General features: G+C 27.4%; 2 protein-coding genes and 1 pseudogene across 2 annotated transcripts; 1 reads left to right on the top strand and 2 right to left on the bottom strand.

The window, feature by feature from the left end:
• Positions 1 to 19,048: 19,048 nt before the first annotated feature.
• Positions 19,049 to 20,309, top strand: LOC123301543 (annotated as a pseudogene).
• Positions 20,310 to 27,485: 7,176 nt separating this feature from the next.
• Positions 27,486 to 29,829, bottom strand: LOC123300937. Its single transcript, XM_044883615.1, has 3 exons — positions 29,616 to 29,829; positions 28,908 to 28,986; positions 27,486 to 27,755 (listed from the first exon to the last, which is right to left on the bottom strand). The coding sequence occupies exons 1-3, from the start codon at positions 29,826 to 29,828 to the stop codon at positions 27,595 to 27,597; spliced, it is 453 nt and encodes a 150-aa protein (XP_044739550.1). The 5' UTR covers position 29,829; the 3' UTR covers positions 27,486 to 27,594.
• A 16,194-nt stretch (positions 29,830 to 46,023) lies between these two features.
• LOC123301164 (protein FAM214A) lies at positions 46,024 to 62,181 on the bottom strand. Its single transcript, XM_044883897.1, has 7 exons — positions 62,100 to 62,181; positions 57,916 to 58,251; positions 50,221 to 50,531; positions 47,336 to 49,485; positions 46,941 to 47,113; positions 46,514 to 46,773; positions 46,024 to 46,283 (listed from the first exon to the last, which is right to left on the bottom strand). The coding sequence occupies exons 1-7, from the start codon at positions 62,139 to 62,141 to the stop codon at positions 46,118 to 46,120; spliced, it is 3,438 nt and encodes a 1,145-aa protein (XP_044739832.1). The 5' UTR covers positions 62,142 to 62,181; the 3' UTR covers positions 46,024 to 46,117.
• Between the last annotated feature and the right edge of the window lie 9,908 nt (positions 62,182 to 72,089).

Raw genomic sequence — 72,089 nt, 5'->3', positions numbered from 1 at the left:
ATCCTAGCATATCAAATACCTTTATTGCTTAAAAAGTTTATTTAGAAGTTTCGTGAAATTCCTCTTACTAGTTATTATAAACTCTAAGAAATGAGTCACATAATTATTTAGAAATACTTTCATCAAAATAGACAAAATAGAGATAAAATTTGATTCGACCTACATAGAGAGGCGTCGCGTCAATCCGCTTAGTCGTCACCACGCTAATCACATATATTAAGCAGACTAAACACAAAAATAGGTATTTATTAAATAATTAAATAACAATGCAAACTTATATTTAACTGATTAGCAGTGGTGTTCTGTGATTTTCTTACAAACCCGCACAATAACATCTATTATTCCGACTGCAGTTTAAAAAATATAAAACAATATTAAGGGTTTTTTTTTTTCTAAAGGAGGTGTGTTATTCTTATATGGATGGCGCCATTTACGTCACTCAAACTTATTCAACAAAAAACTTTTTTGTGATATTCATGTAAAATATTTTTATTTCTGTGAACTATGATCTGATAACCCGGAACTGCAATGGTTAATTTTGTTTAATTCTGTGAATCATTCAGGTATAAATTAATGTAAAAAACCAAACCGTGGTAAATGCCACTCTTAGATATAAGGCTGATACTTTCTGAATAACCCGCCAGCAATCACGTTACGAGCATTTTGCTCACGCTCGATTTAAAACACAAATAACTTTTATTTTCAAATATGTGATTGAAACTTTTTCTATCTTCATATAATTTTATCTGTTTTCGAATTATGATTTTTTCAGATTTTTTCAACCTCTCTACAGTTTTGAAAGACATATTTGTTTTAAGTTCTTCAGAAAGTGTGAGAGTATTTCTCATCTCGAGAGTAAAGGTGTAAGCAAAAAAAATATTGACTTTCTAAATAAAAAATTTTCCGACCTGTTCATGTACTTTCGTTAGTTTAAAATAAGTCGCACTCAGTAAATTAAACAAACTTGTGATAGAAATATGGCAAACTTAGTTAAAATGAATTTATCTTTATTTAGATTATTTCTATGCTCTATACAATAAACACGTAATCAAATTATTTTTAATTAGCTAGTGCAGTAAAAAATATAGGTATTTATATAAAATTATGTTAGAACGCGTGAGCAAATCTCTCATTAAATCACGCGACTAAAGATTACCGATTGCCGATGTACCGAAAAGTACAATATAATCTATAATAAATATCTTCACAACTTATTTGATCATAAACAGTCAAAGTCCCCATACAAACAAATATATGATAGTATCGTCTATAACATTATCGTTTATAACGAACTATCGGCTATAATAACGAACGCATGTACAAACATACTCTTTTAAATGTAAATGCTTTAACTTTATTTTGCGGATTATTAATTTTATTTTGGACATTATTATTGCATAGATAGGTATATAAATTATAGCGATTTTTTACTATAAATGTAAGACTAAAATCAATATAAACAAATTTTTAGTCGAACTTATGACTGTAAATATTTAAAATAGTGATAGCACCCTTATAATGGATGTCCTAACGATTTATTTGATGGCCCTATTTCAAACACAAAACATTAAAAAAAGTAATTATTTGTTTTTGGGAATTTTCAGTGAATGCATATTTTTCTAAATAATTTACCTAATTACACATTTTTGCTCATGAAGATAATTACACATTTATTGTATTGCAATTTAGTTGAAACAGGAAATATTTCAAATAATTTATTAAATGAAGGGTAGAGATAGAAAAAATATTATTATCAACATTTATTTATTTTTTTTTTTGGCCAAACACATGGAATTGTCCGTAACAATTAGGTATTATTTTATTAATCTAAAAATTCGTGAAAGTCTAGAGTGTGTCAATGTGTCATTTATTTTGAAATTCATGTAAGCAAAACAACCCTTTTCTCTATTCATTAATATTTATGGGCTAAATTTTTGAACCATAATACTAAATGTGAATGACCTTGATCAAAATTACTTGGAACTTTGCGGTGAATGGTTTTGGTAAAATACCTAAGGTCGGTACAGGAATATCTTCTCTAAATGATTATAAGAAGATCAAAAATAAGGTGGATGCTACAAAAAAATTTTGATTCAAATTTATTTCGGAATTTACAATCCAGAAATTAAAAAATTCTTAGAAATACCTAAATATTCTAATAAACGGGAGCTTTCATTTCTTTAGTATTTCGTCGGAATATAAAATCAAAGTTAGAAAAAATAAGAAAATCTTTGACAAACATATTGATCAAGAACCAGCTCGAAAAAATGTAAATTTATGGAGGCACACTGCAAGGTCACGATCAAGGCAGCCTGTTTTGTTTTTTTCTTTAAAAACATTCTCTGTAGAAACCTGCTTATTTGATTTCATCTCACTTATAAATTTCATAATGTTGGTCTCGAAAATATGCATCAGAATGAATTGCTACGAAAAAAATTGTTCTTTGTCAAGGGATTTTTTTGAGAAAAATTGAAAAAAACTCGATTCGATTGAAACCCACATGGAAAAGTTTCCCCCTTTCCTCAAGGGGTGATATATATCAAAATGTAGGTATTTTAAAACGAAAATGGGGCTTCAAATAGATAAAGTTCATTCAGAGCTGCCCAAAGACGGTTTCAGATTATCAAATAATAGTACTATAATACTCAAATTTACTACATATATGTACTTAAAAATAGCTTCTTGATTAAAATGACCGTTTGTTGGTTGCACTTTAGTTTATTCTTTATTTAATATAAATTAATTAAAACATTAAATTTATTTGATACCTAAAGCTGTTTTAACATACTTAACATAGTCATATAGTGTAAAATACAAATGAATATGTAATAATATTTTATTATTAAAAAATATAAAATGTTGAAGACAACCCATGGCGTCAAAACCATTATAACAATCACAACATCTTTTATTTTTACATCATTCTTCTTCTTTAATAAAATTCAATTCTATACACATATACTTTACAATACGAAAGACATCAAATATAATTAGGAGTACCAAACAAAGATTAGCCACCGTATGTTTTGAAAATTTGTATCATAATGAAACAGCTATCGATAAAAATCATTTTTATATTTTTTCAAAATCTGATTCACGGTTCAAGTTCATAAAGTACCATGTATAATACTATATTGTACCTTGGATCACTCCCACTAACTTTGCTTTCTTAGCCTTCTATTCTTAGCTTTTCTTTTGAAGGAGTCACTCGTCCATGACCGTTTTTTAAAGCTTAAGGTGCTACGAATCATTGTTATATTTTATATGCAGCGCTTCAAGCTTTTTATTTTTCTTGTACTCTTTTGCAAAAATAAGGCCGAGTTTTGTATTTGACCAGCAATAATTTTTATCATGCGAATTTTCATTCATTATCGAGCGAATTATCAGTATTTTAAGTTTTTTGTAACAACTCTGTACATCTAGAGATGTCAACTTGTTTTCTTAGAAAGACATATCGACATTCTATAAGTTATACATTTTAAATTATTTTATTGCCCAATCTATGGTCCAGTTCTTAAGATTTGGGCTGGTTACAAATATTATATTTTAAGGTAAAATGTCCGTTATATTCAAGCACATGCAGACATGCTCCAATACTTTTAAGTACGTATACTATTTGTTACAACAGACGAATAACTACTCATCACAACTGCATATTTATATATAGTTTTTTGTGTTTAACCTTTTAACAAGACGGGCAAAAACCGGTTTCTTGACCCCAAATTTCGTCATAAGTTATGGTATTATTACGTTGTTTTTGAACAAAATCTAAAAAAATAGGTAAAATGTGTCCATTTTCGCACAACTAGTTCATTAAATCCATGCAAAAAGATCCAAGTTAAATAGCAAATATCTTTTTTAATTGCTGGGTAAAAAATTTTGAATTGTGCAATTCTCAAGGGTATGGTTATTCTTAACATCTACTCAAAATTTCATTGCCTTCTGTAAACAAGTGGGTTTGCGGATATTTTACCTCAAGTAGAAGTTTATCATCACTGTTTTAATATTTTTTCACTTATTGCATACTCGAATGGAGTGATTTAAATAAAAGCGCTTAAATCTCTAAGATGCGTTTGAAAGATCGCCACGAATAGATATTAAATACCATCAAGAAGATATAAACTTATGTTCATCAAGTGACTTCATTGATTGTGAAAAATTTTCAAACATGTAATATTATTTGGTACTCATTTACAACATGATAGATTTTAACATTTAACATCATATAGCGTATAACAAAAAACGAAAAAAAAAGCGGTGGTGTTTTATTCACAACAGCTACCGGTATTTTTTTGTTATAATCCAGAGGCCGCAAGAAGTACTTTTTTACTCAGTTTTGATCTGTCATCATTCACTAGCAACACCAGTCAAAGAAGGTTTATATTTAAAAAGTCTATCCATCTTGATATTATGATGATGTATTCCTTAAAATATTATTTCCATTTTTATTTGACATGAATAAAATTGCTGTGTCATTGGACCATAATGAATCATTATACACGATGACCGTGTCAAAACTCATTAATAAAGACATTGGATATAAGAGACACACATAAAATACGTGTTCATCTTTAAACTTGAAAGGTTATAACTGTAAGGTACTTCGATATTTAGAAATTTAAAGAAAAATTAACTTTACAGGCAGTTATCGTTGCCTGAACGTCAGTAGATATATGTATTCAGTAATTTCCCCCCATTATTAGATAAGAAAATGGCTTTCTGTCTTTCTGTGAAACTTTTTCTTACCAACCCTAAAATGTTCCTTGGTTCATTCTGATCAAAAGCTTTTACGGCCACGAAAATTTTTAACAAGTATTTTTTGAGCTACAGGCGTTAAAAGCTACGGATATATCATAGTTTTAGTATATGAATAGGAAAATGGCTTTTTGTGACTTTTTCAAACCACCCCTAATTGTTCTGCCAATCGGTCTGATCAAAACTCTTACAGCCACAAGATTTTTTAACGGCTAATTTTCGAACTACAGGCAATCAAAGCTACGCATTCATTGTAGTTATATAACCCGTCAGAACGACCCGAAGAACATTTTGGGAGCAGTTTGTAAAAGTTTCGCAGAAAGCCATTTTCCTAATCATATAGTTACTATAAATAAAATATTTGTGTAGCTTTGATCTTTTGTAATCAAAAACAACAACTCGTTGAAAAGTTTTGTGGCCGTGAGAGCTTTTGATGAGAAAGAACATTTTAGGTTGGGTCACAAAAATTTTCACTGAAAGCAATTTTCCTATCTTATATTGCATAATCCTTTTTGTATGTTTCTAATGTCAACGTTAAAAAGTTGAGTTTTTTTTTATATCTATGATTGAGTTTGGTCAGAAATGTTCGATTATATCCAATTTGAGAATTATGCAAATAAATAAAGGGTGATTCAAGTAATAACAACAGGATGTCAGTAAATGGTTGATAAAAACCGCCGGAAAAATGCCCTTTTCTATATACAGCGTCTTGAAACTTTGGAAACAAATACATTTTTGTGAGCATTTCGCGATATTTATGAACGCGATCCTTCATGATTTATTTATTTTTCAATGGATAGGAAAATGATCAAATTTGAAAGAAAAACCACTCCGTTTCCGAAAAGCTATAATGAGTATAAGAGTTAATGTATTGGAAAATTTACGATAACTTTTTTATAGCTAAAACTTGGTCTAGCAAGTTGCACGTAATTTTTGAATGGCAAAATTTAAAATTGCAATAAACATTTTGCCACATATTCTAAAAATATTTGCATTCTAATATTTCTAATTTCAGGTAAAATGACACTTAGTTGTAGCATGACTTAACATTTATACATTAATTATTCTTGATTATCCAACAAATTATAGATAAACAGTCATTTAAGGGTTGAACACATGATAATTCTATTTCACACAATTTAAAACAAATTCTATAAATTTTGTAAATAATGAATTATTATTAATTTGTAAATAATATTTTTATAATTAAATTTTTATATATTTTTAACACTGTATTTGATTGATTATTCTTGAATGACTTGCGATCTCTAAACAAAACGTAAAATACATTTCATTTAAAGTATTTAAACATTTCTGTTAACAGAATTTACAAGATATTTGCAAAATTATTAGCAGGTGTTAGCTACATGTTTACATCTTATTTCTGCACACAAAAAAAAGTTGTTAATAATTTTTATTTAAGCCAAGTCATTTATGAAAGCAGAAGACAGAAGCTATATGATTATTTTTTATCAGTAATTAATCGGACATTCTGTCAAAATAGCGGTAAATATCTCGAAATTTATTATTTTCGTCAAATTTGACCTTCGGTGTACTTGGGTTAAATATTGGTTTTTATTGGTTTATTATTTTGGAAATCTATCCTAGGTTACTAGGTATTTAAAGTATTACAATATTTTCTACTCTATTCAGAAATACAGCCAAGAACACGCAGTTTTCTAAGAGATGATTTTTTAGTATTTTCGATTTTAGACGATAATATAAAAACAGCTCAAGGTCTCACATGTGACTGAAGAGTATATCAGTTTTGACTAGAATTAAAAGAAATGTTTACGATGTCTGTAGAAATAATTTCTTTTCATTTTTCGAAAAAGTTATTATTTTATTGTCTCTGCGTTGTTTAATGAATGGTATTACGAAATATCCTATAGATCGGAAAACGATAGACATGAGAATTACAAAAGCACTAGAATAAGAGTTTGGCTTTTAACGAAAAGTAGTTATTTTCTAACGGGCGTAGTTAAAACTGTTTTAACAAGTGCGGAAAAATTTTGAGAAATTTCTAAAAAACTTTGTTTAAAAATTTGTATTCTACATAAGACAACGTTTTTAAACCAACTCTGAAGCATTGTGTAAGTACCTATACAAAATTTAAAAAAAGTTGTAATCTAGGTAATGTAAAAAAAAAAAATATTAATAATAGAAAAAATAAATAAAAATTTTCTTTTCCGTATGTATTTTGAAATGTAATAACGAAAAATTTCATTACATTTGTGGTTTTTAAGTAGGTAGATATTTCATACATATACATATATTATACAATATATAGTTTATACAGTAGTTACTTTATTTATTCAAGTACAAATATTCATTGCTCGCATGTCGATTCAATCAAATTTTGTAATTACGTATGAGTGAATTGTATAATCTAAATTTTTTATTTTTATATAACATCCACTAAAAATGTATTCAGTATCCGGACTTACGATAAATATTCAGTCTCATTTTCCCTTGTTTGAAGATCATGCTTTTTTGCAGTTTTTAAAGCTGTTCGTATACCTTTCAATGTTAGTTTATTTATTGTCTCGGAAGGGCATTTTAGTGATGTCAACTTTTCTACAACTCTTTCCAGGGCCGAAACTACAACAGAACAACCGAAATAATGCCCCGGGGGTCCCTGAATAAGGGACCCCTTTTAAAAAATTTTACTCTTGCTCACAAAATTATTTGCTGTCGCTACTGTAAACCAAATTTAAATTTTTTTAATAAAGTTTTGTAGAATAATTACCTTAAATCCTCGGAATAAGCATAGCAACCCCTAAAAGGAAGAATTGAATGAAAAGGGTTTGTATTAAAAATGGACCTCATAAAAAAATTATCATACTATAAAATCTAGGTTAATAAAAAGTGTGTGTCCTAAATTTTTGCTAATCTTGAAAACAGCTAATTTAATTTCGTAATATCTCATGGAGGGGAATCTCTTTCTTCGATCATTTTAAGAAACAGGGGTGAAAACCTACACTATAATATATCGGGAGCAAAGCTTGAGACAGAAGTGTCTGCTTCTTTTTTTTACTCATCTCGTAAATGGCAAACCTAATTTACGTGGTATTATGTCGTGAGCTTGGAAATCGAAATCTAAAGGTAAAATGAGGGTAAAAAATGAGTTAAGTGGGATCGAAGAAGTAGTCTAAAAGGAGTATCTAAAGAGTTGAGTTGCACAGATAACGTGCCGGTGAACCAAGAGCTTTTTTGCATTATTTAAATTTATTTATTTGTAGTGGTTACTTGTTCGACATTTACAACTTAATGTGGTAAAATAAACGAAAAATTATGATTATCGAATAAAAATTGATGTTTAACAAATAATAAAATTACATTTCATTGAGAGATAATGATGGATAAAATTATAAAATTATGATTTAGTCTTAGTCCATTTCGTGGACATCAAATAAATAGCTTATATGCTTATATTCCTTTATTTGTTATGTTATATGTATATATAACATACCATGCACAAATAATGAAAGTTTATTCCAAATAAAATCATATTCGGAATAAATAATAATGTTCTTATATTATTATACCATGTTTATGAAATATACCAAGGTATACTAAGTTTAGTCCCGAGTTTGTAACGCTTAAAAATATTGATACTATATGAACAAAATTTTGGTATAGGTGTTCATTAAATCAACTAGTTAGCCGATTTCCGGTTGTCTGTCTGTCTGTCTGTCTGTCTGTCGTCTGTCCGTCTGTCATCACGATAACTCAAAAACGAAAAGAGATATCAAGCTCAAATATAGTGTACTTAGGACGTACTTAGGACCTACTTAGGCGTACTTTATAAATAATAAACAACTTTTGTTTGAAACATTTTTTCGTAAACATCACTGTTTACCCGTGAGATCGCAAATTATGGGCAAATTGTATGGTATGTATTATATGGGAATATCAGTTATATACGTGTAACATGTAATAATTAATTTCAAAGAAAATTGCACATTTTTGGTTTTCAGCAGCTGAATCTACTGACTAATTACATATATTCCTACCTTTATGTATTCCTTTTAAGGGTCCTGGTTAAGGTATTTTTTCTGACCCAACATTCAATTTTTAAGAATAAAGTAAATAGAAAATGTTTTTATTATTTCAAAAAATTCAGAAGTTTAAAGCCACAAGTGTTTACTAAATTAGCAGGGAATAAAACGAATAAATACCTACCTATGGGAAAAATTTTGTTACTCCTACAATCCTCTGCATAAATCTGCAGAGAATCTAATTCGAAAGCCCATTAATATCAGCTTTAAAAGAGCTGTGGTTAATCCCGATTGATTCGCTCTATTTCGCATTTATATATAACTTTTATTGAATTTTGTGGTGCACAGTAAGAAAATTTTACAGAACCCTCAAAATTGAACTCAGTTCAAATCTCGACAAAAAATTGAAATTTCCAGTCGTTTGAAAATGACGGTAAAATATGTCTTTCCCTTGACCAATTAACATAAAAAGAAAAACAAAAAATATTATTAATTTAAAGCTTTTGGTATATTTTTAAACTTTTGATACTTTGTGGTAGAAAATGAAGCATTTTCGGGAGTTTCACATGATAAAATTATTTAAGGGTCGCTATAGATGTTAATCAATAAAAACTATCATATATACGAACCAAGGACTACATCTATCACTTTTTTTTAGATAATGTCATAGAAAAATGAATATTACCACAATCCATATCTGCTACTTCCTATGTTTTGCATGTTTTCTCTATGAATGTATAGTGATGATTGTGGCATGCAAATAGTAAATTAAATCGACAAAACGGATTCCTGAATATTCAATTTAGACGTATTTTACATTGGCAACATACAAAACAAAATTAAATAAATAAATATACATGAAAAAATATGTAATAAATTACAAAAACTGTATTGTAAATATTAATATAAAAAAAAAATACAGATTTTTATTAAATTGTATATCGTCAATTATGTTTTATTCATTTATAACAAAATAATAAATATGTTATATAATTAATAATAATAATTTTTTATTTATACACGTTTTTATTGTTTATTAATTGGCATTGGTGCGTTATGTTTAATAAATTGCTTGTACTTCCTTAAAAATCAGGCTGGTATGATGTTTGAGTATGTAGTAAGCAAATTTTTTTGATTGATTCATAAGTAAGTATTTCAAATTTGGTTCATCATGTTCTCCTAATAAAAATACATAGAATTTCTTAATCAATTCCAATCATCCTAAAAAACTACACCAAATTTTATGTTTTATTATATAGTACTAGATGACCCGCTGAATTATAAACCTACAATTTATTTAATTGTAACTATATTGATCAGCGATTATTAATCTTAATTAACCCTGCAGTTCCAATTCATTTTTAATGATTTATCACAAATTTTACTACTATTTCTTGAACAGGCTTTCGGCCTTCGGTCTAGCTGAAGCTTTTAGCAATGGGGCTCACTACACTCGCATACATAGCTTTAATAACTACATATTCACAATACATGAATAATAGTAAATACTATCTCAATACTACAATTCAAATACCTGTTCTAGATAAATATGGTGGGAGCGCAAATAACGAAGACGAAATACATAATCACATAGTAAGATAATAAAATTGCATTATTTATATGCGTTTCCACCATTTATTGCATTTAATATTTTGTCTCAAATTTTCTAATGTTCCGTTCAACTTCTTTAGTATTTTCTTTCATAACAACCTTCTCCTGACAAGAATTAACACAACCGTTAATTTCAATCCGTTCTCAAGTTATAGGATGACCAGGAAAAATAGGGGTTCATTTATATATATAAAGATTTCTTTCAATTCGGGATCATCATGTCTTCCTAATAAAGCTATACACAATTTTATATTTTTTTTTATGTGAAAAATTGAAGATGAGAGAGAGATTATTGTATTTCAAATCCGGCTAATCATGATTTCCTTATAAAAGTACACGAAATTTTATATCTTGCTATATTTGTGGTCATTAATTTCTTCGGTGTCATAAGTAGGATACCATTTCACCCGGAACGGTGTTTTAGTATCTGTCCTTACAGTAAGAAAAATTACGTTTTTTCAATCTTTTAAAAGGGCCTTTATAGAACCACGTAAGATCTAAGTTTCATTAATTTCTATCCTAATTTGGGATCTTTATATAATTATAAAAACCAAATTCTGTGTGTTTCGTTGTTGCCTTTGTTTCAATGAAATTTTTAATCATCTTACGTAAGAAGGGGGAGGAGGAACATTCGCTAGAAACGCAATTGCAATGTCGTTACACAACTAGTACTTTTTGCTTCATGTGCATGTTTCCATACAATAATTCCAAATAAAATGCAAACAATCCCAAATATTGATTCTATAAGTATTCTTTATTTATTACTTCCTTAATTTTGGTTAATTGGTAATTTTGGACGTTGGTTTGCCAGTAGCGATAATTATTCACAATTGTTGAGATCTGCAAATGGTAAAGGAAGAGGTCTTAGATCTAGTTACGATACCTTTTTTTATTAATTTAAATGCGCAATTAATATTGTTTTGTGGACAACCAAACTCTTTGTATAGAGTAAATAATTCTTAACCAAAGCAATCATATTAAAAATTCACTTTTAAAATAAACAATTAACAAAACAATAATATACTTTTACAATATACAAATTGAAGGCAATTATTATTTTTTAAATAATTTGAAACCTTATTATATTTGGAAATTAATCCTTTAGGTGATAAAACAATTTAACGCACGTGCCATAATGTTGGTATTTTATGAACAAAGAATGGGGATATGAAGGTAACAGGACAGTCCAATAACTTTTTGTTTTAGAAGGTATATGCATATTATTTGACGCATTAATAAAGTATATAATTTTTTTTTTCTGTTTTAAGAATCATAATGGAGAAATTATATATTTTTAAGTCCAATATGGGTTGAAAATAACCTTTTGAACATTTATAAATTTTCAACCACTCTGCATAGGTACTAAGATTTTTATTTTACGTACACCACCAATTTTAAATTTTCGAATCAAAGTATAACTGGATGTTTATATTCGAAATTAACTCAAAACTGTGTGGTTTGAAAAGTTCGTTACCCTACTCCCGCCTTACCCTAGGCCTAAAGTTGTAGAGGCGAACTGCGTTTGTTATTGGAATTTATAGGTATAGGAGAGGTGAGCATAACTCTTCATGGCAGGTTTCGAACTTATGTCCATTACATAAAGAAAATTCACCGTGTTGCAAGATGTTTAACTAAGGAAGATGCAGAAATGAAACCTTTCGGTGGGTATGCTGTTATTAAGTGAATGATCGAACCTAAATAAGTTACTGCTATACATTTTTATTATATAAATACTGGTATGCCTTTGAGACAATGGTTCTGACAAGTTTTTGGAAAATTGTAACAAGAAATGAGAACAAAAAAGATAGCCAGTCATGGGAACTGTCGACTTAAAACTTAAACCTTTGGAATAACTGTGTTTTTTTAATTTTTTTAGTAATTATAATATGAGTAATTAAAATTTCAAAGTTTTAAATTGAAATTATTAACGTGTGTATGCAAAACTAAGATTTTCCCCTAGCAAAAATCGCCTAACGCGCCTTAGAAGTTTTCACTTCAAAAATAGGCAAGAACTTCAAATGGACTACTTCTATGATTCTTCGTGACAACTCCGCAGGCGCGCACAGATCCGTTAAGACGTAGGTATAGATTTAATAAAATTTATTATTTCTACTTTCGTGATGAATACAGTAACTTTCTTAAAGAAAGTAAACAAATTAAAAGTAATTTTTGTGTGTAAATTAAATAATATAATGAAATTTATTTGTATTATTGACACCCAACCCACGTATAATGTTCTTACGTAGGTATGTTTGATGGGCTATCATGTCTAATTATTCGTCCACTTATTTTTAATTTTAAGGGATGTGGTGTCAAAAATGGTCACTGTAATTATTATGAATTGTAAAAAGATAATTATTATTGTCAATTGATCAGAAAAGACATTTTACATATAATAAATAATTGTCTTGAAAATAACCTGTACGAAGCACTCTGTCTTATGTGATATGTTCAATAGATAGATGAATACAGTGTTTCAAAATTTCGCTGCATTATTTTCAGTGAATCTAGCTCAAAATAAGGAATAAAGTGCATATAACCTAGGTGCAAAATATTATTTACTACCGAGATACAGAAAATTAAGATTTATTTTTCTTAAATCAATTGTTAATCAAGTAGGAACGAAATCAAATAGACTAAAGAGACTTATAATTATAAACACTACTTGAGTATATTATCAGTTTTACCAGGACTTTGTGGATAGGTAGGTATGGTAGACCGGGGCTAATTGGGTAGATTTTTAGGTTGTCAATCTCTTTCTTAAAAAAATGTCTTTTAGACCAATTCCGATTTCTCTTATAGTTTTGGAGACAATCAAATAAGTTTGTGAGTGACGATGTTTGTAGTTGCTCAATTTGATATTGACGAAAATCAGTAACTCAATCTGTATTCGTTATGGACACTGATGAGAAAAAAATATTTATACTTTTATTTTTAAATTTCGTTTAAAATCCGACAAAAATCAATTTCTGTGTCTATAAGTGTTGAGAGCGGATAAACGACCAGAATAAGTATAGAATTAATCAAATTTAAAAACGTATAAAAATAATTTCCTTATCTCGAAGTTTATTGGCTCAAAAAACGGAATTTTTCAACAGGCTGTCTGTCTTATCTTGTATAGACACATAATAGGTATAATATTATTAATTTCAATTATATTGCCTAAAACTATAATTTAATTAAAATAAATAACAAACAGAAAATGGCCAATTAACTAGAACAGTAACGGTTTTTTAAAATAATTTTTAGAAATTCTGTTAATGGCCTTAGAGAAAATTTTTGTTTTTAAATAAAGAAAAATAAATATTGGTTTTGAATTTGTATTATTAGCAGGTGAAGAAAACTTTTTATATTTAATTAGTTTAATTAATAATTATAATAAATGATGTTTAGATCAAAAAAGCAGATGATTTTTTCACTATTTTTATTTAGAAGAATCTGATTCCCGATTTGGATCATTAGAAATAAAACAGCTATGTATTCGTTTATAGGTATAATGATATATCCAAAGCCAAAATTCAGCCTCTAGAGCCGAAAAAAACCCAATACATTGCTTCGCAAACTTTGATTTACATTTAAAAAAATCCCTGTTAAATATTTTAAAAAAATTAAAAATTTATCATTTTCAAAAACACCATCTATACAAATATTTATGAACTACATACTTAGCTTGGTTTGTATCTTTACTAGAAAAACAAATGAATCACACAGGATGTATATTTGTTTCACTCTAATGCTATCATGTATGAGCATGCGTAAATATGGAACTTGACTCCATAGCAACCATATATTAATAGTATGTTTAGTATTGGCGGACTTATAATACCGCCTATTTAATTATACGTTACATTAAAACACAAGATGGCTGAATATCAATGGCTAATTCAATGCCATACTAATATTCTTTTGATTTTGGATCTATCTTACCGACCTTACCGGATCTATCTTAAGTTTTGTTTATTTCTATATTTGGAATTTTTGTTTATGTTATTAGACAAAAGTGTTGAATATTTTGAAATTTTTTGACCTAGAAAACTATCAAGAAATAAGAATCTAGACATTGTGAAACTTTGTAGGTATATGTTAATGAAAATTTTATTATATGTTAGCTAATTACAATTTACTAAAATTTGAAGTAGCTATGGATTTGAAAGTAAATTCAACTTAATAAATCAAAATTTCATCAAAATATAAATGATATTCAAATAAAAGGCTTATAGAAACAAAATTAAAAACTATTTAGTTATTATTATAAATTTTCAAAATTTATTTATTTTATTATTATTTTTGAGGTGAAAACTTCTTTTGGCACGTTGAGCACTTTTTGGGTGAACAAAAATCATGAAACTCTTGTCAATTGTAATTGACCTCCTCTCAAACGAATGGACCGATTTTGGTGAAATTTTTTGTTTGTTCAAGTGGATTCGAGGTTTATATTCACAATTTGGTCCACTACAAAATGATTTGACGGTTCCGCACCAAAAAATTAATATAATGAAATGTATTTCTATGCGCTCCCACCATATTTATATAAAATTGTGTTTGTATAGGTATTATTAGTCAGATATTGTGAATAGGTATTTATTACAGCTATATGCGAATACGGCGAGTTCCACTGCCAAAGGCTCCACCCACAGCCCTTTTTTGTCAAAATTTTTGTATTTTCAATTATTAAATTCTTAATAAAAATGTAAATGTAAATGTGTATTAATAACATATTTTTTTCTTTATGTAAAGGGTCTACTTGGGAAACTAGATTTATAAGAAAGTCCATCTCCTCTTTTTTATACCATGCATATATGTAATATGCAAGGTATACTAAGTTTAGTCCCAAGTTTGTAACGCTTAAAAATATTCATACTACCAACAAAATTTTGGTATAGATGTTCATAAAATCACCTAATTAGTCCATTTTCGGTTGTCCGGCCGTCTATCTATCAACACGATAACTCAAAAACGAAAAATGATATCAAGCTGAAATTTTTACCGCGTACTCAAAACGTAAAAATTGAGGACAAGTTTGTAAATGTGCAACATAGGTCAACTGGGTCTCATTTTGTAAACCGTTAGAGATAGAACAAAAGTTTAAAAGTAAGAAATGTTTCTTATAAAAAAATAGCCACCTTTTGTTTGAAACATTTTTTCGTAAACATCATTGTGTACCCGCGAGGGCGCAAATTAGGTGTAAATTGTATAGTTTGCATTACATGGGAATATCAGTTATGTATATGTGACATATATATATATTATATTTATGTCGTATGATCCCGAAGGGGACGTAGGGCCTCATCATGAAGTAAATATGAATGCAAATTATCTTAGTAGGCTACAAGGATTGATGAGAGTGACACAGTACCCATTCGTATTTGCGGGTCAGGAAGTTAATTTATAGCCTTGTATTTGGCTGTATTCTACTGTCCACAACTTAAAAAGCCTAAGTCCAACCATTTTCTTAAGATTTTTTTTTCTCAGATAAGATACATCCAAAATCAAAAGAATAATATACAAAAGGCACATATCTACAGCATTTTTCAAAGTTTCCAAATCTGTCTAAAATAATACAATTTTGAGACATTGAGAGTAATGTTGAAATTTGTGTTGGTCTTCATCCCAATTTCAGATCGTTTTAGATGGCCCTAAATCAATTTTTCCTTAGCAAATATTAAAAATTATTTCAATTAATATGGACATTAAAACAACATTGATATATATCAAAAACATTTGAAAAAAAAAATTTTATGGATTAAAATGAAGAAATTTGATTTTCTTATTTACTGTAAAATTTTGATTTTTGGAGGCAGTTTAACTTATAGACTTAATAACGAATTATAACCAAATTTTAGAAATACTTATTCTTGACTAAAACACCAAAAGTTTTTTCTTCTTATCATATTAATCAACGAATTGAAAAGACAAAGTTGATTGAAGGTTTGATATTTAATAAAAATTCGGTTACTAACGTCTCTTTTATTTACACCCTAAAATTCCGCATTGAAATTACTAGCGACAACACTACCCCTTTAATTAATATGTGCATAAAAAAGATAATAACTTATAAGCATCTTAGTGGTTTTACTTTGAATGAAATAATTAGATAGATTAAATTCTTATATTTTTAGGTATTTAATACAAGAGCCAGCCAAATTTAATTCGTGCTTCGTACTTCTTGCACTAGTATATAATGATATACCTGCATTAAACTACATGAATTATTGCGGATAGCAAATATAGCACATCTTTTCACTTTAAGAAATTTGATTATTTCAAACACTTCGAAAAATCTTAATACATTCTTCAAAAACAACGTAAAGAAATCCACGTCCGAAATGCTTTTCTTTTAGTTTTAATTTCAATGAAATTTTCGAAAAAACGCTCATTATTACCTGTAATTTCTAGATTATTTCTGTAGGCTTTATCGATGCATATATGTATAGCTAATTACAGTAATGTTCCGATTACTAAATTTCATTCCGATTACACGGTAAGAAATGCATGGTTTTTATTACAATAACAATGGTGTAGGAACAGATAGGTACTCAAAAAGTGTCTGATAATACATACTCTATGTATATAATATGTATATCCATAACTATGGCCTTATTTACATGTTTTTCACGCTATTTTTGCCGCGTTTATCAATATGAATTATTTAACTACGATCCTATTTATATTAGGTGTTAATGCTATGTTTGCTGTCACACTGCTCGCCACTCTATTATTCTTTACCTATTTTATCATTTTAATAGATATTGCTGATATGCCATTAATAGCATCAGTGACATCACAGTGTTAAATGGTACTATTCGGCAGAAGTATTGAGAATATCACCAAGTCAGTATGGGTCTGACACCCAATGATAATATTTTATAACAAATCAAAATCATCGAAACCAAACAGTATTGCGTTCACGCCGAGTATAAAGTGATTGCCCAAAAATTTCTTACCATGTACTGGCATTGATTGGAAAAATTCGTTATAAACAAAAATAGCATTAGAATGAAGGTAAACACAACATTAAACACGTCTAATTATGATAGACACCAAATTAGATGTATATACAAACAAACAATATCATTTTTAGTGATTGGAAAAGAGTGGTGTGGAATGTGAGGATGGACCATATATGTCTTCCGATTATTTCACGTTTCCGATTTCTAGAACTCTACTGTACTAAGACAAATTGTTCATTACTCATTAAAACCAGTTAGTTGTGGAAGTTGAAAAAATATTTTTTTTGAGTGGCTCTTGGTATATAAAAGAATTTTGTATGGATTAAGTTCATTTTTAGTTATCTAATTATATCTGTCGAATAATAATTGACTTAGTAAATTTAAACAATAGTAAAACATTTGTGGTTATGCAGATTAAAACATACAAAAAAAAAAACGAATTCTTTTGTTAATAAATTTGTAAAATATTCACTTGACAAATACAAAACCATACTAGATACATATATTATTATTTCAATACAAAAAAAAAATAAATAAATAAATTTTTACGTTATAAAACTTATAAAAATACCATAAATTGAAGTTTGCTTGATAACAGATATTTGATTATTAACTTCCCATAGGGAAGTTCTTGTAAAGTATCCGAAAATCCAAATTTACACTTTTTTCGTTTGTAGACATTTTTGTTCTAAATTTCTCTTGAATGGACTGTGATAAAGATCTCGAATTTGCACCAATCGTTGTGGTTTAACATCAACCAGTGCTGAAAATTATGATAAAATCGGAACATAGAAATTGGAGTGTGGCGGGGACGGGATAATAAATTAAAAGAGTGAGAGGTATCATGGACACCTGGTAGAAACTATATTCTTTATGTAATATTAATTTAAAACTTAAAAAAATTTATTGACGTGGATGGGTTTTGACCTGACGACCTATTATATGAAGCGGGATAAAATATGCATTCCTCCTCATGCATTATTTTGAATTTTGTATTTTATAATTATTTTATAAAGATTGTTATTAGTTTTCATGCTTAGATATCCTAGGTACTAATTAATTAACTTCAATATTTTAATAATACATAATATTAATAAGTATTATTGTAACTTGCAAATACACATTTGAGAGCGTATGACAATTATTGCATCAAATTATTTAAAAATGAATTTTTAAACCACTGGCATTGAAACGTATATTTTATATCAGCATGTTTTTAGTGCATTGAATCGAAAGCCACAAGTTTTTTTTAGCAAAGGCCATCGAATTTTTCTTCTCTGTGTAGGTTGTGATAAGAATTTCGAAGCTTTAGAATAAATAACCTGATAAATGTACTCATTACTACCTTGCGCTTCCTACAATATTGAATATTATTTCTAGTAATTTGAAATGACTAGACAATGAAAAAAGTGGGCTATTTTCATTAAACACTTCATTTTGGAACAGGTTGGCTCTAAATTTCCATGGTTTCTTAGTATCCATCTATTTATTCGACACCTACTGAAACTCAGATTAAGTCTAAATCCATAGTTCCATTTTAAGTAGCCGGCAGATGCATGGAAAATTGTTTCTTCAATGGAGACTAACAATTTTCGAGACGGCAGCATAAACTACAAAAAAACATACAGAAAAAAAGAGTTTTATTTTCTGAAGAATAGTTTTTTCACTTTAAAAGCAAGACCAAAATTTTCTTTAACCAAGAGAAACATTTCTTAATCCAAGTTTTTGCAATTTCGTGTAATATTTCTTCTCGCTCTAAGAATACTCTTGATTTAGAGAACCTTGTGTCGAGAAGTATTTTTTTCCCTGTGTAGGAATATTGTGGAAAACTTTCTATGATTTAATAGTATATTGAAAACGTACTATCTACACAAGTATTTCAGTCTGTCAAGTCGGATATGATGAATACAGGTTCTAAAATGGATCACTAATATCTCTTAATACTTCCCTATTGCCAACATTCTGGGTATTAATATACGAAGGATGTACGTATTACATTTATAACACGGTACGTATCATATTTTGACAGCTATATAATAGCACAGATATTCAAATTTATTGTGACATCTTTAATAATTATGATTAAAGTATGTGGACCCAAATATGTTGACCCAAATATTTCATAATGTAAAAAATGTCAATACTTAATTATAATCCTTTCATACAATAATTTTATACATTTTTTTAACAGAATTCGCAGATAATTTTAGTATAATATTAATATTTAGCGAGCTAAAAATATAGTAATATAATTTTAGTTGTATGACATAATACTTTTGTTACATTATAATTATTACATTTTATAATATATCAAAAAATATTTATAGACATTAATTTATATTTAAAGATATAAAAACAGAAATAGCCTTAAGATTTATAAAATGTATCAATATAATATTTTTGTATTCATAAATCAAACATATGTATGAATAAAAATTTTATTTATATATTTTCACAAATAAATAATTATGTGGTTTATTGAAGTTGACGTGTATGACGAATAATTTGACAAATTGAAAAAAAGAATTATTTCATAATTTATTTGGAATACATATTTAAACGTTTGATTGTGCAGTATCATAGAATTTAATTTATAAAATTTTGTGTTTCTTGTAAAAACATTATTATTTTTAAATGGCTAGAACCAAGTAAACTGCTCGTAAATCAACTAGTAGTAAAGCACCAAGAGAACAATTAGCAACGAAAGCTACACGTATAAGTGCACCAGCAACTTGTGGAGTAAAAAAACCACATAGATATCGTCCTGTACTGAATTGTTAATTCGTAAATTATCATTCCAGCGTTTAGTACGTGAAATTGCACAATATTTTAAACACACTTACGTTTCCAAAGTGCAGTTGTTATGGCATTACAAGAAGCTAGTGTAGGTTTGTTTGAAGATACCAATTTATGCGCAATCCAAGCAAAGCGTGTTGCAATTATGCCAAAGGACATACAATTAGCAAGACGTATTCGTGGAAAACGTACATAAGCGTTTTAATCAGCACATGTTATGTCAAAATTTTTCTTTACCATTTTCCACAAATGTCTATACTATAAATTTTGTTCATATAGCATCCAATTTCAAATCTGCTCCCTTCCCCCATATATGGGGGAATATACTTTAATACTTCAAAATATCCCAAAATAAAATATACAATACATCGGTGTTAAATCGTAAGATATGGGCGATCAATTTTGGTCTGTCATAATTTTTTTTAAATTTAACTTTTCACATTTGAAGAAGTTTAATCAGTACCCTGAATTTATAGTTTATACCAAAATTGCGAGTTGTATCTGCCAAGCCCTTTCTCATTATTTTTAAAATCTTGCTCAAAAATGCAAAAGCTTTGTTTGTTATTGTAGCACTCGATTTTTAGAAACACTAAACTGTCAGCTGTATTTTCTTTTTCATTATCAACACTTTATGATGTAAAATTCAATTCTTTCATTAATTTTGAGATGTCCTATATTAATTTTGAAAAAAATTATCTTATTTTTGATTTAAAAAATGTTAAGATTTTCTTATTGTAAAATATGCACTGGTTTCTAAATATATTTTTAAGTTTTTCCTGGTTGGCTGAAAAGAGGATTATATGAAAAATATAGATAATGGTAATAATTTACAAGTAAGAAGGTAATAGAGACATTACCTACTTATCCCTTCATTTCTGCCAATCAACGCAGATAATATATTATTCAATTTTCAGCAGCCTGTTAAGCATTTTTTTTACGTGGCCTTTGTATATTTATGAATTGTTAGTTTTAAGATGATATGGCATATATATTTTTGATTAATTTTTGTTTTTCGAATTTGAAGAAAAATATCGAAGAAATTGTCGGCAATCTTATCTCATCATTCTAGAAGACTGTATCGAATATTCAGCTTAGAAATTAACTCTTATCGAATTTGGAAATTAACTCATAGAAACTAGTTGTTTTCTTCTTCTTTCTTGATTTTATGTCGTTATCGAATAAAGTAAACAGTTGAAGGAATCAGAAAAAAATTCATTTACCTAAATGCGAACTTGAATTTAAAAGACAACGAATGAAAGAGACCCGTAACTATAGAAAACGTATTTATACCTTGCGCTTCTACCATAAAAATATATAATTTTTAACAAACTCAACGTTCGAGTATCGAATATTAAATATAATTTTGGTAGGACAGCCTATATAAGTAATAATATATCCTTTTTTATCTTACAATTTGTAATTATATATAATGTTTTTATTTCAAATTTTACGAACATATTTTTTTTTCAATAGTAAATTACCCTACAATTTATATGTTGCGTAAAATGATGATGTTGGCTACTTAATTTTTCATACCAATGAAAGAAATATAAGCATAAGTTTCTGATCGTAATTGCTGTTTCGTTTTTTTTTTAATATTATACGTTAGTTATTTAAGTCATATAGTAGACAACCATTTTGTATTATATATTTATAGATTTTGGTTTATAAAATGGTTGATATATCTATAAATCGTTTACATTCATACATGCTTTAATGAATGGGCAAAATAATAATTATAGTAAGTGTATTTGTCTAATAATAGACTTTCAAACAGTGGAAAATTTAACATTTGAAAGAGAGCAATTAAAAAAATATTATATTTCAAGAAATACTAATCACAAGTTCTAAAGCTCTCTACAATTAGTGTTGTAAGGTACTAATCAAGTTTAACTATTCTGATAGTAATAGATACAGGTCTGTGAAGAAAAAATACTTGATGGTACCTAAAATAACTTCAAAATTCATTTTAAATTTGTTCTTTCTCCTTCGATTTTGAAATATTTTATTATCTGATTTCTTGGAGAAATAAAAAAAAATTTGAAATAATTTTAAGAAAATTTATTTATACATAATACTTATTCCGGGTAAATCAAAGCTCAGTTGTTTCCAAGACTTGAGAAAAATGAATATTTTTTAATAGCAACTATTATACATATGTTGAAGTAATTGAAAATAATGTAAAAATGATTTGAATGAAATAAGATACCAAAATTGTTTTCTTACTTCAAATTATGAGAGTATGAGAAAGTTCGTTGTTATAATTTTAAGGGGTTAGTTATATCCAGTTAGAATTTTCGAAGAAGCAATTTCTTTACATTTTCGAAATGTACATATATTTAAGTATATTCTCTAAAAATTTCAAGTTGATTCGAAAAATATTCACAAAGATAAACGCATTAAAAAAAAAAAAATTAACTAAATGTAGCAGCATTTTCAAAGTTTTGATTTTTTACGTAATCTTTTTATATATTTTCTCCAGGTATTAATTGTTCGTAAGAATAAGATTATTGAAAAATATTTCGATATTTTAGACCACTTTAAAGTTGGAAATTTTATGAAGAATTTGGATTCGTTTTATTTTAATATCTGTATTCATCTATCGACTAAAGTAATTTTCTAGATTTTTTCATTTTAAATAATCTAAACCAGAGATGGAGAATCTAAACCAAGTATTTTAAAAGTTGTTTATTATTTTAAACTTTTTAGTCCGTTATACAAACATGGTATACATAAACAATTTGTTTTATTTTTCTGTTTTTTTTTTCCATATTTTGAATTTGTATTATTCTTGTTTTTCCTTTCGCATGATGAAATATAAAATTGGTTGTTTTATTTCGAAACTACCTTTACATGCATTATTCAGTTTCGATTTTTAAAATACATAAAAAATTTACAATCATGTGTTGCTGTACAAACGGATTAAAAAATATCAAACATTGAAGGGACAAATCGTAAAGAATATACAGCAGGCATATCAATATCGTTAGTTAATTATAGAAAATTATTTGTTAGCCTATAGGTAATAAGCGATACTAATTATACCCACCTAAGCATAGCTAATATCACAATAAAATGTAAAAAAAAAATGATGACATAAAAAAAAGTCAAACCAATTTTATAATCGACAATGAATGAAATGGACAATGGACATGAAGAAACAAAACAAATGAATAAAAAATGTAGACATTTTTTAATTTATTATTATTTTACTAAAGGTTATAGTAAACTTTTGTATTTAAAACAAAGAATTCTTACCTGTTCTTAAGAAATTATCTTGGAAAAAGATTTCCGAACGTTTACAACTCAGATGACACCAATAAAGCTAATATAATTTGGCCTGCCCCCCTCCACAAATTTTTTTTCTCGGGTTAATAAATTATAAGTCTTTTTTAAGCCATTGTTTGTCGTTTTTTCTTCATTGATTGTATATAACATTATTGATAAGTTCAACATGTCAATTATGGAGTAGTGGGTAGTCCAGTCGCCTCCGGTTAAAGAGTATTTCGGTTCAAATCTAGCAATGTCCCGATTAACTTTTAATTAAACAATTTTTTATGCCGATATAATGTCATTTTTTTAGATAATTGTTATGAGAACCAAAAGTGACAAATAAGTAAGAGAGCGAGGTATATTTTATGTCATTTTAATTCCCACCCCCTGACAGAAGAGTGATTTATGACATAAGTATGAAAGTGGGACTGACATAATTAATTTTTTTTTTTGTGAAATAACATGTTCTCCTATCACAAAATCTTATATAATTTCATTTAACAAGAATAAGAGTTAGCATGTACAACAAAAAAGCAAGCAAAATAAGTAAATTTTGGTATATTTTGTAATAGGCGAATATGTTATTAAAAAGTGGGATAAAATATATAACATGTTCTTCTGTTACAAAATTTCAAATTTTAGTCTTAACGAGCGATTTTTTTATTTTTTAAGTACAAATTTTAATATTTTGTAATAGGAGAATATGAGTGAAATATTCTATATTACATGTTCTCCTTTGAGAGAACATGATTTTAAAGAGTGAATTTATGATTATTTAAATTCCCACCCCCTGACAGAATAGTGATTTATGACATATGTATAACTGACGTTATTTATAGCAAGAGGGCGGGTTATATAGATAATTTAAACTATAAAAAGAGTGGAAAATTTTTAACATCAGGAAAAATTCATTTAATTTAAAAGTAAAAATGATGACCACGAAAGGATACGAAACAGGATACCTTTATGTTACAGGCACGTGTTATACACACACAGCCACTCAGCTTTGTTATTACCATATAATCTTAATACTTACCTTTATTAAATAATTCATTGATTGATAATTTTGTTCTGAAAGAAAAATAGGAAAGAAAGTTTAAAAAATAAAACAAGATTTTAAATATATAACGATTTTTATTTATTTATAACAAAAAAAAAATGGAGATACTTAGGAAGAAGTATAACTTGATCATTTTTCCGATTTTGAGGAAATAATATTTATTTAAAAGATTTCTATATGTCATAAAAAGGTATTTTAATTGTTATTTTTTTTAAATAACGAGACATATTATTGGGTGCAAAGTTACTTTGATCTCATTCTTCTATACTCAAAAGCATAGAAGAATAGTTAAAATTAGAAATAAAAACGATTGGAAACATTTTTCATCAAATTCATTCCATAGTTTTGGGAAGAAAAGTTAGACGTAAGAGAACTATTATTTACATCATTTTTCTCGAAAGTTAGGTAAGATTTTAGTTTATCAAAATACTTGAAATTTTTGGTCACGTAAATACAATAATAAATTCTTGTGTAATTGCAACGTTTTATTTTTACATTCAGAATGAGGCAGTACAAAGCAAAATTGATAGGTAATGGCTTCTACAGTTCCTACAAATGATAATAATACATATACGTAGGTACTTTAAAATTGATAGAAAATTACAATTTTAAATTACTTTCTTGCAAATAAAAAATTGCATGTTTATATATTGTTCTGTGATGACATATCGGCCATTATTATATTTTTATAATAAAAAGTTAATAGTGAAATACAGTGTGGCTCTTAAAAAAAATTTATAAGTGCATTTGAGTCAAAGACGTACTGCATATCGGTATACAATACCGATATATATTTATCGGTATACAATCGAAAAAAGGAGTTAATAATTTGAACAACTGTATTTTCAAATCAAAATATGAATATTTATGATATTTACCTTTTAAATAAGCCTAAAATCCATTCCACATTCATCCAGCCAAAAATTTTTAGTCTAAACGTTTTGCCTCACTGCAGAATAAAATTTTAATACATGTTGCAAAATGTTATCACACCAACCATTTTGTCTATAGACATTTTTATTATTTATTTATTTATTTAGGATATAAAGGGCTGAAAAGTTCATTTCGTAATATATTAAATTTAGTCGAAAACGTATATCTCTATTAAACAATGTACGTAATTAAGTTTAAAAGTAAGCTAATCTAAAAATAATCTTCGAAAAGTAAAAGTTTCATGTTTCTTTCATTTTCACTAGTAAAGTTAACAAAACGCTCAGCAGAGAGAGCCACATTGTGTGTGTACAGAGGTTATTTCCTGTATAATATATTTATGTAATGTGAAAATGTCAATTGAATTCGTTGCGACCGCAAATAAAATACATATCGCGTCTGTTTTTTATTTAAAAAATCAAAGACAATAAATATACACACGATTTATAGAAAGAAATATATTTGTTAATCCAAATATTTAAAATTTTTCGTATTAGATTTTTCTTAGAGAAATTTACTTATTGACCATTTTGAGCTTTAATTTGTGGAACTCCATAATATTAAATAAATAATACAAAATTATTTACAAAATTCCGCTTATATTAATAAACAATAAATATACCAAGTTATTAATATTGTTATAAGTTCTTAATAGAATGAAACAATATTCTAGCGATATATATTGGTATATTTATTAATATAAGTGGAATTTTGCAAATTAATTTTGTTTTATTTATTTAAACATACTTATATCCAATATAAACTGATGAAGCTTCATTCCTACCCTCTCAATTTTTAAGAATTTTTATTGCAAAATTATCGATAAATTTAAATAAATCTTTGTGATATCTCCTATCAGAAAGATACTTGAATTTACTTACTTTAAAATTCGGTTGTAATGACAATTTTATTGTTAATTAAGTAAAAAACTCCCAATTTATGAACAAAAATATCTTTTAAAAGTAATATAAATTTAAATCTTTATAAGAAAATTTAGTCAACATAACTTATTCACCCAAAGCTCGGTACTAGTGTGTATTTTGTTATCATGAAAGTGTGCATATAAACAAAAAAATGTTAGCCGCTTGAACTATATTAAATAAGGTGCACAAATCCAATTTTCATCCATAGGTGTATCTCCAAAGAACCTTATCACAATCACAATAAAAAATTTAGATTATTTCATGTCAGACCATTAGAAATTTTTAATCGTAGATATGGTGAAACTATTTAATCGAACAATTTACGTCAAGCTAGATGTGGTTAGCTTTTTTTTCTATCGATATTTGGTGGAGGCGCAAGGAAGTGTAATAAAAACTATTTCGCATACTTGTTTGTTAAATATCTAAACTTTGTCGTAAAAATAAACTCTGTTTACTGTTTTTATTTCGTTTACAAACAATTTATTGAAGCAGCAAACCGCCGCTTTTATGAAAGATTCTTCTTCTCTCGGAGTCTATCAAATATCGCATGTAACCTAAAACTTCATTATGTTTCTTCACCGTGTCCTATTTACACGTTTGGTATGAAACAACTTTCGAATACTTTTCTACTTTGGATACCAACATTTTACTATGTCAAGTATTATGAGAAATATAAACTAAATCTTTTTAATGAAAACTCAAAATAAAAGTGAACGGACCTTCGAAATATTTTCAACATAACTGAACAACACATTCTTCCAAGGAAAAAGATAACCACATAATTTCTCTTAAAATAAGATACGAATATTGTGGTTGTTGTACTGTATCCCGTGTTCCACTATGTCCCCGAAAAAATTAAACAAAATAACTAATAAGTGAAATTTTTTATTTAAAATATAAAATATTTAGTGTTTGATAAATTCATGAACTATTTAACCAAAGCCAAATTTTGTTCTTCCTTTAATTTTTAATGACTAGAAAAGATTATAAATAAAAATTAATTCACAATAAATATGAAATTTTTGGAAATTAACAACAAAACATGTCTCTAATGAAATGATTTTTGGTCCATAAAAACATTGAATTGTGAGTTTTTTTAATTTGTTTAAATAAATTTGACTTTTTATAAATAAAATAAATAAAATATTATATATTATAAATTAATTAATTTAAAAGTGAAATTGCTTAATAACATTATGTGTTGGATATTAAATTTGCCTTTTGTCGTAGAAAGAATGTAAACTAAAGTTCTTCCAAAAAATATATATATAACTAAACATATTATTCAGAATATATTAATTGGCACTACCATCACGTTTAAAACGGGTATTTTCCCAATCAGAATCTGCAGTATCATCGAATTGCTTATGATATAATTGTATCATTTCAGCAACAGCTTGAGGAGATAACATTATTTGTGGATTATGTTCAGCAACTTCTGCGATATCGTCATACTCTAAAAAACAAATAATAATAATTATTATACAATTTTTGCAAATGGTAAGAAGAAATAAATACGTTTTTTTATACATAAATTCTCGAGTCTTTAAGCAAATTTGATAGCTACAGTGTTAGAAAAATTACAATATTCAAACTTTTTGTTTATTATTGTGTGATTTTTCTCATTTAAAGAAAAAGTCGTAAGACTGAAAGTTTTATATTTCGGTTAATTTTTCCAAAAACTAGCTGTTAATGTAGATTTAAGGTGTTTCGATACCAAAACGAAAGTGTTACCAAAAAACTGAAATTTTGTGTATCAATTAATGAGTATTAAATACGCCTTCTGTATAAATTTCAAGTCGATTCTCTGTACGGTTTACGATAAGTTAATTATTAAAAACAGCCCTTTTTACATGATGGTATATGAAAAAGTCGTAATAAATGTTGTTTTTTGAGTCAATAAGTGCTTTTAAAAATGTTTTAACATTTAAAACATTACATATAAAACTTTTATCAATATTCCTCAAGTTTTAAACTTTCAAATTATACCAAAATTAAGAATTGTGTATAAAAATCAAAAACTTTTTTCGATAAAAACACTGAATTTCATACATGATATCCCTAAGCCGTACAGAGAATCGAAGTGTTTGTAATAATTTTTCACAAAAGACGTATAAAAGTAAATTATAAATATAATAAAAGTTAAATTATAAATATAATTTCAAATATTTTGGATCAAACAAGATTTTGTTCTATCTAATTGCACCATTTTCCATTCCTTTAGAATATTTAATCCATGGCTTTTGAAAAATAAACTCAATAAAAGGTACAATTCTAGAATAAAATTGATGAATAAAGTAAGATGAAATAATAATCGGGTGGATGTCTTAATGTTTATTAATAATTTTCTATTTCTGATAATAAAAACATATTTCGTTAAGGCCATGGCATTTTAATTTCACTAACATTTTGTACATATTTTCTCACATATTTTTATAGTTAATTAAAAAATTTATCTAACCCGCCGCTGTAATAGCGGCTGGCAACAATTTACTGTATAATAAATATAGAATTAACTCAAATAATTCAATAAAATTATAAAATCGAATTGTTATTTTGCATTGCAATTGTCAAATTCTTAAAGTAAAATTTTAAAATTTAAGCTTACCTCGGTTTGGATATTCCATTCGTTTTGCGTATCTGGGTAACAATCCATTTTGTTTCATCCATCTGAAGTACATATTATCCTAAAAAAATTATTTAAAAAAATTTAATTTTGTGCCTAATTGCATAAGTGTTCATAACGTGATTAAAAAGACTTTAAATTTAATATAGGAACATTTTATATGAAATTTTGTTAAATTAAACCAAAAAAAAAAAATTACGATTTGGGTGTGTAATTTGATTAATACGTTAATACGTCACAATAAAGCTGAAAAATTTAATTTGAATTATGCTGTCTGAAATTACAAATGTTTAATTTGATTACACAGTAATGGGAATGCTCATTAATGAACAATTATGTGCATATCATATTGAATCTGTAAGTGTCTGATAATTGTATCGGTTTAATTGATTTTTTATCTTGAAAAATATATTTAAGAAACAAAAGGCTAAATAGTTAATTTCGAATTTTTAACTTCAGTATTCGATTACTAAAAAACAAAAAAAATTTGATATTTTTCGCTTTATTTTGAATTGTTATTACAAAATTCCATCTTGAAATCCTGGCCCGAAGGATATTATTATATATGAGTCGTCTTTATTCATGAATAACATAGCATGCCGAATGACTTAAAACTAATGGGAAGTAAATCGACACTTTTTGTTACTTTCATAAAACTAAGTTTGAAGAGTGTTAAATCACAATACTTACAAAATTCTCATTTTCAGTTTGTCGTCCAATACGTGGTACAGATTTAGATGCTTTCAAAAAGAAATTTTCAAAATCTGTTTTACCACTTCGACCAATTCTTGGTACATTACTGGTTGCATTCGATGTAAAAAATCCAGATATTTCAGTGGCGATGGTCAAATTTACACAAATGTAAAATATTAAAAATAATATTCTCGAAGTGTTTGTAATCATTTTTTATTATTTTTTCGTTTTCAAGAAATTATCTAAAAGCAAAGATTTGAAATTAGCTAGCTTTCATTCATCTGAATAAATTATAATTTCCATAAAAAGAGACAAAGGGGTCTATGAAAATTCTTTATTGATGAATTATCGACGGCATTTTGTAGGGTAGACATTTATTTAAATATTATACTCTATTTCTTGTTTGGTTTCCATGGTAATTCATGGTATTTTTTTAGAATCGATCAATAGGGAGTGAATCGAAAAACGAAAAAATTTCAAAAATGTATCGGTAAATACTTGTGGGTAAAATTTGTACCTACCTTATAAGAAATGAAAATTACACGATTAGTATCGACTAGAAATAAAATATTCTTTTTACTTAGCTAAATGTTTTTCTGTTAGGGTCTACTTAGCTAAACATCGAAATAATAGGTTTGTATTCGCTGTTTTTAAGAGCTGTTTTATCCTCAATTTTTTCGTTTATGCCCTACTTAAAAAATAAGTACAAATAAAACAAAGCCACATTTTATGTCACCCCATCTTTACGTTTAGAAATTATTGAAAGATTTTGAAAAAAATAGTTTAATTTATACATAATTTATTTTCTATTTTCTTTTTTTTTCCTAAAAATATCAATAATAATATTCAAAGCATAAATTTTTCATTATATTCATAGCTCGACTGGATAAAAACCTGATTAACTCAAACAAATTTTCACCAAACATAGCTAATAGAACATACCCATCTTTTTTGCAAGGAGTTAAAAATTGTAAATAAAATGGGCGAGTTGCTGGATTTTAAAACGGTCTAGTGACTTTGTTACCGCCTTGTAGAATAATTAATGGTTACAAAACTATATACCGGAAAATTTTATACATTCAGGAAAAATGACAATTTTGTTATATGATAATCTGAATAATCATATGAATTTATTTAATATTTTCTAATGACTAATATTTTTTTTCTAATTCATAAGTTGAATTTACAAATAAATTCTAAATAGCTATACTTAGATAAAATAATAATTATGATTAGGTAGTTCATTGAAAAGGAAAAATTTATTTGACTTAACTCTGCATGTCTCAACTCAAAATCTGTAATTTTGTTGATAATATCGCTTCACGATTTTACAAATAATATTTATTATTCAACACTTTATGATTATATATTTTTATCAATGCAAATTTTTTAAGGAAGCAAAAAATTTTTAAATGGGAGTTTTATTGTTTTTTAAATGTGGTTATACAAGTCCCGTTCATTTCCAAGATCAACTTTTGTGAATTTTTAGGTAAAAGTATACTTTTTCTAGTTATAATTTTTCTTAAGGTATAATATGTAACTCGTCACTTATTTGATTATTTTTTTCAGAATTACAACAAGTTTATATTGTTTTTCTGATCAAATCATAATTTGGAAAAGAGCTTTTAATTGACATCCCTCAACAGTCTCACTCCTCTATAATCTCTTAAATCGAAATTAATTATGGTAGGCGATTGCGGATCGCACTTGAAAAGGTAAATCAAAAAACTGAATAAGAAATTAAAAAAGTGTATCAAATTTCAGGTTTAAAGAAATCGATTTAAACCCAAAATAATTTGAAAAATAAACCTTATTTATAGCTAAAAGATAACAAAAGCGTTTTTTTATCTAAAATTGTGCGGTTGAATTAAAAAAGTGGAATTTTTAAGCCCATCTTTCGTTATTGGAACCTTAAGCAATATTCCTCAAGAGAATCGTTCAAATAATCGCGTTAGTTTTAACGTGATATTTTTAAAGTGGATTATTTCGTGTTTTAAGAATTTTAAAAAATTTATCCATAAATTGAATCTTTTTACGCTGAGGGGAAACTATTATAAACTACCTAACTACCGGCCTTTATTCTACCGTTTTCACCGAAAAATATGTTGTTTAGAAACTACTAAAATCTACTATCTGTAATAAAAATTCTACGAACTATACCGTTAGTTTTCCACATGGAACGTCGACAGAAAATTAAAATTTTCGATCATATCAACCACCGAAATTGCGTGTTCAAAACGTATCATTAAAAAATAAAAATAAATGCAATTTATATAGGGAATTGTTCCCGGTGACTAAATAGCAATTGTGACATGACTAGTTAAAACGAGTTTTTTCCACAAAACAAATTTTAATTACCTCTTAGTATAACAATAAGCTTAAATAAAATTAATAATGAACAATTCTACTTACCAATTTAACAAAATTAATTAAATTAAAACCACACAACTAACTTGATAAACTAAAAATTCAAACCATTTATATATATTTTTATACAAATATACCTTTTAATTACTAATTAATTCATTAATCTAATCAAATAATCTAAATTGAAAATATACGGGCTTTCACTTATTTATTATAGAAATAACAACCGGATGAAAGATTTATTACCGAAACTACGTTCAGAATATTTAATTTTAGGCCAATGCACTTATTATTAAACGTGTGATTTATAAATTTAACATATTTTAACAATAACATCAATTATTGGAAAACTTCGTATAAATTCATTCAATTATTGATCTAAAAACAATAAATTTTACTAAAAGATCAATAGAGTAAAAATTGAGTTTATCATTATACAGAATTTTTGCAAAAATTTAAAAATTATTATTTTTTCTTTTTTAATATTTACTTAGTATTTGTAATGCTCTGAATACAAATATTTAGATAAGAATGATTATATTATTTCTGTGCAATAATTCAGCATTGAAATCAGAAGGTCATGAACGGAGCCCGGGCTATACTTAAAATTAGGTCATTAACATATACAAGTATTTATTATTTATAAAAAATTTTATTTTCTTATAAAAGATATACAATTTTATTATCATTCTTCTTTTTACTTTAGAGGAGACCAGAGCAACACTAGCCTAGCCTTGTTTTTTGACGACGCGTAAGTAAAGAAAGATATCCACTTTTAGATAGCCACACATTCATAACTGATACTCCCACATAATACATACTATAAAATTTGCATCTCTAAATTGTGCCCTAGTGGGTAAACAGTGATTTTTACAAAAAAATGTTTCAAACACAAATAGCTTATGCATCGCCACAAGTCTTTGTTGAACAAATAATTTGATCTCGTGTAAACCATCTATCGATAAGAATACTAGATTGGTTTAATGATTCACTTCAAACGATTTTTCAACGGGATAGCTATGACAAAAATAGTAGTTTTTAAGAAAACATACTTTGGAAAAAATCGGAGTGTAGGAAGTTGCTTAAAGACCATCGAAAAGTTACGAAAAAAAGGTTTTTTTGCAAATAAAAACCGGGAAAATGATTTTGATAAAAAAACAAAAAATAGAGCGTTCAAGAACTATAAAAAACGAAAAAAATGAGACTAGTTAAAGTTAAATCCGTTCAAAACTTTAAGAGAAAATACGGTTTTATGACCGAAAATCTCGTTTTTCTGGTCTCAAATTGCTGCTTTTAATGGTATCTTTTTGTAAAAAAATTTTGGCCCTAAAATAGTATAAGGTATCCGCACAACTTGCGAAAATGCGAAAATAGGAGTTTCCAAAAAGCTGTGCTCGATCGCTTACGAAGCATCCTACGGCAATTTAAAAATGCTCATTATCTTTTTTAAGAGTTTCACAAGAACCTTTGCATAATTATGAATCTTGTAGACGCACGATAGAATCGTGAAACCCAAAGAAAAATCGAGTAATATTTTATTTTTAATAAATTGAAACGACCTACTTTTTTGCTTAAAACTGATCAAAAAATACAAAATTTTGTACTTTACGCACAATTTTTCTCATTCAGCTTGACCTTTCAACTACTAAAACCCATCTTGATACCAAATTTTGAAATTTTGTTCAAATCGGACTTAAATTGCCGCCGCTAGAGAGTTTACTGACCCATAAACATATATATATATATATATATATATATATATATATATATATATATATATATATATATATATATATATAAAAGAAATGTGTCTCGTGAAGTCAAAAAAAAGTTCCCAATTTTTTGTAATTTTCTTAAGGAGTACCTATCCATCGTTGTTTCAGATTTGGTTCTTTTAACGATTGAACCGTTTTTAAAAGAGCGCCTACAATTCTGTCCAAAAAGCCTTTATTTCGGAACGATTCTGGATTCTGGACTCATACTCATATACATTATAAGAAGGTGAGTAAAATTTATATATAATACATTATTAATCTAAATTACAAGTCATAGGTGGAGTTGTGGCTATCATAATCGCCTCAAGTTACAGGGTACCTCGGTTCGTATCTAGCATTGTCCCGGTTAATTTTTAATTAAACAATTTTTTATGCCGAGATAATATCATTTTTTTAGATAATCATAATTGTTATGAGAACCAAAAGCGACAAATAAGTAAGAGAGTGAGACATATTTATTGTTATTTTAATTCCCACCCCCAGACAGAAGAGTGATTTATGATATAAAAGGAAAGTGGGACTAACATAATCAATTTTTTTTTTTTTTTGTGAAATAACATGTTCTCCTATTACAAAATCTTATAAAATTTCATTTAACACGAATAAATTTTTAGCATGTACAACAAACAAAAAAGCAAAGCAAAATAAGTATTTTTTTATATATTTTGTAATAGGCGAATATGTTATAAAAAAGTGGGATGTATATGACATGTTCTCCTATTAAAAGGTTTCAAGTTTTAGTCTTATCGAGAGATTTTTTATTTTTATAAATACAAATTTTAATATTTTATAATAGGAGAATATGAGTGAGATAAACTATATGGCATGTTCTCCTATTAAAAAGTTTTAAATTTTAGCATAACAAAGCCATTTGTACAAATTTTTAATATTTTGGAATAGGAGAATATGATATATTATAGTAATTTAAAGAGTGAGATAGATATATTTATGATAATTTAAATTCCCACCTCCTGCCAGAAGAGTGATTTATGATATATGCATAAGTGACGTTAATAATAACAAGAGGGCGAGTTATATATATAATTTAAAGTATAAAAACAGTGGAAAATTTTTAACATCAGGAAAAATTCATTTAATCTAAAAGTAAAAATGTTAACCTCTCCAAGATACGAACTAGCGTACATTGGCTTCATAATCAAGAGCTATACCCACTCAGCTACTTGGCTTATATGAAATAATATAATTAACTTAACACTTAAATTTATAAATAATTAATTAGTTAATAATTAAATAAATGTTAATTTAATAATTATTTTCGTTTTAATACATATACTACAATTCCAGATATAAATATTAATATTGATAAAAATAAATTAACATAATTAAACAGTAGTTTTAATAGTTTAATAAAAACATAGGATGGGTTTTGTAAACCCAAAATAAGATAATTCTTTTAAAACTTCAGAGAAAAAATTTTAATTTTATCTATAATCTCCAAAATTATTATTTTTATTAAATATTCTCTGAAAAATAAATGAAATTACAAATATTATAAATCAATTGTTTATAATGTTTATGTCATTTGTTTATTAATTTGATACTCAAAACTATTTCATCAAATGCTAATCAAGTACACAAAAAACAATTATTTAAATATATAACACATCGTTTTGAATAGAAGCTTTTAAAATTTTTAAGTATAAATTAAGGTAAACTGTTAGTTCAACTAATTAGCGACAGATGGCACCACCATTAATAATTAATATCAGTTCAACAGATTTACCATAGATAGATGGCACCATCGTCGAAATTAATAGTTCGTTCAACAGGTCGTCATAGATGGTACTACAGTAGAATTTAATATTAGTTCAACAGAATTATCATAGAGGGTACTGCCGTACATTTTCACCTATTACAAAATATTAAAAAATTACTTAAATTGACTGCTTTTTTGATAGATAGAATAAAATTAAAGAAAGATACGAAAAAAAATTTGATAATTTGTAGCAAGGAAAACATAATAAAATTAAGTATAAATTTTAAAAATCATTTCAAAACAAAATACATCTATCTATGTGCCATCTATGATAAACCTCTTGAACTACCATTAATTTCGACGATAGTGCCATCTTTGATAAACCTGTTGAACTGACTAATAATTTCGACGATGGTGCCATCTATGGTAAGTCTGTTGAACTGACATTAATTTCGATGGTGGTGCCATCTTGTCGCTAATTAATTAAACTAACATTTTGCCTTAATTTATAGTTAAAAATTTTAAAACCTTCAATTCAAAACGATGTATTATATATTTAAATAATTGCTTTTTGTGTACTTGATTAACTTGATTAATAGTTTTGGGTATCAAATTAATAAACAAATGACATAAACATTATAAACAATATATATTGATTTATTGATTTATAATATTTGTAATTTCATTTATTTTTCAGAGAATATTTAATAAAATAATAATTTTGGAGATTATAGATAAAATTAAAATTTTTTCTCTGAAGTTTTAAAAGAATTATCTTCTTTTGGGTTTACAAAACCTATGTTTTTATTAAACTATTAAAACTAATGTTTAATTATGTTAATTTATTTTTATCAATATTAATATTTATAATGTATAGTATTAAGTTAATTATTAGATTACATATAAGCCGATTTGCTGAGAGGGTATAGCATTTGACCATGAAGCTAAGGTACGCTAGTTCGTATCCTGGAGGGATTAACATTTTTACTTTTAGATTAAATAAATTTTTTCTGAAAATCGTTATATAATTTAAATTTAGTTTTATTTTTAAAATTTTCTATCCTAATTTTTATTTTTGAACATAATTATCAATTAATTAATTATTTAGTAAAGGTAAGTAAGTAGTAAGTTAATTATGTAGTATCACATAAGCTGGGTGGCTGTGTGGGTATATCACTTCCCTCTGAAACAAAGGTACGCCGGTTCGTATCCTGGTGTGGTTAAATTTTTACATTAAAATAATTGAATTTTTCCTGTTGTTTAAATTTTCCAGTCTTTTTATAGTTAAACCCGCCTTCTTGTCATAAATCATGTCAATTATACATATGTCATAAATCACTATTCTTTTAAAGGGTGGGCACTTCATCATAAATAATAAATATTCTTTAAAATCATAAATCATTTTCGAATAGGAAAACATGTAATAAGGTTTATCTCACTCATATTCTCCTATTACAATATATTAAAATTGTAGTACTAAAATTAAAGCTCCGCGATCTTAGCACCTCATGTGCGGAATTTCGATTGACCAATTATACCATCTGAAAGGTCAGAAATTGGTCATAAAAGGTCAGTTGGTCTCATTAATTGGTCAGCATCAGAAAATTTTTTATTAAAGATTGAAAAAACTCCACCTATGCGCGATCGGGAAGCATTCGCTGATAATTGGTCAGCTAATATAAATAATTGGTCAGTTTAATTTTATATTCAAAAAATAATATAATTTCGAAAAAATTTTCAATTTTTTCAACATTTGTACTAGGAGAACATAAGTGGGAATTAGTAGTTCCTGATAAGGAGAAAGGTGAGTAAGTGTTTTCACCCCGAAAGTCTAAAATTTTATTTTGGCAGAAAGTTATTGGTCTGGCCACTAGAGGTCACACTCACCAAACACGGGTGTGCAGACCACTAACTTTCTGACTTACGAGGTGACAACAATTACCTTGCTATCAGGTACTACTTATTCCGTCCGTCCTTGATGTTCTCCTAGTAGAAATGTGAAAAAAATTGAAGTTTTTGAACGAAAAAAAACTAATTTTTTCATCATTTACTAGGCAAACATGCTGTGGTGGAAATTTGAAAAAAAATGAAAATAAAAATCAGATTTTGCTTAAAAGATTTAATGAACTTTTTTTTAATATATGTCCTCACCTAGTTTCGAACCAAGGGACTATTTATTCGAAGTCAGATACGCTAACCATTATACCACTAGGGCTCTGTTATTCGTATTAATAAATAATTATATTCATATTTTCGACTTTCTTAAATTATAACAAAAAGTAAAACTCATTTTCGGAAAATTTTGAGTAGTATTATTACAAAAAAAAATGGCAAACGAAGTTTGAAATACTTACCTATCGTGAAGTTCGAAATACTCACCTATTTTTAACTGAAATAATATTGTATAGCTACAGAGAGATGGGGAAAAATAAAATAAAAACAGGGTTTTTGAGTTTTCAACTTTATTTAAATGAAATCAAAATACATAAAAACTATTTACGAATTACTTGCACATAATTCCATATAATTAATTTCATCTTAAAAAAATTTTTTTGCATCAACTTTTTTTTTACAAACCAAATACCACACAAAAATAAAATGAAAATCCAAAAAGAATATTACGTATTTACAATCCAACTTCTTTATCTCACCTATATTTTATAAGAATTTGTTTGTACCTTTACTAAAAAAAAATTAATTAGTTAATTAATAATTTTGTTCTGAAAGGAAAAATGGGATAGAATAAAATAAAACAAAATTTAAAATATATAACGATATTTATTTATTTATATTAATTTGAAAACGTTATTCCGAAAATTGATTTTTTACTATATAAAATAACCATTATTATTATTCATTCAAATTTTTTATAGGTGACATATGTACAAATATATATAATACAAGTGAAAACAAACAATTGACTGAGTTAATTGTTGAAATACCATGCATAGTCAGTGTTGATTTATTTATCACATTACACATACAAACATGTGACACATACATAACTGATAATCAAGTATAGTACCTATTATAAAATTTCCGCCTAATTGGCGCCCTCACGAGTAAACAGTGATGTTTATGAAAAAAAATTTTACATTTAAACTTTTGTTCTATCTCTAACGGTTTACAAGATGGGTCCTACGGACCCAAGACCCAATTCACCTATGATGCTCATTTACGAACTTGACCTCACTTTTTACGTCCTGAGTACGCTGTAAAAATTTCAGCTCGATATCTTTTTTCGTTTTTGAGTTATCGTGTCCACAGACGGACGGATGGACGGACGGACAACCGGAAATGGACTAATTAGGTGATTTTATGAACACCTATGACAAAATTTTTATACTAACATCATTATTTTTAAGCGTTACAAACTTGGGACTAAACTTAATATACTATGTATATTTCATATATACATGGTATAAAAAGAGTGAAAAATTTAAATAAAAGGAAAAATTCATTTTTTTAAAAGTAAAAATTTTATCCATTTTTTTTTTTTTTTGATATGTACTACTATCAAATATTTTTGTACTTTTTGTTATTATTTTGTAATAGGAGAACATAGCGGGTTATATAGATAATTTAAACTTAAAAAAAGTGGAAAATTTATAACACAAGAAAAAATTCATTTTATTTAAAAGTAAAAATTTTGACCATGCCAGGATACGAACCAGGGTACTTTATTTTAAAGGCATGTGTTATACCCACACAGCCACTCAGCTTTGTTTTTACCGTATAAATTAACTTAATTCTTACAAAAAATCTTTAATAGTCTTACTAAGAGAACGTGACAAATTAAAAATAAAATTCTTATTATATTAAACATAATTTCGCTTATTCGAAATACTTACTTATTCAATCGGCTTTGTAGTCAAATTAGGTCTATTTAATCGACTTTGTTGCTGTGATGAACCAAAATTGAAATACCTATCATCAATCAATCGGCCTTATTTTACTCAAATAAATCGTAAAATTTTGTGAATTTCTTAATAGGAGAATAGAATCTGAATATAATACTTATTTGTAAAAAACTAACTCAAATAAACAAATACTTTTAGAAATTATGGAATGGGATGATAAAATAGGTTTTTACTCAAAAATAAGTCAAAATTTGATGATTATATATTTATTTTCTATAAAACTTCGTTCACTAAATGTCAGTATAAATATAATATTTCTTTATAATATGTTTTTATTCGATTTTTATTTAATTAAAATTAACTACTAAAAAATAATATTTTAAGACAAGATAGTTTACAAAAGTTTAAAAACATAAACACAATATTCAACACAAAAATTAAAACATTTGATTTTCTTTCAATTATGATATTGTCAATTAGAATTATATTTTATTACAGATTTTCACCAATTATTTGTTCAAAATTTTTTGTAAACCATCTTTCTTCATTTTATACAGTTTTGATAATAACATTTATATAACAGTTTAAGACTACGTGAAAGTATAGGGTGATCAAATAATAGTTATGTATTTTTTATATAAAATAAAAATCAAACGGTATAAGATATCAATAAGAGTTTAATTATTAATTTTAGATATTGGTGCATGGTTTTTATTTAAAAATGATTACATCTAAAAATCACCTTTCCGCGGTAACAAAGCTAGTTTCATATTCAAAAAACACGATTCATTTATACTTCCAAACCATATAAAACTGTTAATTTTCGTAAATTTGAACGTGATTCATGATCAGCATGTAAGCTGATATTCACTTCAAAAGCAGCAATTTATTCAAGCAGAATTATTATTGCATGAAATTTCATCTTTAAACATGAAGCCCATTTCTGGTTAAATAACCATGGTGAATAGACCATAATTACCGCTTTTGGAGAGATGAAAGCCCACATAATACGTATTCTTCGAGAATGACATTTACATTTACAACCGATAAAAGAATTGCTGTTACCGCAGAAGTGTAATAATTAAAATGAAATCATTTTAAAATAAAAATGCTATGATCCAAATTTAAAAAAGTTATATTAATATCTTATACTGTTTTGTTTTTATTGCAAATTAAAAATATATAACTACTATTTTGTCACTCTTTATATAATTATATAATTCTCTTTTATCCTCTTTTTATTTTTAATAACACCAAGCGTTTTATTTCACACAAAAACAATCGATTTTTTATTATCATTAAAATAAAAATCATAATATTGATGAAATTATTAAATTAAATTATAATAATTGAAAACAAAATTTTATAATCATAATAATTTTTGCATCCAGGTTCCATGTTCCTATAATCTGTTGGACAATGTTTACATTATTTCATTTCGCAATGACTAGGCAACATTTTCGCGGTTAGTTAATATTATTCTCCAAAATGATCCCGTCATAAAGCGAACAAAAATCAACTATATCACGTAATTTTTCCCATCATATAAGCAATATTATAGTCAACGATAATGAATAAGAACTCTAGAATTTTTCGAATATTAATTTTATATATTATATAAATACGTATTTCGACTACCATGTTACTAGTTGCTAATTTGATGATGATCTGTATGATTTGATGCGGATCACAAATTATAATAATCGAATGGTTTAAAACAATAGAGTAAAACTTTTTTTGATATAATCGATTGTGATTTAATAGTTTTATATTTATACAGAAAAATTTTGAATATGTTTACAAAAATAATTAATTTGATTTGAATGTCAGGGATGGTTGAAACTAACAAAATTGATTTTTCGATTAATCGATATCTTTTTGCAATATAAATGTGTAATACGAAACAAGTTTACCTTCATTTTTCCACCTCTTCATTCATTTGTTCTACAATATGACGATAGCATTTTTGAGAAAACCAAAGAATTGAATTAAGTAAACGATTGAACCTACCAGTAAATGTCAAATTGAGTTCTCTACTTTTGATGAGCTGCGCGTTGGCATTGGGAGAAAGCACAATGGCAAGAATAATTAAATTAAATTATCTTGTACTTGTTTGTGATTTGATGCACTTGCACCAGTGATTAGGCGTAATGTTACCTGTAAAAATGTCTATTAAAATTGACAGAAACTTGAATCAAACTTAGAATAGAAATGTCCTGAATGACTTTTCCTTCAATAATCCACTAACCAACGGCCTCTCACATGAAATTTTTAACAGGAACAAGATGAAATAGCAAAGAACATTATCTCAATTACGCCCGCCATTCTACTCTCTTCCAGTGCGATTCTACGCTTCGTCGCAATAGGAAAGGTTATAATCATCATCTTATCATTGGACTGTGCTTTCCATTGTGGGAAAGTATTCACTTGAAACCAAATCAGAAGTATACTTTCAGAACGGAATTATTTTTAAGTCATTTAAGCTGATATTGTGAAAAAACGATTAACAAACGAACAAACTCTTAAATAAATAACGCAGGTATTTTAATTGTGGTGTTATCCTTAAACAAACTGCGTTTTAATAATGCGTTCCTCAATTACCAAAAAAACGCGAATCCTTTGAATAATTATGCGATTTTTTGATAATGGAACAAATCATAAGATCGCAATGAAATGTATAAAACAGCAATAGATTCTTAATGTTCAAAATAAATTGATAAAGATTGTTTTTGTCACGATTGTTATACGATATGTAAAACAGATTAATTTTGTTTCCTTAAACAACTTATTATATAATACCCATAAACTATCTTTTATATAATTTACATCAACTTTTTTGTTATATTTAAATATTGATGTAATTATTTCGAATCAATGATCGAGTGAATTAGAAATAAGCTTAAATGTGTGAAAAAATTAAAAACAATAAACAAAAATGAATCCCTCAAAAATTTGTATAAGTAATGCCTGTGTTTTACAATTTTTTTAGAAGTCAATATCAGTTTTGTACGCAAACAAACTTCTATTTCATTTTTTTTTTATTGCACTGTCGTATTTTTAAAGCTCTTCAACGAATGTATTAAGTCGATAAAAACACTCTATAACACTTGAAAGCAAAATGTTGAATGGACTAAATAATTATCGTCCAGAACCAGTTTGCTTGTTTGAATTTTGCTTTCAATTATCGCAAGCGGTTCTATCGGCTAAACGCATCCAATATTGTTTATTTTTTTACTAAAACTATGTCAAAATAAGAAAATATTTTGTAGAGAAATTTGTTTTTCCATCTCAAATTTAGAAAAACAATTATATTTCCACCAAGTTAAAACTGTAGAATATCTTTGGAGAAAATCTTCACATCTATGTCAATAATGCAACGCAAGTCGCAACCAAACGTTTGTTGTCATTTCATGACTCCAAATTAATCTGGAAATAATTTTGATAAAAGATTCTTATCATAGATATTTTAAAGTTTAAATTTGACTTTAACTTCTTCAGTGGACTTCGGTGTTATTGTGAAATAAAGAACAAAATAATTGTTTCAATTAATATTTTCAAAATTTAAAATAAATTTTCGTCATGTAACGACTAACTACAGAATCAGAGATGTTACGGGCCGTCTATCCCAAAACCTTAAACATTAACTGAAACTATAACATATCTACTGAAAATCAGAGAATTGCATTTTTTAAGTAAAGCAGTCAATATGGACGTTATCTATTGTGCAATAATTTAGCAAAAATTAATGTAAACAAAATTTACTTCCTGTTAATCGGAAAAATCAAAAAACTTCGTTTGTGACTGTTTAAAAATGATTTATTCGCCGCCGTTACGTGTTTACGATAACGTAATACATAGAAAAAGTTAGTCTAAAAATTATTGAGCGGTCTTGCACGGCTTTAGTCCTCGTTACAAATGTCTGTTTCTATTCGAAATAAAATTCAAACAAAAAGATATTACTTCTTGCCTTGTAAATATTTTCAATCCAGTTATAGCATACAATTGTGCAGTAATAAAACACGCAAACTTAACCTTTAATAATGGCTAAGTAAAGCCATCGACTAAGTTCGTTTAAAAACAGTACACAACTAATTCCAGCAATTTTGTTATCTACTCCTTATTGATAAAACATTTATTTCTAATAAAGGATATTTGAACCCGTTTTTTATGGATACATTCTTTTTTTTGCCGCCGAATGTATCCATTTATTATCAGTGTCCTTATTTTCTTGGCATTATGTTTTAATACACTAATTAATTTTTTTTCGAAATATTAAATTCCGATATACGATAAGATATTTTATAGTTAATTATTAGAAATAAAAACGTACGATTTTCTTCTTAATTTAACGATAAAAATAATTCATATTTTCGTTAAAGGTTGATGAGTATCACAACTGTCGCGGTGTTAACAAAGGTAAGCTTTTATGTTAAAAATTTTGCCATTCCCTAACAATGTACGAATATTGAAAACATAAATTTTAACACAGGCGTCTACAGCTTATGATTCAATGATTTTTTTTCTCTCAGCTGTAGCGCTTGTGCAATTTAGTTAGTGGAAAACAAATTTCGAATGAAAATACAACTAAAACGAAGCATTTTCTTAGTCCCGGGTTTGTCTCGCAACCGAAAAATTTATCATGTATACATTGTTTACAAATGTAAACGGTAATATCATGACATCATTAGATTTGAATGAGAAAAATTAAAAAAGTACTACATTGGATTAAACGGACTTTGATTTAAATTAAAGTTTGTTAGCTTTTCATTGCTAGACATACGGCGAGGTTAAACTTTTATAAAAGTGTATTCGAATGCATATTGATGTCTCTATCAGATAAATTTCACTTTTAAAGTTTAAGCCTGTTTTATAAACTGTTAACACCTTTTTTAATATCAAGCAACCTCAATAAAGCTGTAATTACACTACGTAATAAATTATTCAATTTTTTAAACAATTCATAATTATTATTCGTACATCGAGACAAATTGTATTCGAAATTGCATAAACTCAAAGAGAATAAAATTTATTGTTTTTATTTAAATTATTTTAAAAAATTGAAACGATTTCTTACGTAGCTTAAAACAGTTTAATACATTGTTCCCAATCTTCAAAAACAATTTTTCTTTTAAATAAAACTCGTCACTATTATATGTCTATATATTTTATAATCATATAGCAAAATAGAAATTTTTCAAATAGTTCAAATTATGGATTATATATATATATTTTTTTTAATTTATAGATTTCGAAATTTACATAAATGATTAATAGATACATTTATTTAACAAATTCAATTAAAAAATATTTCTCATAAATTTTCTACAAAGACAAACTACAAAATCAAAATTATACATGTCAAAATATTAAAATTTACAATCGATCTTGTGACAAAAATATTTTTGTTTTAATAAATATAACTAAATATGAAATTCTTGTTGTATCTCAAAAAATAATTAAACAAATTTCTTAGTATCTTTGTAGAAACGATGGAGAATTTTATTCAATTAGCTTTATTCCGTTAATACCCATTTATAATAAAAATAGGACAAATATATCCGCTCTAATTGCACGCTTTACAAAGAACAATCTAAATAAACACGTTTTAAAACAGCCGTGTTTATTTCCATTACAAAATTAAATATTAAAAGTTTATATTGGAATCAATTCTGAGATGGAAACAAAATCACACTCATACTCCAGACAGTCGACTAACAACTCCGAGCTTTTAAAATAACTTTAAGATCAATCGACTCTCCCATTAAAAAGCTGAAAATTTCTGAGTACTTAAAATGCACGATCGATGATTTTATGGACGGTTTATCAGTAATAAAAAAACGAAAAATTATTAAAATCTACCTTTACGTATAAAGCAGAAGAAAATTAACAGTTCTCCTCTTCCACGCGAGAAAATGTGTAGTATCGAATATTAGACGAATTTTGGCATTCACTAAATTATCATATTATAAATTATTTATTCACTTTTGTTTTATATGGAAATGGTCACCAAGAACGATTTAATTACCATTACAACAACGTTAATATTGCTGGTTCTTAGTTCCAAGGTACAATATCAAATAAAATTAGATTTATCGTGAATAATTTCTAATTCTATGGATTTTCGAAAAAACTGTGAACATTTGGTGCAATTGTAGTCAGAGAAATTTATACCAATATTTATAGATTTCCCTAAATATTGAAAATTTCTTGCACTACAATTTTTTAATCCTTACATTTTCCTTTAATATACATAGAAAAGGAAATATTCAAGAAAAAACTAATTCATCCCGCTTTTAAAAAAGTTAAATTTTTAGTGGAAAAACATTATTCTGTTCTTCACCTCCAAAATTCGCCTGTTTACAAATGAATGATTCCAACATAAACAAAGTTCCAAATACGCTGCCTACGACTGTAATGAAATCAGAAATAACGAAATTATGCAGTTAATGTAAATTAATGAAATAAGTATTCCAAAATTAAACCAATTAATTATATCATTCAACAAAACAAATTACATATCACTCAATTTTTCATATTTTTGATCAAACAAACAAAAGAAAACAAAGACAGATAGACGAAGAAACAAAGAAAAGAAACATTTCCTATGGATATTAAAATTATAAATATTTGTATTTTATTAATTCTTATGATTATTTATTTTTTTATTATACATTTAAATAGAGGGGATATAGCTTTAATTTTTGTTTTTAAAATATTTTGTAAAGAATGTCTCTATTATTTTTTTATTTTAATATCATTTATTATTAAATAGTGATATAATCACTTTCGTGGTGAATATTTTGGATTATTTGGGCAGTAAATAAAGCTGCGCATTTCATGGCCGGGTTCCGTTAAACCTGTAGCTGTGTCCATATCGGATTTATTGAATATAATCATACGTATATCAGTATGTAGATATATGCGACCTGACTTCGAGCTCATAAATCTGTAAGTAGAAAATAATTGGAATTATTTCAATTAAAATTTAATAGCGAGTCTTGTTAATTCCACTTCGAAATTAAAGTTTTTAAGTTCTGTTGAAACTTTGATAAAAGTTTAATTACTTTGTCCGATTTAATTGTGCATTTTAAAAAGAAAAAAAACTGAACTGGAAAATTTTGATTTCAAGGGTTCTAATGTCCTGGATAATAAATTATAATACAAAAAATAGCTTACCTTAAGTGTATTAAAAATCTTAAATATTTTTGTCCCCATTTATCACTATATTCAAGATCTGGACGTTGTAATTCTGGACAATTTTGTGGAAGATATAGTGTACGTTGTCTAATAAAAGTTTGAGAATTTGCTGGCATATCGGATAAATCATAAGAAATAACAAACATTTTTACAACTGTTCCCATAGGATTAAAAAGAGTAATTTGAACTAAGCCACTTTTAGGAACGTTATAACCTTTTTTACCAAGGTTGATGTGACCCTGTAAAAAAATATTATCAAATTAGATGAAGATAAATTTGGATTGCTAATTACATAACCGACTGTAGCTCTTTGAACATAAAAATTTAGCACCTTCATTGAGTGCGTAAAGTTTAAAAAAAATGTTGCCAGTACTAAGAAATTAATTGAAAAATAACTTTTATTTACCAAGTACGGAACAGACATTCGATCCATATCTCCAAGAGAATAGAAAAATACTGTTACTGGAAACGTTTTATGATTTGGACAAAATAGTCCACTGGCCCCTAGTTCGGCAGTGAAACCTTGGACTGTAGATACTGGTTCTAATCTTCCATGTAAAACTGATTCTTCGAATGTACCTAAAAAATACAAAAATTAATTATAGCTATTAAAGAAAAGTAAGTCAAGATATTTTCGGAGTAAATTTTTGAATTGTAAGCTCGATCTGGAGCTCTATAACTTTTTTATAGCTCAAGAATAAATAATAATTGTAAATGTTATTTTAAAACGACAGGACAGTGTATACTTAAAAAATACTTAGATATTAATTTGGGAGAAAAAACTAATGAATGTTTCTTTACCTAATAAACCAGATCGTGACGATGCATATACACATTTTGATTGTAGTCTAGCATTTTTTGGAAATGTTAAATTTGCATCAGGACTACATGGAGATACAGCACTACAATCTGATTCACTATCATCATCCCCATTTGAATTCGAATTCGCTAATTCAAACAACACACTTCTTATTGCTGATACAGAATTTAATTTTGAATCAAAATCGAAACATTTTGCACCTTTTCGTATTGGTGCTGGACTACTTGTTAATGGTAATCCCGTTCTCGAATGGAATACCATTGAGGCAGCATTATCCAAACTTTTACGAAAATTCTTCTGATCTAAAACCGATGGTATTTCTGTACCCTGTGTTGTTGATGTGATTTTCTCACATTCCTTATCCAGTAACAAAACTTCATCATCATCTAAATAGCTTGTTGAGCAATTTGAATTTAATAACGTTTGTCGTTTATTTTGATCTTCATCGTTACTATTTTGTTCAGTGAAATCGATTTTTCGCTTAATTTCTAAAGCTGAATGATTTTTAAATAAATCTTTTCTATTCTCATGGAGTATCATTATACGTGTTAAATTATTTGTACGATCACGTAACTGTTTATTTGGTGTTGTGCTAATGTTATTATCATTTTTTGGTGGAATTAATTTTTGATTTCGACAACAATCAATTTCTAAACGTTTTTTAATTGGTGATTGAACTCGTATAGTACCTCTACTCTTATGTTTTTTATGATTTTTTATTATATTATTGCTATCATTATCATCGACAGAAGAAAAAATACTATCACAATTATTATTAAATATAAATTCATTTTTTTTATTATTTGAAGCCTTAACATTATTTGTATAAGAATATAATTTATTTTTTATATATATATTATTATTATCACTCAATATATTATCATGCATTTTATCACATTTATTAACATCATCATCCAAAAATTTATCACACACAGTGTCATCATCAACATGATCATCACCACGTTCACACTTCTTATAATTATTCAAACAACAATCATCCTCTTGATCAGGTTTATTATCATCTTGAAGAATCGTCATAGCTTTATCATCAATATTATTTTCGTCATTATTTTTCTGTGATGAACAACGCATTATCGCATTTAATAAAATATCACTTTTACTCTGTGATGATGATTGTTGCATTTTGAGATCATTTTGACTACTACATTCATCTCCTCCTCCACTGCTATCTTCATCTTCATCTGGTTTAAATAAATTTTGAAAAAATTTTCTTTTATTTTCTGATAAATTATAAAAATTTTCATGATAATAACCAGATAATGAAGAAGATGATTTTCTTCCAAATGTATCACAACAATTGATTTCAGATTTTTGGTCATAATTATTATTATTTATATTTTTAAGAACACATTTTGAAGTTGATGGCACTGTGAAATAATTTATGGTAGATATTCGCGATGACGGCTGTTGATTCTGTATAAATGATTCATAATCACGTCGACATAATAAATCGGTTGAGGTGGGTGAGGATGTGGAACAAGAGGGCGAAGGGAGGAAAGGATAAACGGGATCTTCAACTTTATTTGAATGTAAACAACGAACTTTCGATTTATGTTTTAATTCAATTTCTTTTAAACGATTATCCAAATCTAAATCGGTATCATCTTCATCGTATGTACATTTGTGTTTGCCATGTTTTGTACATGAAAAATGCATTCTATCGTCTAATAATGGTGGCTTTTGATCGCTGTTACAACAAGATAAAGACGTTGAAGGTTGCTCGACCGATGTGGTAGTCTCTAAATTTTCCACAGTGGTACAATTCGTACAATTTAATTTTGGTATTGATTCTAAACGTGGTAATGTTCGCATTGCTACTTTTAAATAATTATTGTTACCAATTTCAGTTACTGGAAAATTATGTTCATTGTAATTGCTGGATGTTGATAATTTTGACTGTTTATTAAACGTTTCACCAGGTATTGTTAAACGATAAATTATATTTCTATGGCTATTGTGGCTTTTTGATAATTGAGTTGGTGTTGTTGAAGATGATTGATTATTGTCTGGTAATCTTGATAGCCATGCTGCTAATTGTGAAAAATGTAATTGGGAACGTACTGCATTTAAAAGTTGTTGAGTCGTTATACTTGGAATGGTGTCCTTTGATCTGAAACAATTTACATACCAGTTTATTCATAGTTTTTGGAAATTTTTGGTATTCGTAATTATCTAATATATTATACGATTGTATATATATACATATCTCGGTAATGACTGCAACGATTTTCATCAAATTTAGTATGCAGGAGATTTCTGGGACGAAAAATCGATCTAGTTAGGTTTAATTTTTATAAAACAACATTTTATACGTATTTTCAGGAATAACTGAAACATCAACTGCAAAATATGAGATCTATTGGTGAGTATGTATATTGTACGTGGTTCGCTTCGTATGTTGTCCGTGTGGCTTTGTCAGTTTTGGTTGATAGATAGCTGTTGTGATATATACGAATATCGTAAATAACGAAATAAAGAACATTACCGGGACATTAACATTGGTATTTGTGTGGAGACATTTTAAATGGTTCTTATATTAGTGATAATATTGGTGTCTTTTAAACTAAAAAAATACCGAGCAAACTCGGTCATCTAGGTACTAATATTTAAATTATCAAAATGTGTAATAGTTTTTGTCCAATTCATGCTTTTCATGCTTTTAGTAATACGATTTAAAACAAACTTAACAAACTTTTCCACAAAATGGATTGTAACTTCCAGTAAAAATATTATTGCTTAATTACAGCTAATGAAAACTATAAAAATGACAAAACTAAATTTAACGTCGATTATATAAAAATTATTGAAATTCACAAACAAATAGCTTGAAATAATAATTACATACCTTCGTTGATCGACAGTTAAATACCATTGTTCCAAAAGTAATTGTTCAGTTTGTATTGTTGTTGAAGATGATGTTGTTGTAGTCGGGCATGATGTAAGATTTGATTGTGCTAATGTTGATTGTTGTTGATTAGAACCATTGTTGCTGCTGTTATTACTATTCAAAGGCGACGACGACGAAGATATGTCAAGGTGATTTGCTAATAACTTTCCACATTCGCAATCAGCTGTTAATAATACTTCGATACATATTGGAATTGATTTCTGCCATAGGCTAAGCACGTGTGATTGTATTTTTTCATATCTAGAACACTTTATTATAAAAAAAATATAAAATTATAATTAATTTAATGATTTGTTTGCAAAATTTTGTTTATATTTTGTAAATAATTATATGCAATGATAAAATGGAACAAAATATTATGTTTATTTAATTTTATTACAAATTAATGGGTCCGTAGTCAACAAGGAATTTTTAAACTTTTATGTTTTTGGTGTTTCGATAGTTTGGATTTTTTATTCCCAAAGTGGTTTATATTGAACCTGGGGAGTCACTAGGGACCTATTCTCTCCAAATAAAAATTGGGGGTGCATGAGATATGTAAATGGTGGTCCAAAAATAAATATAAATATATATATATCAAAAGTTTAAAAAAACCTGTTTTTGATAAACACAAAATTCTTTTAAACTCTTTAAACTTTCATTCAACTTTTTGTACAGTTGTTTAATTTAAACTAAAACCTTTAAACACGTAAATTTTGCCAAGATCACGTCATTTGCATGCGTCATGTTTCAAATGTTGAATGTAACTTAGATAGAAAAAATATCTATAAAATTTAATATATGAATACCGACCAATATTTCTTATCAGTCAGTACACTAGATTCCTAACATGGTATCGTGGTAAATATTGAGGATTATGAATTCATCCATGCGGAATTAATCAAAGGTGTACCAAATCGTTTTGTGTGGCGTTACATTCTTTAAAAATTTGAGAGAATTAACATTCGTTTCGCAGACATGTGACAAAATATCAACAGTATATACTGTCGTTTTATTGTATATAGGCAATTTTATTACAGATGTGATATACAAATTACATACTGAAAAAAATTAAATCAGAATAACACAATCAGTGTAGTACTTTTTTAGACCGTAGGTCTAGTTTTCGTCATTGGCCAGCACGAGTCAGGAAGATGAAGCTGTATTGTAACAATAATTAATCTCGCACTAATTAACCATAATATTGCTGATACACAATCAAAAAAGGTTACGATACTTTTTTAAGAAAAAATACTGATAATTAATTTTCGACCATCAATCGATTGTCTAAGTATTATATACAGTAACATGATTGCTGTCACAAATAGTGCGCATCATGAGATGAAATTAGTATTAAAAAAAAAAAAAGATTAAGTTTAAACGATTGTGTTTCTATTTAGAAGAAAGACAATTTTTAATTTTCTACTCTCTGTAGAATCTAATTTTCTCATACACGGCTTATCGAAAAATATTTTTAAGTGTAAGTACATAATTATGTAAAATTTAAATTGATTGATTAAAACTTAAGTAATTTTAACTGAAAATAATTCATTCATTATTCATAATTAAAATTAACAAATATTTTTTTAAATAAATTTTTACAAACATTAAAATAAAATATCGTAAAACGAAGTAAAGCGAGAAACCAGAGTGAATAGAGTCCAATGGAATACCTCGATCAGAATATTTAAGGTAAAAGACAACTGAAAATTTATTCCCTGAAAATTTTTAATTCGAATATTTATTACTACGTAAATTAACTACTTTTATCCATCCCCTAGTTTTAACTCACCCTGTTTTACCAGCCAGTTTATATTATGAAATAATTAATTATAACTAAAATGTTTAGAGTTTACGATTTGTCCTTCACTCTTAGATTTTTAAAAGATATTTTTGTGGCCAAACTAATTGATCGAATAAATTTGAAGTTAATTTGCTCGGACACAAAGAGCTAGTTATTTTTTTAGAATAACGAAATTCAAATATATTATACCTTTAAATAGACGAGAGTTGTATGCTATAAAATTTTACTTAACATATGTTTCTAATTAACTACGGAACCCTAAAAATTAATATCCACGATTCTAGTCAAGTTTAAGAAAATTAATTTTAACTGTATAAACATATAAGCACTAACTCTAACAATGGCCTAGTATTATTCTAAACTCATATAATAGTAGAGGCTTGGCCCCTATATAAAAACCCCCCATCCAAAAAAAAAAATACAAACCTACTATAAAAAAATAATTTATAGCTTTAAAAAATATTAAGCAATGTTAAAAGGTAAGGTACGTAAATAAATATGTATTAAATAACTTGATTTAAAGAAAAAAAGAATTAATGAGAGCCCCGCACAACATCTATACACAAACTAGGAGTCAGAAAAATAAGTATTGTGATTTTGAAAAAAGTTTTTGGCTTCGGTTTCGCGATTACAATGGGTACATACATTTTGATATCCTGCATTGATTAGATTCAGCGCTACGTTTGTATTATCTTTTTTTTTGTAGATTTCATTAGATAAAATTATGTAATTTATCGACGCTTTTACAAAATTTACCTTTAAGGACCGTTTTCGAGAAATTCGATAAGTAGAAAACTGTTCGAAAAAACTTTTCTATCCGTAATTTATCGTATAATAATGATACATAACTTACTGGGAAAAAACTACTTCGACACCAATTTTTTGACTGAAAGGATAACGACTAAATGACATAAAAATTGCATTGATTGTATTTTAAAACTCTAGTATTTAGACCACGCGGTGGCAAGTTAATAAATCAGATACGAAGACAAATGGCTATTGGAACTACGCAATCTGGTGGTAAATGTAACTATTCCAACCTTTGTTAAACAGTGTTTGCTTTCAATGAATAAGTCAAACACCTTTTGTAATTTGTACGAGAGTTGTAAAAGTTTATTTTAAGACGATTGAATTTCGAACATTTCTTTCCTTGAGTTTAGGTAGAGATAAAGGGTTGAATCTGATCAGAACTGCGTTAACTAACACTGGATGCACACAGGTTAAAGCAACCATATAATATTATACATAGATAACGCGAGGGATATGCTAGCCTGTAAATGGTTGCGATATGATGAATGAGAGAGAAGACTACCAGTTAATTCCTATGTGTCCTTGTCATGGTCATATGTCATATGTCATAATCATATGATGCATACAGATTTTGTGTAATGTAAACAATATCTAGCCAATGGCATATAGATTAGACAAGGACACATAGGAATTAACTTACAGTGTTCTCTCTTATTCATCATATCGAAATTTTGGGCCATGGCGTTCTCTATGTATAATATTCTATGAAAGGAATTGAATTTATGTCTGGCAAATTATTTGGGAAACGTACTTTTTAATTACTAGAATAATATCTGGGACGGTGGCAACAACGTTAAACAGTGATGGATTTATGCCTAGACACGTGAGGTCCGGTCCTAGTGTCTAATTTTAAATATTTGAAAGTTAATTGTTTAATTTCAAGGGTCTAAGGCGGCATCAAGCCTAAATCCGGCACTGACGTCAAAACTATCTTGCAATTATATTTTATATTTCTAAAAGGACATGGAAAATTATTTTTTTAAGAATTGTTTTAAAATAATTTTAAAATCAAATTCGCAGCTTTCTCAGCGACGCGCAGTAGTAAACGCAATAGCTCGCAGGCGCCAGACGCACTTCATCTCTACCCCACATGACGGATTTCCTATTTAATATTTATTTAAATAGGAAAATAAATATTAAAAATCCAATCGTCTTGAAATGAACTTTTTCGTGACGTTGCTTATACCAAATAGTCTGCTGCATTGTACATAGAGGTAATATTTCACATTATCGGTTTAGTCTGTCTAAGCTAAGTAAAGGTAAAAATACGAAAGTTGATTTTATCTTTTTCTAAAATGAAAACCACAAAACTGATAGCTAACAATAATAAATAATTCCACCTGTGAATGAGTTAGCTAAGCTAATGCATATGTACGTAGTGTACTAACTGTGTAGTATGTACGGCCTTTGAAACTATGTAGATAAAATAAATGTATTGTATTCTCAATATTTATTACACTTAGTAACAGTGGACTAATTTCCAATTGAAAATTTATATACTTGTACAACTGTCCTCAGTGTTCTCTGTACTCTGTTTTAGGGACTTTACCAGGACATAAAAAAGGGCACCATTGATTACTCGATAAACCAAGAGTTTTTCATTGAATGAAAAGGTAAAGTTACCTACTTCATTATACATTTTAATGTGCTGCGCCTTTCATTTGCTCCCCTAGTCTTTTATAATTGCGATAGTTTTCCTTGTTTTAACTTAGTAGTTTGTGTTGTTTAAAATTTTTACACATTATTTTTTAATTCTGAACTTTTAATTTTGAGGTGAAGTGTTTTCGTATACATTTTTATTTTATCGTGCGTTTTTCAACTCGTGATTTACTATTTTTGAAGAATTGCACAAAATAAAAACAATTACATTAACCTCTTTTGTATGTGTATGGTTTACAAGATTGTAAACAACATTTCCGTTAAATATTATGTATCTATGCGAGCTAAGGCGTATAGTTCATTTTTCTATCGCTGAATAGAATGATTCTCGTGAACTAAGTTCTCATATATTCAGGAAATATGCAGTCAGGTGTATTTTATCAACAAATGTCGAAATATTTATTATTAAGCTGAAAAAAGAAATGAGTTCTTAAATTTTGACGTCAGCGTTTTTGATTAATAATCGTTTTCGAAAGCTCAGCAAAAAAAAATTTTTTGCAAAAAGAAGAAAGAAAAACTGCAAATTTTTCTGACTTTTTTCAGCTTTTTCAATTCAATTCAAACTTTTTATTTGTTTTTCATAAGGTTCACTAGTTGAACCTATCTACAAATTTTCATTTCTCTATCTTTTATAGACGTAGTTTTACACTCCCATAAGGGGCACTACCACCACGACCATAAGTGCTTTAAAAAATGTTGCCCACCCACGAGTACTGACATTAACGCGGTCTGTACATTGTTTTAAGCCATGCTTTGATATCCCAACATCATGTGTTCATTTTTCAACGAGTTTCAGCTGTTAAATGTATATCAATCTAAATACAACAAAACATGTTTTACCCAATGAATGTACTAAAATTAAACTAATTGCTTAAATATGTTGCAATTATTTTCCATTTTGTTAAATAATTTCTCATAATATTAATACTGTGTACTTTTTTTTTATTCCCTTTCACTGAATATCAAGAAAAAATACATAATTCTTTTTTGTTTAAGTGGTCTATTATTGTTGACAAATGACGATACACAATTGTAATTTTTATGTTGTTTTTCCTAAATTAGTTTATTTTTTATACATGTTAGCTAAAATGCTAATCATACGCGTGTGTTATTAGCTGTTCGCACGATATAAACTATTTAATAGTTTAATTTAGATAAAACGATTACTACGCCTTCGTCGGGACCAATCTTTTCATTCTTCGATGATAAAGTTCAGAAGATGTCTATCTATCACAGATCCAGAGAAAAGTGTGTAAGAGCTTATATAGAGGTGGACTATCCATAAGGAAAAGTAGGAACGTGCCTGCAGAGGCGAGCTTACAAAGGAGTGCGCGAGTGGAAATTTTTAACAAAAATATAATTAACTGTGGAAGTAAGCAAAATATTAGAGTCAATTAATTTTGACATTTATACATCTATTCATATTTGTGACAGTCTAATGCATATAATTTCTGCTGAAAGGGAAAATTTTAAAAACAACGAACACCAAACCTTGGATTTTTTTAATATTCGACGAAAAGCGAACAAAGAGTATACGGAAGAGAAAGTAGAGGAAATTGGCGAAGATATTACTTCTTTATTATCTAGTTAGGAAATATTCAGAGTGACAGTATGTCTAGTACACAGTCATAGACAGACTTCATGTTTGAACTTCAAAACCGGTGAGAATTGTACCGTATTCACCTTTACGTCTTTTCACACGTCTTTATTTAACAACGCTGGCTCGAGCCGGACAACTGTCTCGAACAACCAACACGATTTTACAGATTCCATGTAGTAATAAAGACATAGTAATTTTGACCCAAAGTATCTGAGATATGCACTAGAATTGTATACGAAAGGCGATACCCTAATCCAATTTCTTTAGTCGATACCCACTTGTAATTCAATTGTAAAATCAACCAGATTTTTCCGTCTTAGGATTATGATTCAAAATAATTAGAGCAGAAAAACATAGAAATCTCATCTCGTTTGACGATTATATGAGAATTATTCGAAAATTTCTAGAATCGCTCCGAATTTATGTGGTACAAACAGGTATATCCTACCTATTCAAGAAAAAAAAATTAGCGAAAGCGGACTACTGTGTAAACAATTTTTCGTGCAAAAAATATACGAGTCAACTTGAGAACCTCCTTTTTTCGTCAGTTGAGAAATTTTTTTTTTTTAAGTAGTTTAGATAAAAGTATACTTACATTTTACATCTACTATAAACATTACTTTCTGTTAGTTTTGAGTTTAGCTATAATAAATTCATGGGATTGTGAAAATATCTTAGAAAATGTATCATAAATGAAAAATATCAAAACTACAGATTTTCTAGAAATAACTAAAATGAAACTTGACAGAGATACATATTTACTATGTTGACATTTTAATACAGTTTACCCTGGGTTATACAAACTCAGTTTTCATTACTGTCAAGTTATCTCTAGTAATATATTCAATTATATGGTGAAATATGATTGTAATATTTTCATACATTAACGTATGTTATAGCATTTTCATGTCGTTGGATTTCCCGAAGGAATATTTTACAAAATATTACAAATGAGTAAAATTTTATAATGAATTGTGTATTAAAATCGTCTGATATGTTATATTATTTAAAAAATTAATTTTTTTTAAATAGTTGTAGAAATTTTGATGAAAATATTTTAGAAATTTTCTTCTATATTAGTATAATTTCTAAGTAAAAATGACGGATTTTCATATAAACTTTAATTTAATTCCCTTTTCACCATCTTAGAAGTTCAACTTCCAAAAATCCTTCCCTAGTGCTAACTTACAGTGTCAAACAAATCCACGTGCAAATTTCTACCGTTCCTAGCCTCAGGAGTTTCGGCTGTGCGTTGATATATCCGTCAGTTATTATTTTACAAAGTGTGTCACATTTAAGATGAAGACATTATTTTCGGTATTTAAAGGAATACCCTTTTGAAATTTTGCAAAATCATACTGCATGACATTTTGTAAGATACTTAATCAAAATCTGAACTTTAAACTCAGTCTGCTACAAATTGACAAATAGGGCCGATTCTTAATATTTTGCCTAGCGTTAGAGATAGTTAGAGATATCGAAAAAGGTTATTAAAAAGGTTGCTTATATTCAAAATTTTTTTTTTTTAGACGGTAGTTAAGAACAACAGCTCAAACTCAAGGATGGTAACAGATCCTTCATTTCTCGTTTACTTGAAGCAAACAAATTTCAGCCTATCACTTTAGTCATAAATGTGAAAATATGCTGGATTCTTTCTATCACAAGACTTATGAAAAAGCCCACTATTTTGCGTTTTTTCAACATTTCAGAAAAAAATTCCTTGTTAAATACTCAAAATTCAATTTTACTCTTTATGTTAAGTATATGCAAATTAACTTACCAAAAATTGATCTGTATTACAAATATGATTGATTGATGATTTTGATTTGTGACAATGTGGCCCTTCTGAATATCCACGAAAATTCGTATTCACTTTATCAGGAATACGTCCCTCAGTCACTAATGTTGTTATAGCAACTAGAATTTCAGCACTGTTCGTTAAGGGTGATGATGTTTCACCACAAATTTTACCACCCACCCCACCTCGATCATCTACACCACTAGTCACATTACTAACACTAGTTCCACCATTATTACTACTACTGCTACAACAACAACTACTACCCCCACCCCCTACTCCAACGGTAACAGCTGATTCATACGCTGAACTGTGCATCTGTAAAAGAATAAATGAAAATATATTATTATTAATGTCACATGTTTGTTATTACTTACTTTATATAAATAACATTTTTATATTTCTAAATATTATAAAAGGATGTGGAATGTATACAGGGTGTCTAGCTAAGTTGGCATAATATATGGAAAAATTTTTTATTATAAGGTTTACGAAAAAAATTTATTTTTTATAAAAAGATCTACTTTCAAAAATATTAACAATAAGCTATTCACTGTTGACATAGAATGTATAGGATGTCTACAAATTGAGAAGGTTCGATAGGAAGATTAATGGTCGCTTAGAAATGTTGATCATTTTGAACAGATAACAAGGACAACGGAAAGAAATCACTCCCGACATATGTAGGAGTGTATTTAAACAATTTTGTAACAGTACAATTATATATAGGTACATGCATGGAACGCGAAGGGTACGTTGAGGCAAAAACGAACTGAAGAAAACTGTTTAGGAATGAATTTTTAACTGAATTTTTATATTTTTGAAAGCAGAGCTTTTTATAAAGAATACATTTTTTTCGTAAACCATACAATAAAAAAGTTTCCTATATGGTGCCAACTTAGCTAGACACAATGTATATATCCTTTGAAAGAGTCATTTATAAGAGAAGAATGAAAAAAGAATGGAACATATACTGGAGTGATTGAACTAAGAATAGACTATCAATGATTTTGGTAAAGTCATACAGTTGAATACATAAATATAAAGAACAAGTTTATAGAAAGACTCATCTATTTGTAAAAAGATTGAAGATCAACATTTTAATCAACTAAACTGATGATTTTTCCAGGATTTTAAGATTTTCCAGGTCAATTGCTACTTTGAATATTATTTTTTTCAGCATTTATTATTACCTGTTGACCAGTGGCTTAGCTATCATAGGGTTAGGTAGTGCAGTGCACCAGGGCCCCGAAGCTTAGGGAGCCCCCTAAGCCTTGAAAAGAAAGAAATAGTCAGTTCCCGAAGCTGGGAAACCTCGAGGTTGCTCACAATAACTTCTATAACTTTTTAAACGATATTAAACGAACAAACATTAACAATAACAGAAATTCCAATTTAAGACTTTCAATACATGCGCCAAGCGTCTTTGATAAGCATGTGCTATTTTTTACCGTGATTTCTGATGATAAGACTTGTATGAGGCAGGTTGCAACATAACGTTATATTTATAATAACTTTATCGAAAGGTAAATAATGTTTTTCCAAATTAAATTTTGAAAATATTTTTTCTCATATATTGATCTCATATGTTTAATCCATATTTTAAATTGTCATATGCATTGTTATTTGGGACGAGGAAAGGCGAGATGGGAGGTCCACTCTTACCGAAGCCCTTGTCCACCTAGCTCCGCCGCAATTGTACAAGATAGAAAAATCATAAATGGTGGTGGCATAACTTAGAAAAACCCGAATATTCGTATTGGAAATAATTTATCGGTGATTAATTAACTAAGTTTCAGCCATCAATTTAGAATCTTAGTAATTTTTTAACAGCTAGAGGAAATCGAAGCGATGAAATAAACATCGGAAAATAAAAAGCTATCTAAAACTGAAAATGTTTCAAAGCATGAATTTTGTACACAAAGTACTGCAAAGTTGATGTTTGCTTTTGTGACTGGTGTTTAATTAAATTTTTATACAACTTGATTTTTTTTGCAAATTTTTTTAATTAAAAATGAGAGGCATAATAATGAAAGAGAAAGTATAATTTTATAACAATCACTTTTTGTTGTTGTTGGTTATAATTGATTATAACCAGTTAAAAAATATTATGTGTATGGTCTAGAAGTATTATATTTTATTTATTTTAATAGATCATTGTCAATAACACAACTAGGAAATAATCATGGCAAAAATATAATTTTTGGTAATTATGGCAGAAAATGAAATTAACTTTTTTTTTATTATATATAATACAATATTGATACTATTATACAACTACATATAATGAAATAAGAAAGTTTTAATTTTTAAGGTTGTAGGTATGATATACAATTTATTAAATTTTTTTTGGAACGAATAAACGGTTTTGAATTTCCGAAATTAAACAACGTATACTGCAGCTATGGCAGTCAGCATAATAGGATTGTCCACCAGTTCGTGAGTTTTTGAAAATTATAGGTCTTCAAATGTTCTATGCTATTTACGTATAAAATGCATGGCCTGAACGTTGAATGCTGATTTTTAGGTTTTCAATTATTTGTGGATTACTCACATCATATTCACATTTAAGGAGATATGCAAGGATTGAATAATTATAGGAATTTCAATAAAACTTTATAAATACATTTTTTGATTAGCAAAGTTTCCAAAAATCACAAAAAATTCCTAAGTAGCCGGGCTTTTTATTGTTATTTTATCGTTCAAAGATGGCTGAAAAAATGATGAATCATATAGGTTATCCATTTCAATTGGATATTTCTATATTAAAAAATCTAGAGAGTGTGATTAAAAAACTGTCTAAAATATTTAGACAATCTTGTAGTTTATAAGAATACCATAAAAAGCTAAGGTTGTTAATATGATACAAAACAATATTTATTAATTATGAGTTCATGAAGATCTATCATTTCATGAACAGAGACGAATATTGTTAGAGTATAAATGATTGAAGAGCGATATCTATATTATCAAATTTATAAGCATCACTTGCACACAATATATTATATATTTTTGTAGTTGTGTGGTATTGTAAAGCCAAAAATAAGTCATTACTTGACTACAAAGCATGTATTTAGTTTATATGTATGTACCGTGCAATAAACCAAAACTTTTTTTACAATACTGTAGGTTTACAATCACCTTAAGATAAACTGAACGATAATAATGTCTTGTCTTTTTATATAAGACAAAATAAGAACATTGTTTATTTTCTGAAATTAACTTTGAACGGAAATAGGACCACTATTTCAAATCAAAATTATAATTTTATTGAATCACATACCTATTAATATTTATAAAAATCATTAATCATCATCGATATTATATCCAGCAATTTATATTTTGTAATAAGCATATGTTTATCATGTAATTATAGCAATAAATAGGATGGAAACCTTACACTTTCTGTAAAAGTAAACCAACTAGATTACAGTTACAACTTGAGTATGTATTCACAAATACTTATGAAATCCATGTAGACCAGACGTCAAGTTTGATATTTATGATGAAATTTGGGAAAAACTTGAACCAGAAAGTTTTTTTTTAAATACATAATTAAGAAAATTATAAATACTTTGAAAAAGATCGTGATAACCGAAACATGTCAAGACTTTTCTGTGTCATAAATCGCACGGAGTACATAGAGTAGTTATATATACTAAAATGTGCGTTTTTTGTGGCTCAGAGATAATCTGCGCTGGTCATTTTCAACTATATAAACAAATTAATCTGCACAACATTTATTATTGACGAAATCCTGATTCGTTTTGACCCCATATTTGATTACCTAAATACGCCCCCTGTTAATGAGAAAAAAATTTAGACTTGGTATCTGGGTCTTAGATATATCACACAGAAAAACGATTTTAAAACCGTTTTTAGTGGCTTGTTACTTTGGTGCAATTTCGGAACATTTAAAATGCGTGCCTTATTTAAAAACGAAACTACCTTAACATTTTGAAAAACTTTAAACCTAAATACAATTTAGTATAGATTTTCTCTAAAATCTTTGGCGGCTAGTCTAATATAATTCATGTATTAGAAAATAATATATTATATAATCAGTATAATTTCTGCTTAAATTAATTAATAAAAAACGATAGTAATTATACAGAAAAAATTTTGTGTTCGCGTGTATGTTAAAAGAAAAAAAAATTTTTAAGTACCTTTATTACAAGAAAATTTTCCACAGGAAACATACACTTCATAGTATTTAACAAAAATTTTCTTAAATACACATTTACACAATGCCGAATAAAAATGATTTAAAAAAAAATTATTTCCGAAATTTAAAGTTTTCATTATTCACAATCAGGAAAGACTCCATTTTGATCAAATGTGACCAAAATAAAAAAATACAATATAATAATCGATAAATAATAATAATAGTAATAACTAATTTGAACAATTGTAGAATATGTTGTAAAAAAATACTTATTACGTCACAACTAATTCTATCCTTCTCTATTATATTATCGATTAAAAACTTGTTCACCTTTCATATGATGTAATAAGTGTGTAATTACAATCTGGTGGTATTTAGAGTGGGTTTGGTGAGTGGTGATCGTTTGAAATTCTATCTGGTTTGATAATCAAACTTTGATTTAGATTACATTAATTTATTATATATAATTCTACTTAAACCAATCACAAGAAAGATTAGGCAGGTGTTCTCCGCTTTGCCTCAAATGGAAGCTATTGGTATTTTATTGTGCACAAGGTGGAGATTCCCGCTTAGTGAGTCAAACCATGGAATTTAATGTAAATTGGAACCGTTTTTTGAGGGACGACTGATAAGGTGATTGATTAATATCATCACGGGTCTAACCTGTTTGTTTTTGAAAATTGATGGACCGCCACTTACAATTGAGAGGTTAGCGACAAAAATGAACCCCCTGAGGTCGAAGTAAATACCTACAAAATATCATATCAATTTTTTTTATTAAGTTGCCTGGAAGTAATAGCAGAATTAACATTTGGGGCCTTTTTCAAAAATGTGGTATTTTGGGTATTTTTTTTTAGTAGGTAGTTTTAATATTTTTATTTAAAAAAAATTAATTATTAACTAAAAATGTATTTTTAATTAATTTTTAAAAAATGCTCAAAATGTTTATTTTGCAAATACTGACAAGCAAGTTAATAAAAAAAATTGATATTTTGTAGATATTTAGTCATACTTCGACCTGGGTGGGTTCATTTTGGTCGCTTACCACTTCAATTGTAAGCGGCTATCGATCAATTATCAGAAACAAACAGGAATAGGCTCGTTTCTATTAAAATGTCATTAAAAGTACATAAACTACTTACTTTTCATACTATTATTATCCCCCCAAGCCCGCTGTTTCCCAGAAAAAAATTCTCAATTTCAAAAATTCTATTGCCTACAACTAGAGAACGGATACAGGGTCGAGTCTTGGTTTGAAATATGTATTTTTTAACTATCTTCAATTTGCAAATTAATGTTATGAACGAAAATCAATTGTTTTACCAAAAAACCACTTTTTTCAACAAATTTTTGAAGTAAACCCTCAAAAAGATCGTTTCGTGGGAAAATTTTTGTGCAACTTTTTTGGATTTTAGTTTTTGATAACATTACGAACCCAATCCCCATTGTCACGAAGTGTGTACCACAAAAAAGTTGATTTCCAAACTGAGGATCTGAACTATAAAAATCGGTGTGACTAACTTTTCTGCCATGATAAGAGCTGTCACATCAAATTTTCTTGAAAATAGATAAAATTTGCAATAAAATGGTCTCTTACAAATTAATTTCCATGAAAGTTCAAAATACTTGTGATTATTAAAAATATAAAAATTTATAAAAAGTATTTCTGCAAGACACACTTGGCCCATATTATACCTATATGGTTAAATAGTATTGATTCATGTGCGAAATTTCGAAATCTGTGTAATTGGAGTTTTACTTGTCACTGGCTCCCCGTCTGTTATCTCCAAACTTGGCTCAAAATTATGTGGGACAACATTTATTGAAATTGCTGTATATTAGTATTTTACAAAAGTGTGCATAGATTCAATAAAAAGAATTATATCATTAATTGCATAATAAATATACAACAAATATAGTTTAATTGTAATTGTATTATTAATATGACCTTCAATTTTGCATGTACTACAAATTATATACAAAAATATATATCCATATCATAGATAAAACTAAACTTTTTTTTCTAGTTAAGTAATTTTGTAACTATAATCATTGTTTTATTATATCATGTTTATTCGTCTACTTCTATGTTAAGTTTCATTTCGGAGTATTTAAAATTTCATTATCCATCGAAAACATTTTACGTCAAATAAGTGGCCAAGACTTGCAATCACTTTCATCTTAAATAGTTTTGAGTAAGTTAAAATGATTGACCGTTTCGCATCAAAATCGAAACAGATACAATTATCACAAGAAAAAACTAAGTCTTCAGAATTCAATCTCAGAGTCCTTGTAAATATTTCCCCTAACCGATACTAAAATGTTTTGTCTTTTCCAGGTAGCTTAGTATGCCGTGAAGGATTGAATAAATTATTCAGAAAATATCTACTATTATTTTACGTTAGTTCCGCGGCACGGTTTTACAACTTTCTTGACCATGATGCTGATTGGGTTCTAACTGCTGACGTAAAATGTTTTTTATGGAATTGTTTAGGTATTTCCTACCTATTTATAGAGGTAATGTGAGTATTCCAGATGTTATTTTCTATTTGAAAATTAATTTGAACATTTTATAATAATTTTAGTAACCAACTAGAATTAAGATTTTGATACCTCCTCAAAACTTGGAAATATTTTATTATCGCAATTGAATAAACGACATAATTTGCGGTGATGGTCAATAAGATAGCGATAACGATGAAAGGGAACCACCATCCTTTAAAATAAAACTCTTTGACTTTTAGCTTTCTTTTTGAAAGCTGAGAAAATTTACTTTGTCTGTGACTTTATGTGGAAAGGTTTGAAAAATGTTATATGGTAAAAATTATAAGCACCTTAATTCGCAAATCAGGTTTGAATTTTAACTTAACTGTTGTGTGAAAAAGATATTTAGAAAAAATAAACCGACAAAAATTTGTGTATAAGTGTCCCATTTTTGAACGCCTGGGTTAGAAACTTAGACAGGACCCAACAAACTCCTCTATAGTTGATAAACTCAACTCGTAATTACTTCGGGCCTATGAAATTTTCGCTTTATTTGTTCCGATTAGTATACCAAAGATTACAATTTATTATGAGTGTGTAACTACAGACTATTTTTAACCCCCGAACTAAAAAAAAGGAGTGTTATAAGCTTGGCCGCTATGTGTGTGTGTCTGTGTTTGCTGTCTGTCTGTAGATGAACCGATTTTAATATTTTTGGTTTCGTTTGAAAGGTAATTTAACGGAGAGTGTTCTTAGCTATGTTTCAAGTGTGAGTTTAGGATTCCGTACCTTAAAAATTTGTCGAGGGTGTTTTAAATTTTGTAAATTTCACTTGTTTTGCAATTTTTAGTTTATGTCTGTTTATTTAAGGATGTATTAAAGAAAGGGAGTATCAAAATTCAATATTTATATAGTTGTATTGATTAAAATTCTCTAATACAAGAAGATAACAAAAAATTATTTTGATCTACAGCATTAAAAATCAAAATATCTACTTATTTCATTACAAAACTTTTATTACTATGCAAATTACATCACCTATATTTGATTTAATAAATAATACATGATTATTAAATACTTCAAGTAACACTTCTACTGCCTCGCTTGTTGGATTTATAGTGATTGATTATTTTAATCAAATACTTTTATGTTCAACCCACTATCATTTTTATCTCATCAATCAGTTTTTTTTTATTAAGTACTTATTCAAAGAAAACAAGTTTATAAATTTGTAACAGCACCTTTAATAACCTAAATTATAAAAAAAATAAGAAATAAATAACCTTAAACTTTTTGTAAAATACAAATAAGTACATTCGCTCAGCAGTTTATATTTTAAATCAGTTCCATATGTATAAATTAACGTATGTAAATTTTTAATTAATTTAAATATACAAAGTGGTTCACATATAATGTTATAGTTAAAACATTTAGAATGGTAAAACACGGACAGTTTTTATGATACAGAGTGAAATGAAAATGATACAAAAAATTTAAAATTTTATTATTTGAAAATCAATTAATCACCCTTTTATGACCTAGAATTTTTTTGTGATTTTTGGAAACTTTGTCAATAAAAAAATGTATTTATAAAGTTTTATTGAAATCCCTGGTATTATTCAATCCTTGCATTTCTCCTTAAAAACATAAAATTCGGTCTTATATTTACAGATTCAAATGGGATTCTATTCTTAGACGCGTTATTTGTATGAAATTTTCCGCAAAATATTTTAAAATATAAAAATAGAATTTTTGTTGAACCAATCTGTTTTTATAAAATGAAAAACTTGATTTTAGCAGGTATTTAATAAAAAATAATTATAGTTTATTATTATATAGTCTACTCTGTTAAGAAATTCATTTTCATATATACTTTCACATTAAAAGTTTATATGAATTTTTTTTGTATGAATGCAAAGTTATCAAAACCAATAATGCCTCAAGTCTTTGCATATATTGTGATATAAAGATAAACAGGTCATATAAAAACTACTTTTTATTTTGCACACAAACTCTTGTGTATAAAAATAAATGTAAAAAAAATAATATTATTAAAAACTGGCTTACAAGCTTTTATTTATCTAAAAATTGCACTCCACAGAAAAAAAATTGTTATTTATCTAAAAATAAAACTGCGGATTAAACGATAATTAGAATAATTTATAAATATACGATTTTATTATCAATTTAAAAAATTATTTTCCTTAAAAGAATAAAAAAGTGATGAGTTTTAATAAATAATAGTTTAAGTAAAAAAAGCGTGGGATATAAGATATTATTTGTTTTGTACTTTTTAGTTCAGCTAGCTACAAAAGCGAGTTTTTTAGCTTTTTAAACTTTTTTTTTTCTAATATTATAGAATGTTATCTGCGCTTCCACCAGAATTAAATGAATTATTTATTTTATAAAATCGTTAATCCTAAAGATCCTGAACCGCATAAACCACCCGAACTTGAAACAATATTAAGCCTATATGTTTATTTATTAGATGGAAAGTAAAAAGTTCGCATGTATACACAACTCAAATAAATATTTCGAAATAGTATTACATGTTTTATTTTTTTGAAAGAATTTTCTCGTTTTATTTCCATTTTATATTCCTGTTCAAATTGATATACATTTCCTGAAATTTATAATAGGAAAATAAAAATAAAAAAAAAGGAAAAATATAGCAAACACTTTTTAGTATTTAAGTAGAAATGTGTTATTTAGGTTACATACTGTATGAATGTTTAGTAAAGTACATCTTGAATAGTAAAAAAGTAGGACAGATCTTAAAAAAAATTGTATATAACTTTTAAGGTAGTTCACTCGCAAAACTCAGATGATGGAACTCCTATAGAATGATTGAAATACGACAAGCAGAATTTTTTTTTAAATAATTATTTCCGACTTATAATGCTAGGGCCTAAAAACGAGCAGGCTTCTGCTGGTCTGGACAAAGATATAAACGATATTTTGGATAAATTCAACATAGCTTTTCATAATTTTAGTTTTTGTTCGTTAACAATTTTCCTAATTCAAAATTTTACTTTTCAAATTGTTTGCTTGCTTTAACTTAAAAATTGTGATGGGGTGGTTGACTACGCCATAATTTTTATTTTTATTTTTGGTCAAAAATTCTAATTTCTGAGCCGTATTTATTATTTCCTGGTAAAGATGTAGTTTACATGTACAATCTAAATTATACGACAAAATGTAAAATATGGTTATCTCTCTGATTTTCACGAGTATACTACCTTTAAAATAAATGAATGAAAACTCACTTCATTTCTATGCCATATTTGAAGATGACAAAGAGAACTCTTCTTCTCTCATATTAAAATTTTATGCGAGAAGTGAAGTATATACTTTAATGTTGGTTGCTGTCCTAAATATTTATTTTTAAATGAAAACAAAGATCCGTAGAAAATCAACAATCATAAATATGGATCATTATTCGTTAATATAGAAACTGTCATCATGAAAAGTGAATGGTTCAAAACTTGGTTTCATTCAAAAATTTAATATACCAAAAAGTAGGGATATCAAACTTGAGTTACAAACACAGACTCTTTGTTAAAAAGGGAATAGATAGCAAGGATGCAAAAATACTGGAAATTTAAATATCTATTCTATAAAAGGGGTTAAAAGTTAAGTCTAATGTCGAATTGGCCATATTACCCATAAAAATGTAAAACTATACTTCATACCATGAGAAAATTTGCAATTGAAATTAAAAAACGAAGAAGCTATAAGCAATTATTGCATTCAAAGGTTGCCCATTTCTTTATAGCAAAACAAAGTTTTACATGTAATCTCTATGACGATTCTCACGTATGACGTCACTAGTGGGTATCATCCTCTTGGTTTAATTAGGAATTTTAAATGTTCACATCTTACATACTAGTAAAGATTTTTAAAAACTAACTTCACTTTTCTATTCGTGAAACTCCTCATCTGAAGTGATAAAAAAAACCTATTAAGGTCATACTGATCATTTGTGGTAACTGAGCGCAGTGCGTAAATGAGTGCACCGTGTATATTTCCAGATCGAAAGGTGGTATAAGGGAGTTCATTTGAGTGTAACAGTTGGAGCGGCGAATAAGTTTTAACATGATACTGCACAGAGATAATTTTTTGGAGAGGGAGATTAGGGGGTTTCTGGGTAGAGAGATCGATTAGTTGGTTCCGATTTAGGAATTGTTTAAAAGTGAGAAATTAGCTTTGTAAATATAAATACAAGCGAATTAACAGTAAGGACATTCCACAGAAATATTGCAAACAAAAAATTATGCTTTGTAATTCTTTGAGTGCTTCTCTAAGGAATGCGTTTAATTACCCTGTAGGTATGCGCACGGTTACTCGCAATACGGGGTAAGTTTTGAATTTCTTTATTGAATTGTTTCTAGCAAAAAAATACTTATATTTTATTTAATTTTGTCTTTTCATTTATTGACAAATAAATGTTCTATTAAAGAATATGTTTTAATTTCAATAATTATAATTTTTTAAACATAATATGGTTTGAAAGGGGAAAGTGTGCAGTTTTGCCTTGAACGACTTCAAAATTAAATTCAAAAATTAGAAAACCCGATACAAAAAAACACTAGTCTTTTATTTATACACTAACTTGGACTAAACAACGAATATTTATTTATGAGTTCACATTCTCAAGTTTCTAGCTGTTAATCAGCTATGGTCGTCTCACTGTGCTGAAATTAATTTGTACACATAAAAAAAGTGTGCAAAAAAATATGTGTTTGATATACAAAGATATTATATGACGTCATCATGATTATATTTGCTTAGCACATGTATTTATGAACATGTGAGCTCGCCATTTGACCTTGCTTTTGTTAGACTAACTGTCGCCAATCCAAAGTTGAATATAATATTTATTTGTTGGCAAATAAATTTATATTTATTTTCATTGAGCAAAACTTAACGCTAATTTGTTTTTAAAATATTTTTACTATAATTTTCTTTTTAAAGAACTTTGGAATATACATACTTTAATTCATAGTTTTATTTAATTACTTATTGCGGTTATTTTTTTCAAAACTTCATTTTTTGTTTCGTATTAGAACCTTTTAAATTTATCTCGTGATAGCGATTTCAATAAGTAACGAAAATTGCCTTGATTATGTTTTAGCGATAATCTCTTTAATATTTACTCAAGAAATGCTATCCAGCAGCGCCACCGTATTTTCTAATTTTTGATATTTTTCGAATTATTTAATATCAGCTTGTTAAATTTCCTAAGTGATAGATACTACTTATGTAATTTGAATACGGTGTAGCTGGAAGCGCGCTTGAATTATTTTAATTGCACATATTAAATTACTAGCTTGATATCCACTGGGCTTAAAAGTAACAACCACCGCTTTAGAGCTTCTAGCTCTCTTGATCTCATTTATTCCATAACACTCGAAGGGATTGTTTTACACAGCTAAAATATACGCACAGTTTTCAATTTGTTTTAAGTGTAAAATAGTCATAATTCATTGAATCTATCAGAAAAGATGACCCTTCATTTATTGAAATTCATGTATTATTTTAAATTTTGACAGAAATCTTTATTTTATGGTTAAAAATGATGATCATAAACGGAGCAGTAAAATGCCAGATTAAATTTAATTTTTTTATTATATCTTTATAAATTATAGCTCATGTGTTATTCTGATATATGAGCTATATTGTTTTACAATTTCATTCAAATCCATTCGGAGTTTTTGTGCGGAAAAAAGTAGCCGAAACTCTCAAATGTGACATGTCCTGTATGTTTAAAATATATACCTATGAGTTAGCAGTTATAATAAGTTTGATTGATTCATTCATCCTCACAAAAATTCAAAATTATAATATATCAGGATTTGCGAAAAATTTAACAATTTTTGAGATATATATTTGAAAAAAGCCTTTATACGTTGCCAAAATCTTGCCCAAGAGAAAATTTTGTAATATGTAATAACTTCCTAATAAGACTTAAGTTTTATATCGTAATTTAATCAAGATAACGCCAAATAAAAACGTATTAATTGTTTACCATTTATATAAGACGAAAATTATTCAAAATTTAAAAAAGTCTCTGATAATAATCAAACGAAAATCAAAAAGAAAATATAAATTGAAAAGTAGGTATTAATTTTTTCATGTTAATGCGTTTTATATAATTAAAATTTATTTTTTATATCTACTGTTTCCCAATACACTCTTTTCGCTCTACATTCTAAAACTTTATCTATTAAACGAAATAAAGTATGAATTGCCAAAAATCAGCAAATATTTCAATTTTTTGTTCTTTTGTTTACTTTTTTTATATGCTTTTGTGTATATTTCTGTACCTGAGGTCAAATATATAAATTTATTTTCATATTATTTTTTAAATTTAAACTATATCACGTATATGAAAAAAAAATACACATTAAAGATAAAAATATAACTAAAAACAAACTGTCGTTGCATTATTTCAAAAAATTAAATAAATAAATGATATATTATACAGGGTTGCCCAAAAAGATTTTACCATATAAATGGGAGAGATTTTGTTCAAATGATTTATTCCTTAAATAGGAGAAACACGTAAACCAAAAATATGTTACCACTTAAACGGGCCAGGCGTATTTTTAAGAATATAATATAAGAGTGGGTATATATTATCAAATATACCTTAGTTATTATATAAAAGTCTTTTTGGACAAAATCCTTGCCGTTTACATGGTAACATCTTAATTAGACAACCCTGTATTAAAAAATTAAGTAAAATAATATTATTTTTATAGAATTGATGTAGTTACACAGACGAATCTTAATATATCTTCAGCCCCGATCGGAATAGATAAGACACAAAGCTGATAACACCTTAAGAAGCTATATGAACGGTGTATGTATAAACGTATACGATTACAAAACAAATGAAAATTTAATTAATTGGATATAAACTTTAACCTACTTTTAAATTGCAAATTTTAAAATAAATCATTCACGTAACCTATTTAAATTTTGTTTAAATATACAGAGACGGATTTGGGTAAGGGATTAATTACGGGGGTGTAAAAATTTTTTATCTACGCCCGTGAGAAAAGAAGTACTTTTCTCACTCAGTATGCGTGAGAAAAATAGTTAAATATCACCCTAGTGTGATAATGAATTCATTACCGCAGTAGGTTGGTAATAAATTCAGTTACTATAGTAACTTTTTTTATTTTCATTTCTTCTCATAGACCTTTTCATCGATTCTCTTTTGTTTCGGACAGTTGTCAAAAAACTATCCAAATAAAGAAAATATAATATATTTTACCTTTATCAAACAGCGCTTTTAGACAAAGATAGAAAGTTTGTGATATGTCTTTACTTGATTGACTTCTGTCCGAAACAAAAAAGAACCATTTTTTAAATGAAAAGCCCTATTAAGCCAAGCCAAATTTTAAATAAAAAATTGACAAATTGTAAATAATAATTATCGTTTATTTTCAAATTTTAGAGGCGTAGATAAAGTTTTGTACGATATGCGTGTGATAACGCA

This window comes from Chrysoperla carnea, chromosome 5 (genome assembly GCF_905475395.1).
Source record: "Chrysoperla carnea chromosome 5, inChrCarn1.1, whole genome shotgun sequence".
Classification (NCBI taxonomy): domain Eukaryota; kingdom Metazoa; phylum Arthropoda; class Insecta; order Neuroptera; family Chrysopidae; genus Chrysoperla; species Chrysoperla carnea.
The sequence above is the reverse complement of the archived record's forward strand: the minus strand, read 5'-3'. Positions and strand labels throughout refer to the sequence as shown.

What these genes read in the sequence shown, in the direction of transcription:
- LOC123300937 (XM_044883615.1), bottom strand. Translation starts at nt 29,828, where the DNA reads ATGATTACAAACACTTCGAGAATATTATTTTTAATATTTTACATTTGT. An exon ending in AAACTGAAAATGAGAATTTT is followed by an intron (nt 28,987 to 29,615) that starts GTAAGTATTGTG and finishes TAATTTTTTTAG; the next exon opens with GATAATATGTACTTCAGATG. An exon ending in AATGGAATATCCAAACCGAG is followed by an intron (nt 27,756 to 28,907) that starts GTAAGCTTAAAT and finishes TTTGTTTTTTAG; the next exon opens with AGTATGACGATATCGCAGAA.
- LOC123301164 (XM_044883897.1), bottom strand. Translation starts at nt 62,141, where the DNA reads ATGAAGTGTATGTTTCCTGTGGAAAATTTTCTTGTAATAAAG. An exon ending in GTAATACAGATCAATTTTTG is followed by an intron (nt 50,532 to 57,915) that starts GTAAGTTAATTT and finishes TTTATAATAAAG; the next exon opens with TGTTCTAGATATGAAAAAAT. An exon ending in GTCACGATCTGGTTTATTAG is followed by an intron (nt 47,114 to 47,335) that starts GTAAAGAAACAT and finishes TGTATTTTTTAG; the next exon opens with GTACATTCGAAGAATCAGTT.